Genomic DNA, 72,089 nt, shown 5'->3' with positions numbered 1-72,089 from the left:
GAAATAAATACACTTAAATTTAATTAAAAATCAAGAACCACACAAGCTCTAAGCTTACAAAGTTCTCTTCCCTTGTAGACTGGTTCTCTATTAGAACAAGTGTCCTATTGCCATTTTTTAAAACCCTGAGACACATATCTGGTGCCTTAGCATCCTCTGCAAAGCTGCCTTCACCTCCTGGTTCTTAAAGCTGTAAATGAGGGGGTTTATCAAGGATGTGATCACACCATACTGTATAGAGACAACTTGCTCCAGGATTGATCCTGAAGAGGGGCTGATGTACCTGAATAGAGCCGTCCCATAGAATAAGAGCACCACGGTGAGGTGGGAGGAGCAAGTGGAGAAGGCTTTGACTCAGCCTTTAGAGGAGGAGATACTTAGAATGGCAAGAATAATTTTAGAGTAAGAGAAGAGGATCAGGAGAAGTGTCACAAGTCCTAGAAATGCAGCAGATCCAGTCAGCAGGATGGTGTTAGGTGTGGTATCACTGCAGGAGAGAGGGAAGAGTGAAGGCAGTTCACAGCTGAAGTGGGAGATGATATTGGGACCACAGAACTGTAAGTTCTGGGCACAAAGATTATTCACTAGTGAGTTCAGAAACCCCATCAGCCATGCTGCACTCACCATTGCAGTGCACAGAGGTCCATTCATGATCACAGTGTAGAGCAGAGGGTGACAGATGGCAGCATAGCAGTCATAGGCCATAGCAGAGAGCAGGCAGCTCTCAGTGCCTCCAGAGAAAATGAAAAAGAAACTCTGGGTAATGCATCCCCACACTGAAATGGTTTTCCTCTGAGACAGGAAATTCTGCAGCATCTTGGGCACAGTGACTGAAGAGTAGCATATGTCTAGGAAAGACAAATGACCAAGGAAGAAGTACATGGGCGTGTGCAGGTGAGGATCAGCCCTGATCACCAGGATCATCATCAGGTTCCCCATCAGGGTCAGAAGGTAAATTCCCAAGAAAACAAAGAGCATGGTCTGGATATCCTGGTCAGTAGACAACCCCAGCAGCACAAATTCATCAATAATGCTAAGATTTTTCATGGTTTCTTGTATGTCATATCCCTGTGAGAAACAAATATGTATTCATTTAGTGGCACCATGATATGAGTCACAATCAGTGAATAGGACTTTTTAGTCTATAAAATATCCACTTTTGGGGGCTTCCCAGGTGGCACTAGTGGTAGAGAACCCACCTACCAGTACAGGAAACATAAGAGACGCAGGTTTGCTCCCTGGGTCTGGAAGATCCCCTGGAGGAGGGCAAGGCAACCCACTCCAGTATTCTGTTCTTGTCTGGAGAATCCCATGGACAGAGGACCCTGGTGGGCTATGTTCCATAGTGTCACAAAGAGTCAGACACGACTGAAGTGATTTAGCACACACTTGTGCATCCACTTTTGGAAGTCAGAAATTGAATCCAAGGTTAAAGAATAATCTGTCAATTCTAGTACCCTATTAAATACTACAACTTTTCTTCTCCTGCTTAAGTACTCTTTATCAAATTCAGATTTCCCTCCCATGACATGTAACACTTCCCTAACATATTGGATAGTAGATTTATTCAGCACATTAAAAATTATATCTCTCTGATAGAATTTTATGTTATACACAGGCAAGGATCTTTGTTTTTTCCCCCATGGATGAATTGGTAAGTACCAATAATAGTTACTGACTCCATAATTTTTGAGTAAGAGAAGAGGATCAGGAAATTGTCCTAGTCATAGAAATTTAGTAGACCCAGATATAGGGCTCTAAGTAAACATTTATGGAGTGAAAGAATGAATGCTTCCTCGCAATCTCTTGTCTTAATCTTCATTGGTACCATCCTCTGAATTCTTAGATAATAGACCTTTACAATCTCTAACTTCTCACTCTTTCCCCCAGCCTTTCTTCAACACTTCATATCATCCAACACCTGGTGAACCCTTTTTTCAAAAGCAGAAAGACCCCCATTGGTGAAGCAAATGACATCCTTTTCTGGGTGACCACTTTTCAGAACTTCAATTCAAAAGCTGAAATTCCTGGCACATCTCATCTGACATGTTAACCGAGACCTGTTATCTGATGTCATTATTTTTAAATGAGAATGTGGGACAGAGAGGTGACATGACTTCTACCGTAACTAGATATCTCAGAGCCAGGACTAGGCCAGGGTTTCTGATTTTACAACCAATTCTCCTTCTAGTGTTTCACACACAGACAACAAATGTTTGTGTATTTAAAGGGTTTGTGGTTGAGACTGGTGTGGTTTGGGAGATAAGGAGTGACCCCCACTTTCCTTTGTCCTGTACATTTGCAGTATGCTGTAGGTTATACAGCAGCTTCTGTAATGTAAAATGAACACTAGACTCAAGAGTCAGATTGTCCTTGCTAATTACTGGCTATGAAATCTATTCAAGACATAACCTACTCAAATGAAAATTGGGGAAAAAATGAGGCCAAATGTGGTAAAATCTTTATAGTCTATAAAATAGACTCATTGCTATTTAATTTATAAAAATTAAAAAACTTCCATATATGTACAAGAGTGAAACCATTTATTGTAAATGAAAATTTGTGATCTATTGAGTATTTAGTTTATATATATGTTTTCCTAATTATTTCACCAATGTTGCAAAATTGTTTTCACTAAATACATTTTTTTTAAAGTAAGAAACATGCTTTCTGGTTCCCAATTCATCCCAGCCTGATTGCCAAGACTTTATTTTTTCTTTCCTGACATTCTCTCTCTCTTGCTGGGGTACACTGACTTACCCTGTGCATTTAAATATTGAAATCCATCAGCAAAAGTCTGACTTCCCTTCCTTCTTTCCCTCTCTCCCCAAACCTCATTTCACACATCTTCCTTCCCATTTCCATCTACTTACATCATAAGAGAATAACTGTTGTTTATTTAAAGCATACTTTATGCCAATTACTATAACAAGATCTTGATCTCACTTATTCCTTACACAACCTTGTACCATCGGGAATATTGACCTCATTTCTGTGGGTTGGAAAGATTAAGTGACATACATGGTGATTGAGTTTAAAAGTCGCGAGATTGGGACTTATCCAAGGTCTCTGATTCCGAATCGCATGTTTTTCCTACTTCCCAACACTGCAAACGTTTGCTTCTGAGAAAATCTTCCCTGATTTGGAGATTTTGCTTTCTCTAGAGGGAACTTGGGAGCCCAGGCAGGAATGTGAGGTGGCCTTGGGAGTTTGGCCCAACGACCATGTCTACAACTTCTCTTTACCCAGGGTGTCCCCCTGCTCCTTACCCAGAATGTCTTGACCTCTTGGACCAGAGATGGGGACTTCTGGGCCATGGAAAATTCCAGGAAGAGAAATCTAAGGAAAAGTCAGATTGAGAGCTAAGATCAAATCAGGCTGAAAGGGCAGCACTCTACAGAGGTGGGGGAGTGGGGTAGTAGAGATGGCCCTTCTGGTTTTCCTTCCCCCATTTCTCTGCCTGAAGCCTCTGGAGAAGTCCTGGCACTGATGCATCAAGTAAGTGATGGTAGGCATGAACGTTTAGGATTTATTCTTGCAAAGAACTATTCTCTTCTTGTCCTGTTTCCTAAAAATAGCAGCAAATTTAACTTAAAAAATACCTTTCACATCCATTACACTCATCCAACATCTACTGGTCTTACATTTAGATCCCACCTGGAGGCAGAACACTGGTCAATGAACTTAGGGATCCCCAGGATACCAAACTCCAGTGAAGTTTTCAAGAGCCTTTTTTGGGATCCTTGGAGCTCAAATGTGCTGCCCTAGTAATTCATGGATCATTACATGATCCATGTAATGGATCTAGCCTACTGAGAGGCTAGTAGATGTGGGTCTCTTCGTACTCCACCCCAAGTACTATGATCATCATAGTTTTTCACTATCTAGTCAATACATATGTAGCTTTTTAGTGGATTTTTTAAAAAGTGAGCATAATATTTAACTAATAAAATAATTTTGAAAACAGATGACATGGGGAAATTTGAACAGAGGTGGGGAGAAAGTGTCTCTTTGGTTTCCATATTCACTTCACTCCACCCATCCTCCTTCTTAAAAAGCAACTATTTAAGAAAAAAAGAACAGAAAAATCTCAATTTCGCAAATGGGTAGAGAGTTCAAATTGGTAGGAAAGTTCAGTTCAATTCAGTTCAGTCGCTCGGTTGTGTCCAACTCTTTGTGACCCCATGGACTGTAGCATGCCAGGCTTCCCTGTCCATTACCAACTCTTGGAGCCTACTCAAACTCATGTCCATTGAGTTGGTGATGCCATCCAACCATCTCATTCTTTGTTGCCCCTTCTCCTCCTGCCTTCAATCTTTCCCAGCATCAGGGTCTTTTCAAATGAGACAGTTCTTTGCATCACGTGGCCAAAGTATTGGAGTTTCAGCTTCAACATCAGTCCTTCCAATGAATACTCAGGATTGATCTCCTTTATGATGGACTGGTTGGATCTCCTTGCTGTTACTACTAAATTTTCTGACATTGAGTAGTAATCTTTCCTGTGCTGGATTCATTCGTCAGTTATAATAAGAAATTTAGAGCTGGTGCCCATTAATCCTTCCATTTAGTTGTATCTCTAACTCACTTATTTCCTCATTGAGCAAGCCTCTTCTGGGACTCCGAACTTTTGGGTTAGGCTGTCAACTGCCTCCAAAATAGGGCGCTTGCGCGCGCTCTCTCTCTCTCTCTCTCTTTGAAAGTGTTAATCACTCAGTTGTTCCGACTCTTTGCAGCCCCATGGCCTGTAGCCCGCCAGTCACCTCTGTCCATGGTATTCTCCAGATAGGAATGCTGGAGTGGGTTACCATTTCCTTCTCCAGGGAATCTTCCCAACCCAGGGATCAAGGGATCGAACCTGGGTCTCCTGCATTTCTGGCAGATTCTTTACCATCTGAGGCAACCAGGGAAGCCATATATGTATAGGTGGCGCTGTGCAGAGGGCTCCAAAGACGGCTTAATTCCCAATCAATTCTAGGCCTGGAGTAATGTTCAGACTCAAAGCAGCTCACCTCAAGGTCATTTCTGGTCTGGGCAAAGGCTGAAGTGTCCCAGCACCCAGTTGATTCTTTTTTTAGTCTTTTAGTCTCTGCTAAGAGAATATGACACTCTTCCTTATCATTCTACTCTTCATTTGTCTCCTCAGTCCCGAGGAAAGCTCCTGACCAGTCTGTGTGACTTATATATCTTTCTTCATCAGCACATTGGTGATCTTGTGCCAGCTGAGCCTTGGAGAGGAATGTCAAGTAAGAACCCTCAGGAGCCAAGATCAGTTCACTGCCCTTGGGAGCAGCAGCAGTAGCCAGAGCCAAAGAGGTTCTCAGCCCAGAGATGGGCAAGCTACTAATCCTGCCATGTCCAGAGAAGGACACAGGACTGAAGAATGCTCCTAGCTATAACTTGCTTTGCTATAGGGAAATAAGGAATCAGATGAACTCCAGTGTGTGAGGCTCTGCTTGGAGTCTTCATTCCCTGACAGTCTTGGCATTCTGAAAATAGATACAAACACACACACTCTCTCTCTCTATTCACCCAAGTATGCACATTGTATTTTCCCACTATGACAAGTTCATTCTTACTCATCTGAAGCTACCTGCTCCCTTAATCTCATACTCCTAACTCTCAGCTGATGATCAACAGAGGATATGTTCCTGTTCCTGCTGTGGGCGATCTCTAACTCCTTAACCCCCACACATGGAATTATTCTTCTCTTGTCCCCTACAGCTTGGGAAGGCCCTTTCCTTCATCCCTGGCCATTGCCTCTCTCTGCTCTGGATCCCACCATAACCCTTCCCTTTGGGCATCTCTCTGAATCAATCATGCCTTTTCTCTTCCCTTGTCTCCCCCTTTCCATCAACCCTATCCACTCAGTTTATACATAGAAGCTACTTGTGTTTATCCACTTAAAATAGAGCAGCAACAATGAATAACCTCCTTTCTTCCATAAGAAGCCTTAAAAATGTGATACTATTTGGAGCTGTTTGTGTAATAACATAAATTGCCCTTAAAGGTTTCTATGTGTAAAAATACTAAGAGTTAGGTAACTTTTTGTTTGAGACTTCAAAGAAAGTTCAAGTTGGTATCCATTTTACTCTCATCCATCTAGATTTTACTCCCCGATGTCCCAACCTTTGAAAAATGTATATGAAATATACTACATAGTATGTAATACCTCTGCTGCACTCTGTAGTCAGCCACATGACTGTTTCTACAATGAAACTTCTGAGTACCCCTTCTGCATGGGACTTTCATTGTAGCTGTTTAATTGCTAAGTTGTGTCCAACTCTTTTGTGACCCCATAGACTGTAGTACGTGGGATTTCCCCAGCAAGAATACTGGAGTCTGTTGCCATTTCCTTCTCTAGGGGATTTTTCTGACGCAGGGATCAAGCCTGCATCTCCTGCATTGGCAGGTGGATTCTTTACTGCTGAGCCACCAGGGAAGTCCCCATGGGACTTTAAAAGGCTAAAATAGCCTCATGTCAGTTAATTTCCAGATTTGCCTCCAAATTAGCTTTGGGACAAAATTATTTGTTTTTCAAAGATTTTTTGGAGATTCTAGAACTGAAGATTATGGCTTATAAACCTATTTTAAATTTCTGTATTTAATGGCTTTAATTCTAGTTTCCTATACTATTCCTTGATCTGTCTGCTTTTTCCAATAGCACTACACTGTCTTAATGATTGTAGATATCTTTATCTACATCTCTCTCTCTCTCTCTCTCTCTATATATATATATATATATATATATATATATATATGTTTATGCCTGGTAGTGCTAGTCCTTTATTTTTGTAGTTTTTATTTTGTTATTGTTTGTTTAGTTTTATCATTTCACTTCAGAATCCAATTTTTAATTTGAAAAATTCCCTTGAGAGTTCAACTGGAGTTATTTTTTTCACCAATATATTCGTCAGTAAGCTTTACAATTTGTTCTGTCTTTCATTATTTGAGTCTCTTTGCTTACAATATAGTTTTTTATTTTCTTCACATAGGCCCTAGGCATTTTTGTTCATGTATGATATATACATTTTGGGGGTTATTTTAATTATCATCTTTGCTTTTGAAGCACCCAACTAAATATTCATGCAGCTTGAGCAACTCACCTATGGGTAGAATTAGAAGCAGCTTCCAGGGCTTGTGCTCCATGTTCTTATGAGAGAAATTGGATTGAAGTGGGCTTTGTACTGCTGGGTATTGGGGTGGGAGGCTTCCCTGGTGGCTCAGATGGTGAAGAATCCACCTGCAGTGCAGGAGACCTGGGTTCGATCCCTTGGTCGGGAAGATCTCCTAGATAAGGGAATGGCAATCCACTCCAGTATTCTTGCCTGGAGAATTCCATGGACAGAGGAGCCTGGGGGCCTACAGTCCATGGGGTCACAAAGAGTCAGACATGACTGGACTACTACTGCTACGACTACTGTACTGCTGGATAGGGTGCATTAGCAGCTATTCTTCTGGCCTCTGGTACTTCCAGTTCTTCCCTGACATCATCAGCAACAGGAAGACACTGAGCTCTGTCTTCATCCTAAGCTCGGTTCCTACAGGGAAACATGTCACCCTGTTGCAGCTGCCTATCCAATGCTGTATGTATCTATTTAGGTGTGACCTCACCCAGAGCCCCTGTTGGTGACCTGTGACTTTCTCCCTGCTCCTGGCTTCTACTCTTCCACTCAGGAAACTTCCTGGTTGTCCCTCCTACCTTTTGTGTTAATACTTTCCTTCTGACCCCTACGTATTTTCTAGTTACCATTTCCCTGTTTTATATCATCAGATCTATGTTAAGTTTCTCAGTAACTAAACATAGTTTCTGTGGTCCTCTAAGAAATCACCCTTTTGATTTGACAAATAGAAGAATTTAATTCCTCTTTTGTATTTTTTCTAGGGTTTGGTTCTTAAAGGAAGAAAGGCTCCATTGTGTGCTCAGAATACCATTTTATAATCAGAAAAATCAAAATATATATATTTTGCTTTTCACTGCAGATGATAGGACAAACAAGGAGATGGGGGAAGAGAGAGAGACATACAATGGTCACACATGTGAATTTTGTAGTGCTGAATTTCTGGATGTCAATCCCGACTTCATCATTCACTGGCTAAGTGACCTTAGGCAGGTTAGTGGGCTCAGCAAGCCTCAGTTTCTTCATTTGTAAAAAGGAACTTCTATCTTACAATGTTGTTGTAATGAATAAATAAGATTTTTTATAATATACATAACACTGATAGCTTGATAAATTGTAGCTCTTTTGTCTATTTTTATGGCAAAAATGAAAGTAGATAAAGGAAACTTACAAATTATCAAATGCTACATTATGAAGAAAATAAACCCATAATTTATGACAGTGAATGTAAAAATCACAGTGGTATTAAATACAAATTTTAAGTATCCTTATTAAAAGGCACAGATTTAAGAAACAAAAATCTAATGATATGGTGCTTAAAGGTAATCCAAATACAACAAAATAATATAGAAACCTTAAAACTATAATGATAGACAAAGACATATATGGAGAAAGTACCTGAAAAAAAAAGTGGAAATATTAACATCACAGAAAGTGAAATCAAAGAAAAAACACTAAACTATATACTAAGCACTAAACATTTTATAATATTTATAGTAAACACTAAACCTTTTATAATGATGAGGTATAAGCTACCATGAAGACAAAGCTATTATGATCTTTTAAGACTACAAAGTTCAGTTTCAAAATGAATGAAGCAAAAACATGGTAATAGCATGATTTATGACCAAAGACACATGATGGTGGCACACTTATATACATATTTTTTAAAGTCTTGGGCAAATGAAATGAAGTGAAAGTCAACAACATTACAAAAGATTTCAGCATACAGTGATTAGGATAACGTAATGCTGCTGCTGCTGCTGCTGCTAAATTGCTTCGGTTGTGTTCGACTCTGTGCGACCCCATGGACAGCAGCCCACCAGGCTCCTCCGTCCAGGGGATTCTCCAGGCAAGAATACTGGAGTAGGTTGCCACTTCCTTCTCCCAGATAACACAATATTAACACCTAAATAACAGTCACTTTTAATAATAAATATGCACATGAACACTTCTTCAATAAAAATAATTCAGTAGTATATGAAAAGATATATCCGTGCATGGATTTTCTCATGAATGTAAGAGTCATTTAATGTTAGGAAATTTTGCAATACATCCAATAAGAAGACATGATAATCTCAATAAGAGGTGAAAATCTACTTTACAATATTCAAATCTATTTTGATAGTATATCTTTTTTTTTCCTGGAATATTTTCTTTTTTTTTCTTTTTTTTTTTACCTTCTTAAAATTCAACTTTTTTTAATGTTTTTTTCCATTTATTTTTATTAGTTGGAGGCTAATTATCAAGGGTGAAACAGATCACCATCCCAGGTTGGATGCATGAGACAAGTGCTCGGGGCTGGTGTACTGGGAAGACCCAGAGGGATCGGGTGGAGAGGGAGGTGGGAGGGGGTTTGGGATGGGGAATACATGTAACTCCATGGCTGATTCATGTCTATGTATGATAGTATATCTTTATAAGTAAAAATGGATAACTATAACTAGATAAAATATGGGCTATATGCTGATATCTAACATTATACTAGCAATGAATTGTCAAAACAATTTTTCCTTTTTTGAATTTTAATCTTAATAAACATTTTATTGAAATACACTTGAACAGTATAATATATAAATTACAGGTATATAATAATAGTAATTCACATTTTTAAAGGTTTATGCTCCATTTATACTTATAAAATGTTTTCTATACTCCCTGTGTTATACAGTATATCCTTGTGGCTTACTGCTTACCTAATAGTGTGTATCTCTCTCTCTTTTTTTTTTTTCATTTATTTTTATTAGTTGGAGGCTAATTACTTTACAATATTGTGGTTTTTGCCATACATTGACATGAATCAGCCATGGAGTTACATGTATTCCCCATCCTGATCCCCCTCCCACCTCCCTCTCTACCCGACCCCTCTGGGTCTTCCCAGTGCACCAGGCCCGAGCACTTGTCTCATGCATCCAACCTGGGCTGGTGATCTGTTTCACCCTAGATAATATACATGTTTCGATGCTGTTCTCTCGAAACATCCCACCCTTGCCTTCTCCCACAGAGTCCAAAAGTCTGTTCTGTACATCTGTGTCTCTTTTTCTGTTTTGCATATAGGGTTATCATTACCATCTTTCTAAATTCCATATATATGCGTTAGTATACTGTATTGGTCTTTATCTTTCTGGCTTACTTCACTCTGTATAATGGGCTCCAGTTTCATCCATTTCATTAGAACTGATTCAAATGAATTCTTTTTAATGGCTGAGTAATATTCCATGGTATATATGTACCACAGCTTCCTTATCCATTCGTCTGCTGATAGACATCTAGGGTTTCTTCCATGTCCTGGCTATTATAAACAGTGCTGCGATGAACATTGGGGTGCACGTGTCTCTTTCAGATCTGGAAATATACCGTGTTCATGGATTGGAAGAATCAATATTGTCAAAATGACTATACTACCCAAAGCAATCTGTAGATTCAATGCAATCCCTATCAAGCTACCAACGGTATTTTTCACAGAACTAAACAAATAATTTCACAATTTGTATGGAAATACAAAAAACCTTGAATAGCCAAAGCAATCTTGAGAAAGAAGAATGGAACTGGAGGAATCAACCTGCCTGACTTCAGACTCTACTACAAAGCCACAGTCATCAAGACAGTATGGTACTGGCACAAAGACAGAAATATAGATCAATGGAACAGAATAGAAAGCCCAGAGATAAATCCACGAACCTATGGACACCTTATCTTCGACAAAGGAGGCAAGAATATACAATGGAAAAAAGACAACCTCTTTAACAAGTGGTGCTGGGAAAACTGGTCAACCACTTGTAAAAGAATGAAACTAGAACACTTTCTAACACCATACACAAAAATAAACTCAAAATGGATTAAAGATCTAAGTGTGTATCTCTTAATCCCCTACTTGTATATTGCCCTCTCCCTTTTCTCTCTCCACTGCTAACCACCATCTTGTTCTCTATAAATCTGATTGTTTTTATTATATTTTCTAGTCATATTTTTTACTTTTCACATACAGTGATACCATATAGTATTTGTCTTTCTCAGTCTGATTTATTTCACATAGCAGAATGCCCTCCAAGTCCATTCACATTTCTGCAAATGGCATTATATCATTCTTTTTTATGGCTGAATCATAATCCATTGTTTATATATATTGCATCTTCTTTATACATTCATCTGTTGATGGATATGTAGGTTCCTTCCATGTCTTGGCTATTATAAATAGTGCTGCTATGAACATTGGGATGCATATATCTTTTTGAATTAGCATTTTCATCTTTTTCAGATATATGCCCAAGAGTGGGATTGCTGGATCATATGGTAACTTTATTTTTAGTTTTATAAGGAATGTCTATACTGTTATCCTTAGTGGCCATACCAGTTTACATTGCTATCCACACTGCAGGAAGATTCCCTTTTTTCAACACCCTCTCCAGAACTTATTTGATGATGACAGTTTGGACTAGTGTGAGTTGATACTCAGTGTAGTTTTTATTTGTGTTTCTCTAATAATTATTAGTGTTGAGCATCCTTTCATGTACCTCTTGGCTATCTGTATGTCTTCTTTGGAGAAATGTCTTTTTAGGGGTTCTTCCCATCTTTTAATTGGGTTGTTTTTTTTAATATTAAGCTGTATGAGCTCTTTGTATGAGCTCAGGGTTTAGGAAGCTAAACCCTTGCTGGTTGATTATTTGTAAATATTTTCTCATCCTCCATAGGTTGTGTGTTTGTTTTGTTCATGGTTTCCTTTGCTGTGCAAAAGCTTGTACGTTTGATTACGTCACGATTATCTATTTTTACTTATTTATTTTGCCTTGGGAGACTGACCTAATGAAACATGGTATGATTTATGTCAGAGAATGTTTTGCCTAAGTTCTCATTTGGGAGTTTTATGGTGTCATAACTTGTACTTAAGTCTTTAAGCCATTTTGAGTAAATTTTTGTATATGGAGTGTGGGAGTGTTCTAATTTCACTGATTTATATTCAATAAAAATAATGTCTCTTGATGTTTTAATTTACATTATACTACTTCTAATGACTTTTGTCTGGCTTCCATATATATATATATCATTATATATATATATATTACATATATATATATATATATATATAAAATGATGTATGTATTCGGGCAAGAAGTTGCAAAATTCAATACCCATATTTAGTGTAATAATATATTCATTCTTATTTATTTTTTATTGTGGTAAAAAACACACAACATCAATTTTACCCTCTTAAATTTTTAGATGTATGGTACTGTTAACTATATGCACACTGCAGTACAACAGATCTCTTTTTTATCTTGCATGACTGATACTCTATGCCCATTGGACAGCATTTTCCCAGTTCCCCTTCCCCCAGGCCCTGGAAACCACCATTCTGATTTCTGCTTCTATGAGTTTGAACTCTTTAGATACCACATATAAGTAGAATCAAGCAGTTTTTCTATTCTGTGACTGGCTTTTCTCACTTAACACAATATCCTCAAGGTTAATCTGCATTGTCACATGTTGCAGGCTTTCTTTCCTTTTTAAACTGAGTAATCCACCATTGTATGCATGAACCACATTTTCTTTATCCATTCATCTGCTCATAGACATTTAATATGTTCATTCTTTGCTTTCACTTTTCTGTGACTATTTGCAGGTACATATGCCATTTAATGTCTATGGTACCACCAGGTCAGATGAACAAAAGGTAATAAACTGTCTCATTCTGGAACATTAAATGTGTCTAGATGATTTGTTCTTTGTCCTGCTACTAATGGGCTCCTTTGTGTAACTCCACAGGTCAAGTTCAGGGCTCAGAGAACTTTGTTCTTTCCAAGGTCTTTGTTCTTGTTCTGCCTCTTCAACTGTAGTGAAGTCACTCCTTCTGGACTAGTTTCCAAGGCTGTGATAGGAGCTGATGTCTCTGAACCTTTCCCCTCAGACCCATGATGGGTCAAATACTTCTCTGAGTATATTTCTTTCAGCTTTTGGAAGGCATTTCACTTTGAGTAAGAAACAAATACAGTTAATTATATTAAAATTCAAGTTCCATAGAAGCTCTAAGTTTGCAAAGTTCTCTTTCCTTGTAGATTGGTTTTCATGTAGAAGAAAAGTCCTATTGTAATTTCTTAACCTTAGACACATATTTGCTGCTTTAGTATCCTCTGCAGAGCTGCCTTCACCTCCTGGTTCTTAAAGCTGTAAATGAGGGGGTTTACCAAGGATGTGATCACACCGTACTGTACAGAGACAACTCGCTCCAGGACTGATCCTGAAGAGGGGCTGATGTACCTGAATAGAGCCGTCCCATAGAATAAGAGCACCACGGTGAGGTGGGAGGAGCAAGTGGAGAAGGCTTTGACTCGGCCTTTAGAGGAGATACTTAGAATGGCAAGAATAATTTTAGAGTAAGAGAAGAGGATCAGGAGAAGTGTCACAAGTCCTAGAAATGCAGCAGATCCAGTCAGCAGGATGGTGTTAGGTGTGGTATCACTGCAGGAGAGAGGGAAGAGTGAAGGCAGTTCACAACTGAAGTGGGAGATGATATTGGGACCACAGAACTGTAAGCTCTGGGCACAAAGATTATTCACTAGTGAGTTCAGAAACCCCATCAGCCATGCTGCACTCACCATTGCAGTGCACAGAGGTCCATTCATGATCACAGTGTAGAGCAGAGGGTGACAGATGGCAGCATAGCGGTCATAGGCCATAGCAGAGAGCAGGCAGCCCTCAGTGCCTCCAGAAAATATGAAAAAGAAACTCTGGGTGATGCATCCCCACACTGAAATGGTTTTCCTCTGAGACAGGAAATTCTGCAGCATCTTGGGCACAGTGACTGAAGAGTAGCATATGTCTAGGAAAGACAAATGACCAAGGAAGAAGTACATGGGCGTGTGCAGGTGAGGATCAGCCCTGATCACCAGGATCATCATCAGGTTCCCCATCAGGGTCAGGAGGTAAATCCCCAAGAAGAGAACAAAGAGCATGGTCTGGATATCTGGGTCAGTAGACAACCCCAGCAGCACAAATTCATCAATAAAGCTGAGATTTTTCATGGTTTCTTAGATAGTCCATCCCTAAAGAGAAAGAAAGTTTACTCATTTGGTGGGATAATAATCTGAGTCATTCACCGGGTATAGAATTTTTTAACCTATAAAAGATCCACTTTTTAGCTTAAGTCAGAAAGTGAAGCTGAGAGTAAATAAGTATCTGACTATCCTATTACCCTATTAAATACTGCAACTTTTCTTCTGCTGCCTCTAAGTACTCCCTAGTAAGCTGAACATCACTCCCCTATTATACTTAATGCTTTTTAACACATGGATAATGGATTTAGTTCATTAAAGATTATCTTTTTGGGTTAGAATTTATATTATACACCAGCAAGGATGTTTTTCTGTTCCCCACAACCACCATGGATGCATTCCTAAGTGCCATTACTAGTCACTAGTTCCATAACTTTTGAGTAAGAGAAGAGGATCAAGAAAGTGTCACAGTCCTAGAAATGCAATAGACTCAGCTAGAGGGCTCTAAACAAACACTTGTTGAATAAAAGAATGAGTGCTTCCTCAGTACAATCTCTGAACTCTCATTCTACCATCTCTATGGCTTCTTAGATCATGTGTGTGTTAGTTGTGTCCAGCTCTTTGTGACTTGTGGACTGTAGCACCCCAGTCTCCTTTGTCCATGAAATTCTCCAGTCAAGAATACTGGAGTGGGTTGCCATGCCCCTCTCCAGGGGATCTTCCTGACCCAAGGTTGGAAACCTGGGTCTCCTGCATCACAGGCAGATTCTCTACCATCTGAGTCACTAAGGAAGCCCCTCTTAGATCATAGACCCTCACGATGTCTATCCTCTCATGCTTTTCCCCAGCTTTTCAGCACCTGGTATCAACCAAGACTCTATGAACTCTAGATGTTGCAGCAAGTAGAAAGACACTAAGAGGCAAAGCAAGAAACATCCTTTTCTGTGTTGCTGCTTTTGAGAACAATTAGAGTTTGAATTCCTAGTACATCTCATCTGACATGTCAACCAAGACCTGTTATCCAACATCATATTTTCAGATTGAGGAAAATATGTGATACAAAGGTGACCTTCCTTGTACCGTAACTAAATGTCTGAGAGCCAGAACTAGCCCAAGGTTTTTGATTTTACAGCCAGTTCTCTTTCCAGTGCTTCACACGGAGACAATAAATATTTGTGGATTTAAGGAGTTTGGGGTTTAGAGCAGTATGGTTTTTGGGGGACAGGAGTGACCACCACTTTCTTGGTCCTATGAATTTGCAATATGTCCTAAGATTTTATAGCAGCTGCTGTGGTAATAAAATGAGTAGTGGACTCATAAAGAGATTGTCCTTGCTGATTAGTGGCTGTGAAAGCTATTTAAGACATAATCTTTTCAAATGCAAAATGGTATCCCTCATCCAATGAGGTCAAAAGTGGTAAAAATAATCCATTAAGTTCTTTATAAAAGTTTAAAAATCCTTCCATATATGCTTAAGGATCAAATGGTTTATGGTAAATGAATATTTGTGCTCTGTTGAGTGTCAACAGTTTATGCACATTTTCCTTAATTATTTTACCATTGTTGTAAAATCTGTTTTCATTAAATTTTTTTGTTGTTTTTTAGTCACTAAGTTGTGCCCAACTCTGTGATTTCAACTAAATGTATTTAAAAAAAAATAGGAAACATACTTCTGTCTCACATTTCCTCCCAGCCTTAATTCCAAGGCTTCATTTATTCTTCCAGAAATTCTCTCTCTCCTTTTGACCTCCACTGATTGATCTCTTGCATTTTAGTATTGAAACTCACCAGCAAAAATTATTCTTCATTCCTTATTTTCCCACTCTTCCCAAACCTCATTTCAAACATCTTCCTTCCCACCCTCACTTTTTTACATCTTTACTCATATGACAATAACTATTATTTACTTAATGCATAATTTATGCCAAGGACTGTAGCAAAATTAATTTCATTTAATTCTACACAACCTTGTAACTTAGGTAATGTGAAAGTGAAGTTGCTCAGTCATGTCCGACTCTTTGCAACCCCATGGACTGTAGCCTACCAAGCTTCTCTGTCCATGGGATTTTCCAGGCAAGAGTACTGAGTGGGTTGCCATTTCCTTCTCCCGGGGATCTTTCTGACCCAGGGATCGAATCCAGGTCTCCCTCATTGTAGGTAATACTGACCTCATTTCTGAAGGTCACAAAGGTTGTGACATATGTTGACATAGACTTTACAGTCATCATGGGAGTTTGGCCCATTGACCATATCTGAAACTTCTGCTTACCCAGGATGACCCACTGCTCCCAGACATATGCTATCAGGGCTTTGACCTCTTGGGACAAAGATGGGGGCTTCTAGGCCAGGGAACATGCCTGGAAAAGAAGACTAAAGAGAAGCCAGATTGAAGACTAAGAACAATTCAGGCTGAAAGAAGAGAAGTTGACAGAGGTGGGGGGTTCAGGGTAGCAGAGATGGCCATTCTAGTTTTCCCTCCTGTTTCCCTATCTGAAGCATCTGAAGAAGCCCTGGCACTGATGCATCAAATAAGTAATTGTAGACATGAAGGGTTAAGATTTATTCATGTAAAGTATGATTTCTTGTTTTCCTTTTTCCTAAAAATAGCAGAAAATTTAACTTAAAAAAATCTTCCCACTCTTAGTACACTTCTCCAACAGCTACTATGCTTACATTCTGATTCCATCTGGAGGCCACAGTGAAACTTTAGGAATCTAAAGTTTCCTGCAGAAACCTAAAGCCTAGTGAAATTTTCACAGAGTTTTTTGGGGCTCCTTGGAGCCCAAACATGCTGCCCCAGTCTTCAGCACCACCACAGTTGAGTTTGTGTGTCTCCCGCCTCCCCACCCCAACCACCAGCATCACCATGGCATTTCATTTGTCTGTTTCATACATATGTAGCGTTTTCAGTGGGCTTTTTGTTCCATGCACAAAATATTAGCTAATGAAGTGACTTTTAAAACATGTGACATAGGCTCTCTGTAAAGAAGTAGGGAGAAATAGTTCCTTCTTTGGTTTCCTAATAAACTTTACTCCATCCATCCTCCATCTCAGAAAATGTTTCCGTCTGTGGTTCAGACCCCTGGTACAAAAAGAAACAGTAGAGGAAAATCCCCAAAGGGCAAGTGAGTAGAGAGTTCAAACTTGTACTATTTAGTTTTGCAACTTTGAGCAATAATCTTCCCCATCCTGTGTTCAGTTGCCAGTTTTAATTAGAAATTTACAACTTGTGCCAGTAAGATCCTTCTATTTAGGTGTTTCTCTGGCTCACTTACCTCCTCACTGAGCAGGGCTATACTGGGTCCAAAACGTACTCTGCAATTTGAGCCAGGCTGTCAACTACCTGAAAAGCAAGAGGGCATATGTTAAAAAAAAAATATTCCAGCAGTGGGAGTGTTCTGCAGAGGACTCTAACTGGATCTGCACATAGCAGGCTCATTTCACAGACAATGCTAGGTCTGCAGGCATGTTCAGACTGAAAGCTCCTCACCTCAAGGTCACTTCTGGGCAAAGACTAAAGTATCCTTGTGTCCAGCTGATTCCGTTTTGAGTCTTTTGGTCTCAGCTAAGAGAATCTGCCAGTCTTTCTTATCATTTAGTCTTCTTTTATCTTTCTTAGTCTAGAGAAAATTGCCTGCCCAATTTGTATAACTTACATCTCTTTCTCAATAAACTTGTTCTTATATCTATTTCTTCATCAACTTGTTAATCTTATGCCAGCTGAACCCTGGAGAGGGATGTCAAGTACAAACTCTCTGGAGCCAGAATCAGTTCTAAGCTCATGGGAGAGGCAGCAGTGGTCAGAGCCAAAGTGGATCTTGGTCCAGAGATGGGCAAGCTACTAGTCCTGCCATGGCCAGTGGAAGACACAGGACTGCAGAATGCTTATAGCTGTAAATGGCTTTGTTAATAGGAGACTAGGGACCAAGTGAACTCCAATTTGTAAGACTCTCTTAGGGCTTTTGTTATTCCCTTATAGTCCTGGGATTTAAATACACCTCCTGCTTTCCCTCCATTCCTGTACACACTATCCATCTCACCATGACAAATTCAATCATTTCATTGCTCTCCTGAATTTACCCATGCACACTCCCAAGCCTTAGCTGATAATGGGCAGCTGAGATGTTCCTGTTCCTGTTGTAGGTGAACTCTAACTCCCTAATCTCCACACATGGGTTATTCTTTTCTTCCCTCCCTCTTGGGGAGGAGGCCCTTCTTCACATCTGGTCAGTCCCTCTCTGGTCTTAACGCTTCTCTTTGAACGTCTCTCTGAAACAACCCTGCTCTTTTTCTTCCTTGTCTCTCCCTTTCCATCAGGCCTACCCACTCATTTTATATGTAGAAACTACCTATATTTATCCATTTAAAATAGACCAGTAACCATTAGTAAACTTCTTTCTTCCATAATAAGCCTTAAGAATATAATGGAGTTTGGAACCTTTCCTGAATTATAAAGTCAGTTGTCTTTAAAGGATTTTATACATAGAGACTTTACTTTTTGGGGCTCCAAAATCACTGCAGATGGTGACTGCAGCCATGAAATTAAAAGACACTTGCTACTTGGAAGAAAAGCTATGACCAATCTGGACAGCATATTAAAAAGCAGAGACATTACTTTGCCAATAAAGGTCTGTCTAGTCAAAGCTATGGTTCTTCCAGTAATCATGCATGGATGTGAGAGTTGGACTATAAAGAAAGCTGAGCACCGAAGAACTGATGCTTTTGAACTGTGGTGTTGGAGAAGACTCTTGAGAGTCCCTTGGACTGCAAGAAGATCAAACCAGTCAATCCTAAAGAAAATCAGTCCTGAATATTAATTGAAGAACTGATGCTGAAGCTGAAACTCCAATACTTTGGCCACCTGATGAAAAGAACTGACTCATTTGAAAAGACCCTGATGCTGGGAAAGATTGAAGGCAGGAGGAGAAGGGGGCAACAAAGAATGAGATGGTTGGGTGGCATCACCGACTCAATGGACATGAGTTTGAGTAGGCTCCAGGAGTTGGTGATAGACAGGGAAGTCTGGCTTGCTGCAGTCCATGGGGTTGCAAAGAGTTGGACACATCTGAGTGACTGAACTGAACTGATACATAGAAACATTCAAACTTAAAATCTTCCTGTATGAGACAGAAATAGGACAAGTTAGTGAAAATTTTACTTTCACTCATCTAGATTTTCATTCTGACATGGTCTCAACCTTTCAGAAAAGATACATATGGAATATACTGCATATTATGTAACACCTCTGCTGCACCCCTAGTCAAACACATTGCTATTTCTATAATGCAACTTCTGAGTACCCCTTCTAAGTGGGATTATAAAAGTCTACAAATAGCTTCATGTCCTGTACCTGCCAGTTTTAACTCCAAATTAGTTTCGGGGGAAAAAAAATGTTTGGTTTACTGATATTTTTGGAAATTTTGGAATTGCAGGTGAAGGCTTAAAAACCTGTGTTTAATTTCTGTATTTACTGACTTTTTTTTAACAGGTTTCCTCTTCTCTTCCTTGATCTGTTTTTACAGCAGTACTATACTGTCTTAATGATTGTATACAGATATAATATATGTTTTAATACCTGGTAGTGACAGTCCTTTATTTTTATAGATTCCATTTTATATATTGTTTGCTCAGTTTATCATTTCACTTCAGAATCAGTTTGTTAGTTTGAAAAATTCCCTTGATATTTCAACTGGCGGTTTTCTTTTTTCTTTCTCTATCTTTTCCTTTAATTTAAAAAATGTATTAATTTGGAAGTTAGCTTTACAATTTGTCTATTTCTTTGAATAAATAAGAGAAAAGCTTTTGGCTTACAGTTTAATTTTTTATTTTCTTCACATAGGCATTTTTGTCACTATATATATACATACATTATATATATATATATATATATATATATTTTTTTTTTTTTACTATTTTAATCATAAACTTTGCAGCTGAGGTTTCCAGTTACATGGTCCTGACCTCTGCTTGGGAAACTCAGTTTTCAAGACAATTATTATAGAAGCAGATTCCACAGCCTGTAAGATTGGACTTACAAGGGCGTATTCTGCCTTACAGGGTGCATTAGCAACTCTTCTGGGTTCTGCTATTTCCTGTTCTTTCCTGACATCATCAGCCATAGGGAGTCAGTGAGCTTTCTCTTTATTTCAATCTTTGTTCCTACAAGGAAACACATCACACTGTTGTAGTTATCTGTTCAATGCCACCTATGTTTGCTCACGCATTACTCCAACCAAAGTTCCTGTTGGTGCCCTTTGACGTTCCCTTACCCGTGGCTTCTACTTTTCCACTCAGGAGCTTCCTGGTTGTCCCTCCTACATTTTTGTTTTGGTTCATTCCTGATAGACCCTGAATAGTTTCTAGTTACTGTTTCCACCTTAATATCATCAAATTGGCTTTCTGTTTCTCAGTAACTTCTTAATCTGCCCCCGAATTTGTCATGCTTTTGGTTTGACAATAGGTGCCGCCGCTGCTGCTGCTAAGTCGCTTCAGTCATGTCTGACTCTGTGTGACCCCACAGACAGCAGCCCACCAGGCTCCTCTGTCCCTGGGATTCTCCAGGCAAGAACATTGGAGTGGGTGACAATAGGTGAATTCGCTTAAAAATTCCTCTTTGATATTTTTCCAGTCTTTGGTTCTTGAAAGAAAGATTGCATCATATGCTCAGGAGACCACTTTATAATCAGAAGCTCACCATCTATATTTTTCAATTCACTGCAAACGATAAAATGTCGAAGGGGAGAAAGAGAGAGCGAGAGAAAGAGAGAGAAAAACACAATGGCCATGAATTTGTATTTTTTAGTGTGGACATTCTGGATTTCGGTCTTGACTTTTATCACTCACTGGCTAAGTGACCTAGGGAAGTTAATGTCCTAAGTAACCCTCAGTTTTTCATTTATGAAAAGAACATCTACCTTTAAGTTTGCCTTATAAATTTTTTTATAGTAAACAGAACAGTGCTGCCTGATAACTTGGTAAACAGTGGCTTTTATGCCTATTTTTATGGCAAAAAATGAAAGTAGAGAAAGGAAGCTTACTTCCTAAATTAAACAAATAAAACATCAGAAATAAGTAAACCCATAAATTATGACAATGAATGTAAAAATCACAGTGATAACAAATACAATATTTTAAATATCCTAGTTAACAGGTACAGAATTAAGAAACAAAAACCTAATGATATGTGGTTTAAAGATAATCTACATATAACCAAATAATATAGAAACAATAAAACTACAATGATAGACAAAGATATATGTGGTGAAGTGATCTGAAAATAAAGAAAAAGTGTAAATTATCTTTAAATTTAATTTAATTAAAATTTTTATTTTATCCTGGAGTATGATTATTTTACATTGTTATATAGTTTCAGGTGTACAGTGAAGTGGTTCAGTTATCCAAGTACAGATATCTATTCTTCATCAGGTTTTTCCTACATAGATTATTACTGACTATGGAGTTGAGTTCCCTGTGCTATACAGTAGGTCTTTGTTAATTATTTTACATATAGGAGTGTGTATATGTTACCCCAACCTCTTAATTTATGCGTCCCTCCCACCTTTTCCCTTTGGTAATCATGTTTGTGTTCTAAGTCAGTGACTCTGTTTCTCTTTTGTAAATAACTCCACTTGTATCATCATTTTAGATTCCCCATACAAGTCATATCACATGATATTTGTCATTCTCTGTCCAACTTACCTCACTTAATATGATAATATCTTGGTTCATCCATGTTGCTTCAAATGGCATTATTTCATTCTTTTTATGGCTGAATAACATTCCATTGTGTATATATCTCACATCTTCTTTAGCCATTCATCTACCAATGGGTATTTACGTTGCTTCCATATCTTGACTATTTTAAATAGTCCTGTAGTGAACACTGGAATGCATATATATTTTTGAATTATGGTTTTCTCCAGATATGTGTCCAGGATTGGGATCACTGGATCATATGGTAGTTCTGTTTTTAGTTTGTTAAGAAACTTCCATACTGTTCTCCATAGTAGTTATACCAATTTATATTCCTGCCAACAGTGTAGGAGGGTTCCCTTTCCTCCACACTCTCCAACATTGTAGCCTATTTGATGAAGGCCATTCTGACACATGTGAGGTGATATCTTATGGTAGTTTTGATTTACATTTTTCTAACAATTATCAGTGTAGAGCATCTTTTCATGGGCTTTTTGGCCATCTGTTTGTCCTCTTTGGAAAAATGTCTATTTATACCTTCTCCTCATTTTTTGATTGGGTTGTTTATTTTTTATTTTTTTATATTGTGCTGCATGAGCTGTTTGTTTGTATTAGAGATTAATCCCTTGTTGGTTGCTTCATTTGCAAATATTTTCTCCCATTCTGTGGTCCATCTTTTAATTTTATTTGTGGTTTCTTTTGCTGTACAAAAGCTTTAAGTTTAATTCTATCCCATTTATTTATTTTTGTTTTTCTTTTCATTTCTCTAGGAGGTGGATCCAAAAATATTGCTGCAATATATGTCAAAGTGTATTCTACCTATGTTTTCTTTTAAGTGTTTAATGCATGCTGTCTTACATTAGGTCTTTAATCAATTTTGAGTTTATGTTTGTATATGGTCAAAGAGATTGTTCTAATTTCATTCTTTTACATGTAGTTGTTCAGTTTTACCAGCACTACTTATTAAAGAGACTGTGTCCATTGTATAGTTTTTCCTTCTTTGTCATAGATCAATTGACCCCAAGTGACTGGGTTTATTTCTGGGCCATCTATCTATTAATCTATGTGTTCCATTAATCTATGTGTCTATTTGTGCCAGGATCATACTACTTCGATTACTGTAGCTTTGTGGCATAGTCTGAAATCAGGGAGCCTGATTCTTCCAGCTCCATTTATCTTTCTCAAGATTGCTTTGGCTATTTTAGGGACTTTAGTGTTTCCATGCAAATTTTAAGTATTTGGTTCTAGATCTGCAAAAAATGTCATTGGCAATTGGATGGGGGTTGGATTGAATCTAGCAGATTGCCTTGGGTAGTATAGTCATTTTAACGACATTGATTCTTCCAAACCATGAACATGGTATATCTTTCCATCTATTTGTGTCATCTTCAGTTTCTTTTATCATTGTCTTATAGTTTTCAGAGTACAGGTGTTTTGCCTTCTTAGGTAAGTTTATCCCTGGATCCTTTATTCTTTTTGATGTGATGTTAAATCGGATTGTTTCCTTAAATTCACTTTCTGATATTTTATTGTTAGTGTATGGACATGCAACAGATTTCATGTATTAATTATGAATCCTGCAATATTTACCAGATTCACTGATGAGCTGTAGTAGTTTCCTGGTAGCAACTTTAGGATTTTCTCTTTATAGTATGAGACTATCTGCAAACAGTGACAGTTACTTCTTTTCCAGTTGAGATTTCTTTTCTTTATTTTTCTTCTCTGATTGCCAAGGCTAAGACTTTCTAAACTATGTTGAATAAAAGTATTTAGAATGGACATCCTTTTCTTGTTCCTGATCTTAGAGGCAATTTCAGCTTTTCACTACTGAGTATGATGTTAGTTGTAGGTTTGTCACATATGGCCTTTATTATACTGAGGGAGGGTTCCTCTGTGCCCACTTTCTGGAGAGTTTTTTAAAAATCATAAATCAGTGTTGAATTTTGTCAAATGCTTTTTCTGCATCTACTGAGATGATCAGAGAATATGGTTTTTATTCTTCAGTTTGTTAATGTGTGTATCACACTGTTTGATATGTAATATTAAAGAGTTCTTGCATTCCTCAGGTAAAGTTGATTTGATCATGGTGTATAGTCCTTTTAATGTATTGTTAGATTTGGTTTGCTAGTATTTTGTTGAAGATTTGTGCATCTATGTTCATCTGAGATATTGGTTTATAATTTTCTTTTTTTGTGGTTTTAGTATCAGGATGATTGTGGCCACATAGAATGATCTTGGAAGTGTTCCTTCCTCTCTAATTTTTTGGATGAGTTTCAAAAGGATAGGTTAACTCTTTTCTAAATGTTTGCTAGAATTCACCTGTGAAGGCATATTGTCCTGCATGCTTGTTTGTTGGGAGTTTTTAAGTCACAGTTTCAATTACAATACTTGTGAGTGGTCTGTTGATACTTTCTATTTTCTGCTGGTTCAGTGATGGGAGATTGTATCTTTCTAAGAATTTGTCCATTTCTTCTTAAAGATGATGAATTCGTCCATTTCTTTCTTCATTTCCATTTTATTGGCATATAGTTGCTGTAGTAGTCTCTTATATCATTTGTATTTCTGTGGTGTTAGTTGTAAGTTCTTTTTCATTTCTAATTTTATTGATTTGGACCCTCTCCTAAAGGTTTATCAATTTTTTTCATCTTTTTAAAGAACCATGTTTTAGTGTCATTGATATTTTTTAAAGTCTCTATACCACTTATCTCTGCTCTGATCTTTATGATTTCTTTCCTTCTACTAACTTTGAAATTATTTATCCTTCTTCCCCTAGTTGCTTTAGGTGTAAGGTTAGGTTGCTTACTTGAGATTTTTCTTGTTTCTTGAGGTAAGCTTGTACTGTTGTAAACTTCCCTTTTATGTCCATGGACATGGAAGCAACCTAGATGCCCATCAGCAGACGAATGGATAAGGAAGCTGTGGAACATATATACCATGGAATATTACTCAGCTGTTAAAAAGAATTCATTTGAATCAGTACTAATGAGATGGATGAAACTGGAGCCCATTATACAGAGTGAAGTAAGCCAGAAAGATAAAGACCGTTACAGTATACTAACACATATATATGGAATTTAGAAAGATGGTAATGATAACCCTATATGCAAAACAGAAAAAGAGACACAGATGTACAGAACAGACTTTTGGACTCTGTGGGAGAAGGCGAGGGTGGAATCGAGAGAACAGCATGTATATTATCTATAGTGAAACAGATCACCAGCCCAGGTGGGATGCATGAGACAAGTGCTCGGGCCTGGTGCACTGTGAAGTCCCAGAGGAATCGGGTGGAGAGGGAGGTGGGAGAGGGGATCGGGATGGGGAATACATGTAACTCCATGGCTGATTCATGTCAATGTATGACAAAACCCACTGCAATGTTGTGAAGTAATTAGCCTCCAACTAATAAAAATAAATGGAAAAAAAAAAAAACAACTTCCCTTTTAGTACTGCTTTTGGTGCATCCCATAGGTTTTCATAGGATCATCATGATTTTGTTGTCATTCATCTCTAGTATTTTTTTATTTCCTCAATGATTTTTTGTTGTTGTTTAGTAACATATCATTTAGCCTCCACATGTTTGTGTTTCTTTACAGTTTTTTTTCCTTTTATGTTATTTCTAATTTCATAGCATTGTGGTCAGAAAAGATGCTTAAAAAGATTTCAGTTTTCTTAATTTTACCAAGGCTTGCTTTGTGTCTCAGTATGTGATTTATCCTGAAGAATGCCTTCTGTGCACTTGAGAAGAATGTATTCTGCTACCTTCAGATGGACTGCTCTATAAATATCAATTAAGTCCAAGTAGTCTAATGTGTCATTTAACAACTTATTAACCTGAGACGCATTAATACATGTTTTGTTACCTGAATGTTATTCAGCAAAGATATATCAACATTCACTTACATTTTAAATTGCTGACCACAGGCATCAGCTTCTGCAAAAATCCCCTGGTCAATAATGTGGTAAGGATTGGGTTTCCTTAATGATTTTTTGTCTAGATCATATGTCCATTGATATAGGTGTGGGGTTAAGTGTCTCCCATTATTATTGTATTATTGTAGATTTCTCCTTTTATGGCTTTAGTGTTTGTGTTATATATTGATGTGGTCCTGTGTTGAGTGTATTGATATTTGTAATTGTTATATCATCTTGGACTGGTCCCTTGATCATTATGTAGCATCTTTCTTTGCCTCTTTTAGCAGTCTTTATTTGAAGTTTTTTCCCTAGTATGAGTATTTCCACTCTAGCTTTTTCCCCTCTTTCCATTTGCATGGAATACCTTTATCCATCCCCCCAAGTTCAGTCTGTTTGTGTCCCTAGATCTGAACTGCATCTTTTGTAGAAAACAAAATATGTGGATCTTGTTTTTGCATCCATTCAGCCAGCCCATGTCTTTTGGTTGGAACATTTAATTGATTTACATTTAAAGTAAATGCAAATATGCATGTTATTATTGGCATCTTGTTAATTATTTTGTATTTTTTTAGGTGGTTTTTTTTTTTTTTCCCATTCTCTTCTGGTTTGATGACTATCTTTAGTGTTGCGCTTTGATTACCTTTTTTGGTGTGTGTATGTGTCTTTTTTATCTATTGTAGGTAACCCTTCTGGTTTAGGGTTACCATTGTTTTGACCTACCAGTCCACATATATATACAAGATTGTTTTAAGTTGCTCATCTCTTAATTTCAAATGCATTTTCAATATCCTGCATTTGTACTCTCCTCTTCTTGTGGTTGCTGATTTTGGTGCATATTTGTGTTTAGATGATTTCCTATCTTTACTGTATGTTTACTTTTATAGGTAAACTTTGCTATTTGTGATTTTCTGCTTTTTAATTGTGGCCTTTTCTGCCTAGAGAAGTTCTTTTGGCATTTGTGGTAAAGCTGGTTGGTACTGCTAAATTCTGCAAGTTTTTCTTTGTCTATAAATCTTTTAATTTCTCCATCATGTCTAAAGGAGAGTCTTGCTGGGTAAAGTATTCTTGGTTTTATGTTTTTCTCTTTTATCACTTTAAATATATTCTGCCACTGTGTTTTGGCCTGAAGAGTTTAACCTTATGGAGATTCCCTTGTATGTCATTTGTTGCTTTTCTCTTGTTGTTTTTAATATTTTCTCTTTCTTTTATTTTTGTCAATTTGACAAAAATTACTGTTGTCAGTAACAACAATTACTGTTGATATTGGTGTGTTTCTTCTTTGGTTTATCCTGTGTGGAGCCCTGTGCTTCCTAGACTTTGTTGACTGTTTCCTTTCCCATGTTATGGAAGTTTTCAGCTATTATCTCTTCAAATATTTTCTCAGGCTCTTTTTCTTTCTCTTCTTTTACTGGGACCCCTATAATGGAAATGTTGAAGCATTTAATGTTGTTTCAAAGTTCTCTCAAACTGTCCTCATTTCTTTCATTCTTTTTTCTTTATTTGTAGCAGTGATATTCACCAATCTATCTTTCAGCCCATTTATCCATTTTTTTGTCACTTTACTCTGCTAATGATTCCTTCTAGTGTATTTTTCACTTCAGTTATTTTTCAACTCTGTTTGTTCTTCTTATCTTTTAACTCTTTTTAAAATATTTCCTCTATCTTTTGGTTTGTGCCTCTATTCTTTTCCCAAAATTTTGGATCATCTTTTCTATCATTAGTCTGAATTCTTTCTCAAGTAGATTGTCTATCTCCAACCCACTTAGTTGTTCTTCTGGGGTTTTATATTGTACCTTCATCTGTCATGTATTCTTCTGCTATCTTAGTTTTTCTGACTTTCTGTGACTGTAGTCTCCAACCCACAGGCTAGAGGATTGTGGTTTCTCTTGTTTCCTATGTCCGCCCCAGTATGTGAGACTTGTCTAAGAGACTTATGAAGGGCTCTTGGTAGGAGAGATTGGTGTCTGCCCACTGGTGGGTGAATCTGAGTCTTGTCACTCTGGTGGGCTTGTCTGTGTCAAGGAGTATGTGTAAAAATGGCTATAGGTTCCAAAATAGTTTACGTAACCTATCTGCTCATGGGTGGTGCAGTGTTCCTGCCTTGTTGGTTGTTTGGCCTGAGGTGTCCCAGCTGTGTAACTTTCAGGCTGTTGGGTGGGGCAAAGTCTTGATGGCAAAATGGCAGCCTCCAGGAGAGCTAACACCAGTGAGTACTCATTAGTACCTTCATCTCCAATGTCCTGTCCATAGTGAACCACAGTCAACCTCCCACATCCCCAGGAGGCTCTCCAAGACCCTCAGGTGCATCTGACCCAGGCTCCTATGGCATCTTATATTCACTGCTTTTTCCCTGGGTCCTGGTGCACATGAGAGTTTGTGTGTACCCTCTAAGAGTGGAGTTTCTATTTTCCTCAGTCCCATGGAGTTCCTGCAGTCATTCCCTGCTGGCCTTCAAAGCCACTGTTCTTGGGGTCCCTCCTCCCAATGCCAGACTCTAAGGCTGAGGCACCTGTTTTGGGGCTCAGAATTCTCACTCCTTTGGGAGAGTTCTGTGATGTAATTATTTTCCAGTTTGTTGGCTGGTATGGATTTGGTTGTATTGTGAATGCACTCCTCCTACTGTCTCATGGCTTCTTTTTTGAAATATAATTACATTTTGTTTTTATTTATTTATTATGGATTATTATTTTGGCCTTACCACATAGCATCTGGGATGGAGGATCTTAGTTCCCCAACCAGGTATCAAACTCACTCCCCACCCCCCCAGTGGAAGCATGGAGTTTTATGCACTGGACTGCCAGGGAAGTCCCTCATGGCTCCTGTATTGTCGTTGGATGTAGACTATTTTTTTTGGTAGGTTCCAGTCTTTTCTGTTGATGGTTGTTACCCAGATAGTTTTGAATTTGGTGTTTTGGGGAGAAGAGGGGAACATATGTCCTTCTACTCTGCCATCTTGTCTCCAGCTCCTTACTCTATCATTTTAGAAATAATAGGCTTCTTGTGAGCAAGTGGACAAAAGTACCAGCTAAGGCATAATGGCAGAGGACACCCACCTCTACCCAGTGTTGACAGGTAGGTAGAGCTTTGTGGCCAACTGGAAGAGGTTTATGGTAAAAGATGCTTTGGCAAGGCTATGGGAAGTGGTATGAACTTCCTTGCTGTCTCTGAGTTGCTGTGTACCTACCAACCTGGAAACTCCAAATAAGCATGTATATTAACATCACAGAAAGTGGAATTCAAAGTAAAATATTAAAGGGAAAAAAGCTACACTTTTAATGACAAGAGGTATAACCCAGAATGAAGAGAAGGCCATTATGATCTTTAAGGGTACAAAATCCAGTTTGAAAGTGAAGGCAGCAAAAACATGGAAATAGCATGAAATACAGACAAAGGCACAATGATGATGGCAAACTTACACGTGTTTTTAAAAGTCCTGGGCAAAAGAAATGAAAGTCAACATTTTAGAAGATTTCAGCATACAGTGATTAGGATAACACAATCTTCATATTAACACCTAAATAGCAATCACCTTATTAAAATATGCATGTGAACTCTTACCCAATACAGATAATTCAATGGAACATGAAAAGATATATCCATGAATGTGTTTTCTTATGAATGTAACAATCATTTAATGTTAGGAAATTTACAGTTCATCCAATAAGACATACATTATCTCAATAAGTGGTGAAAATCAACTTTACAATATTCAATATCTATTTTGATAGTATACTTTTATAACTAAAAATGGATACCTATAACTAGATAAGATAGAGGCTCTATGCTGATGTCTAACATTATATTAATAATGAATTGTCAAAGCAGTTTTTCTTTTTTGAATTTTAATTTTATTCTTTATTAAATGTTTTTACTGAAATATAAAGTATAATATATAAATTACAGGCATATAATATAGTGATTCACATTTGTTAAAGAGTATACTCCATTTATAGTTATAAAATATTTGCTATATTCCCTGTGTTATACAGTATATCTTTGTAGCTTACTGTTTATCTAATAGTGTGTACCTCTTGATCCCCTTGGAGAAGGAATGGCTATCCACACCAGTATTCTTGCCTGAAGAACCCCATGGACAGAGGAGCCTGGTGGGTTACTGTCCAAGGGTCACAAAGAGCCGGACACAACTGAGCAACTAACATTTCACTTCACTTTACTTAATCCCTTACATCTGGGTTGGCCCTCTCCCTTTTCTCTCCTCACTGGTAAAAACTATTATGTTCTCTATATCTGTGAGTCTGCTTTTTTGTTATATTCCCTAGTCATAGTTTTTACATTTCACAGAGATAACCATATAGTATTTGTCTTTCTCAGTCTGACTTATTTCATGTAGCGTAATGCTCTCCAAGTTTACCCACATTTCTGCAAATGGCACTATGTCATTCTTTTTTTTTATGTCTGAATCATATTCCATCGTTTATGTATAATACATCTTCTTTATCCGTTCATCTGTTGATGGCCACTTAGGTTGCGTCTATGTCTTGGATGTTGTAAATAGTGCTGCTATGAACATTGGGGTGCATGTATCTTTTTAAATTAGCCTTTTCATCTTTTCCAGAGATATGCCCAGGAGTGGGATTGCTGGATCATATGGTAACTTCAGTTTTATAAGGAACGTTTATAATGTTCTCCTTAATGACCATACCAGTTTATATTCCTATTCAGAGTGTAGGAGCATTCTCTTTTTCCTACATCCTCTCCAGAACTTATTTGATGATGGCCATTTTGACTGGTATGAGGTGATACTCAGTGTAGTTTATATTTGCATCTCTAATTAGCAGTGTTGAGCATCTTTGCATGTGCCTGTTTGCCATCTGATGTCTTCTTTGGAGAAATGTCTATATAGGGTTCTTCCAATTCTTTAATTGGATTTTTTTATATTAACTTGTATGAGCCTTGTGTATATGTGGAAGTTAAACCCTTGCTGTCAATCACTGGCATGTATTTTTTCATACTCCATAGATTGTGTTTTTGTTTTGTTCATGACCTCCTTTGCTGTGCAAAAGCTTATAAGTTTAACTAGGTCCCATTTGTATATTTTTGCTTTTATTTATTTTTCCTTGAAAGACTGACCTAAGAAATTATGGTATAATTTATGTAAAAGACTATTTTGCCTAATTGTCATTTGTGAGTTTTATGGTGCCCCAGGGGGCTCAGATGGTAAAAATCTTCCTGCAGAGAGACCTGGGTTTGATCCCTGGGTTGGGAGGATCCCTGGAAAAAGGAATGGCTACCCACTTCAGTGTTCTTGCCTGGATAATTCCACAGAAAAGGAGCCTGGGAGGCTATAGTCCATTGGGTCACAAAGAATCGGACACGACTGAGCAGCTAACATTCACACACGATATCATAATTTGTATGTAAGTTTTTAAGCCACTTTGAATTTATATTTATGTATGGTGTGAGGGAGTGTTCTAACTTCATTGATTTACATCCACTAAAAACAATGCTCTCTTGCTGTTTTAATTTACATTATGCTACTTCTAATGACTTCTCTCTGGCTTCCATATGTATATACATCAAATATGATGATACATTTTAAAATGATGTGTGTTTCAGGCAAGAGGTTTCAAAATGCAATAACCATATTTAGTGTAATGATATGCTCATTCTTATTTGATTTTTATTGCGGTAAAAAACACACCACATAGATTTAACGCTCTTAAGTTTTTACATGTACAGTACTGTAAAGTATATGCAATGGCACTGTAACAAATGTCTTTTTTATATTGTGTGACTGACACTATATGCCCTTTGGTTAGCAGTTTCCCAATCCTGTTCCCCCAGACCCTGGAAACCACCATTCTACTTTCTGCTTCTATGAGGTGGACCTTTTAGATACCTCATATAAGTAGAATCAAACAGTTTTTCCTCCTCTGTGACTGGGTTTTCTCACAATATCTTCAAGTTTCAATTATGTTGTCACACATTGCAGACTTTCCTTCTTTATCAAACTGAATTATACTCCATTGTATGACTGTACCACATTTTTTTAATCCATTCATTTGCTCATAGACATTTAAAATGTTCATTCTTTGCTTATTCTTTGACTATTTGCAGGTACATGCCATTTAATGCCTATGGTACCGCCAGGTCAGGTAATTAGCTGTCTCATTCTGGAACACTAAATGTGTCCAGGTGACTTGTTCTTTGCCTTTCTACTAATGGGCTTCTTTGTGTAACTCTGCATGTCAAGTAATGGGCTCAGGGAGCTTTGTTCATGTCAAGGTCTTTGTTCTTGTTCTGCCTCCTCAACTGTAGTGAAATTACTCCTTCTGGATTAGATTCCAAGGCTGCAGTAGGAGCTGATGTCTCTGAGCCTTTCCCCTCAGATCTATGATTGGCCAAATACTTCTCTGAGTATATTTTTTTCAGCTTTTGGAAGTCATTTCACTTCGAGTAAGAAACAAATATAATTAACTTAAAAGTCGAATTACATAGGAGCTCTGTTTACAAAGTTCTCTCTACTTGTAGATTGCTTCTCTTGTAGAAGAAAGGTCCCTTTGCCATTTCTTACCCTGAGACACACATTTGCTGCCTCAGTATCCTCTGCAGAGCTGCCTTCACCTCCTGGTTCTTGAAGCTGTAAATGAGGGGGTTTACCAAGGATGTGATCACACCATACTGTATGGAGACAACTCGCTCCAGGACTGATCCTGAAGAGGGGCTGATGTACCTGAATAGAGCCGTCCCGTAGAACAAGAGCACCACGGTGAGGTGGGAGGAGCAGGTGGAGAAGGCTTTGCCTCGGCCTTTAGAGCAGGAGATACTTAAAATGGCAAGAATGATTTTTGAGTAAGAGAAGAGGATTGGGGGAAGTGTCACAAGTCCTAGAAATGCAGTGGACCCAGCTAGCAGGATGGTGTTAGGCATGGTATCACTGCAGGAGAGAGGGAAGAGTGAAGGCAGTTCACAGCTGAAGTGGGAGATGATATTGGGACCACAGAACTGTAAGCTCTGGGCACAAAGATTATTCACTAGTGAGCTCAGAAACCCCATCAGCCATGCTGCACTCACCATTGCAGTGCACAGAGGTCCGTTCATGATCACAATGTACAGCAGAGGGTGACAGATGGCAGCATAGCGGTCATAGGCCATAGCAGAGAGCAGGCAGCCCTCAGTGCCTCCAGAAAATATGAAAAAGAAACTCCGGGTAATGCATCCCCACACTGAAATGGTTTTCTTCTGAGACAGGAAATTCTGCAGCATCTTGGGCACAGTGACAAGAGTAGCATATGTCTAGGAAAGACAAATGACCAAGGAAGAAGTACATGGGCGTGTGCAGGTGAGGATCAGTCCTGATTACCAGGATCATCATCAGGTTCCCCATCAGGGTCAGGAGGTAAATCCCCAAGAAGAGAACAAAGAGCATGGTCTGGATATCCCGGTCAGTAGAAAACCCTAGCATTACAAATTCATCAATAATGCGAAGGTTTTTCATGGTTTCTTAGATATTCCATCCCTAAAGGGAAAGAAATATTTACTCATTTGGTGGGATAATGATCTGAGTCATTCTCTGCGAATAGGATTTTTTAATCTAAAAGATCTGCTTTTTAACTTTCAGCCAGAAAGTGAATCTGAGTATAAATACCTGACAATCCTATTACCCAATTAAATACTGCAACTTTCCTTCTCCTGCCTCTAAATACTCCCTATTAAGCTGAACATAGCTCCCCCATAATACTTAACACTTTCTAACATATGGATAATGGATCTAGTACATTAAAGATTATTTTTCCCTGTTATAACTTATATTACACACAAGCAAGGATGTTTTTCTGTTCATCACTACCCACCCTGCCCATGAAAGCAATCAAACTTGCCAATAAAAGCGAATCATTCCATAAGTTTTGAGTAGAGAAGAGGATCACAAAAGTGTCACAATGCAGTCGACTCAACTAGATGGCTCTAAAAAACATTTGTTGAATAAAACAATGGTGCCTCCTAGTACAATCCCTTAACTGTCATTGCTGCCATCCCCTGACCTGTTAGATCAGGGGATGTTAGTGTGTTAGTGGCTCAGTTATGTCCAATCTTTGTGACCCATGGACTGTAGCCCACCAGGCCCCTCTGTCCATGGAATTCTACAGTCAAGAATACTGGCGTGGATTGCCATTCCCATCTCCAGGGGATCTTCCCAAACCAGGGATTGAACCTGGGTCTCCTGCATGCAGGCAGATTCTTTACCACCTGAGCTACTAGGAAAGCCTCACAAATCTATCCTATCATGTTTTCCCCCAGACTTTCCTCAGTATCTGATATCATTCAGGACTCTATGAACTCTCGAAGTTGCAACAAGTAGAACGGCACCCAGAAGCAAAGCAAGAAACTTCCTTTTTTGTGTTGCTGCTTCTGAGCAATTAAGAGTTTAAATTCCTAGTATATCTCATCTGACATGTAAATGAAATCTGGTATCTGACTTCATATTTTCAGACTGAGGACAATATGTGATAGAAAGGTGACCTTACTAGTACCATAACTAGATGTCTCAGAGCCAGAACTAGCCCAGGGTTTCTGATTTCACAGCCCATTCTCTTTCCAGTACCTCACACAGAGACAGTAAGTATTTTTGGATGTAAGGAGTTTGGGGTTTAGAGCAGTGTGGTTTTTAGGGTACAGGAGTGATCACCAGTTTCCTTGATCCTATGTATTTGCATTATAGGGGAGTGGAATGCAATAGTAGGAAGTCAAGAGATACCTGAAGTAACAGGCAAGTTTGGCCTTGGAGTACAAAATGAAGCAGAGCAAGCGCTAACAGAATTTTGCCAAGACAATATACTGGTCATAGCAAACACCCTCTTCCAAGAACACAAGAGACATCTCTACACATGGGCATCACAGGATGGTCAATATCAAAATCAGATTGATTATATTCTTTGCAGCTGGAGATGGAGAAGCTCTATACAGTCAGCAAAAACAGGACTGGGAGCAGACTGACTCAGATCATGAGCTCCTTATTGCCAAATTCAGGCTCAAATTGAAGAAAGTAGGGAAAACCACTAGGCCATTCAGGTATGGCCTAAATTGAATCCCTTACGATTATACAGTGAAAGTGACAAATAGATTCAAGGAATTAGATCTGATAGTACGTGAAAAACTATGAACAGATGTTTGCAACACTGTACAGGAGGCGGTGATCAAAACCATCCCCAAGAAAAAGAAGTGCAAAAAGGCAAAATGGTTGTCTGAGGTGGCCTTACAAATAGCTGAGAAAGAGGAGAAGTGAAAGACAAAGGAGAAAAGGAAAGATATACCCATTTGAATGCAGAGTTCCAAAGAATAGCAGAGAGAGATAAGAAAGCGCCCTTAAGTGAACAATGCAAAGAAATTGAGAACAATAGAATGGGAAAGACTAGAGATCTCTTCAAGAAAATTAGAGATACCAAGGAAATATATCATGCAAAATGGGTACAATAAAGAACAGAAACGATATGGGCCTAACAAGCAGAAGATAATAAGAGGTGGCAAGAATACACAGAAGAACTATACAAAAAAGATCTTAATAACCCAGATCACCATGATAGTATGATCTCTCACCTAGAGCCAGACATCTTGGAGTGTGAAGTCAAGTGGGCCTTTGGAAGCATCACTATGAATAAAGCTAGTGGAGGTGATGGAATTCCAGCTAAGCTATTTCATATTCTAAAAGATGATGCTGTTAAAGTGCTGGAGTCAACATGCCAGCAAATTTGGAAAACTCAGCAGTGGTCATAGGAGTGGAAAGACCAGTTTTCATTTCAATCCCAAAGAAGGGTAGTGTCAAAGAATGTTCAAATTACCACATGATTACACTCATTCCACATGCTAGCAAAGTAATGCTGAAAATTCTCCAAGCTAGGCTTCAGCTGTATGTGAACCGAGAACTCCCAGTTCGAGCTGGACTTAGAAAAGGCAGAGGAACCAGAGATGAAATTTCCAACATCCATTGGGTCATAGAAAAAGCAAGAGAGTTCCAGAAAAACATCTACTTCTGCTTCATTGACTACACTAAAGCCTTTGACTGTGTGGATCACAACAAATTGTGGAAAATTCTTAAAGAGATGGGAATACCAGATCACCTTACCTGACTCCTGTGAAACCTGTATGCAGGTCAAGAAGCAACAGTTAGAACTGGACATGAAACAAAAGACTGCTTCCAAATTGGGAAAGGAGTACATCAAGGCTGTATATTGTCTCCCTGCTTATTTAACTTAAATGCAGAGTACATCATGCGAAATGCTGGGCTGGAGGAAGCTCAAGCTGGAATCAAGATTGCTGGGAGAAATATAAATAACCTCAGATATGCAGATGTTTACTTTTTGTCCTTATGGCAGAAAGTAAAGAGGAACTAAAGAGCCTCTTGATGGAAGGTGAAAGAGGAGAGTGAAAAAGCTGGCTTAAAACTCAACATTCAAAAAACGAAGATTATGACATCCGGTCCCAAAACTTCATGGCAAATAGATGGGGAAAAAATGGAAACAGTGACAGATTTTATATTCTTGGGTTCCATAATCACTGCAGATGGTGACTGTAGCTATGAAATTAAAAGATGCTTGCTCCTTGGAAGAAAAACTAAGACAAACCTAGACAGTGTATTAAAAAGCAGAGACATCACTTTGCCAACAAAGGTCCATATAGTCCAACGTATGGTTTTTCCAGTAGTATGGATGTGAGAGTTGGGCCATAAAGAAGGCTGAGTGCTGAAGAATTGATGCTTTTGAACTGTGGTGTTGGAAAAGACTCTTGAGAGTCCTTTGGACCGCAAGGAGATCAAACCAGTCAATCCTAAAGGAAATTAACCCTGAATTTTCAATGGAAGGACTGATGCTGAAGCTCCAATACTTTGGCCACCTGATGCAAGGAGCTGACTCATTAGAAAAGACCCTGATGCTGGGAAAGCTTGAAGGCAGGAGAAGGGGACAACAAAGGATGAGATGATTTGATGGCATCACCAACTCAATGGACATGAGTTTGAGCAAGCTCTAGGAGATGATGAAGGACAGGAGAGCCTGATGTGCTAAAGTCCATGGGGTCACAAAGAGATGGACACTACTGAGTAACTGAATAACAACAAAAATGAATTTGCAGTATGTCCTAAGATTTTACAGCAGGTTCTGTGATAGTAAAATGAGTAGTGGACTCATAGTGAGATTGTCCTTGCTGATTACTGGATGTGAAATCTATTCAAGACATAACTTTTCTCACATGCAAAATGGGGTAAAAATGAGGTCAAATGTAGTTAAATATAATCCAGTAAGTACTTTATGAAAGCTAAATATCCCTCTATATATGCGTAAGAATCAAATTTATGGTAAATGAATATTTGTGATCTCTTGAGTGTCAGCAGTTTTGTACATTTTTCCTAATTATTTTACCATTGCTCTAAAATCTGTTTTCACTAAATTTCATCATTTTTGTTGTTTATTCTCTAAGTTGTATCTGACTGTTTGCAAATTCAACTAAATGCACTTTTTATCAAATAGGGTACATACTTTCTGGTTCACATTTCCTCCCAGCCTTAATTCCAAGGCTTCTTTTTTTCTTCCAGACATTCTCTCTCTCCTGCTGGGGTATATTAACTGACCACTTGCATTTTAATATTGAAACTCATTGGGAAAAAGCTTCACTCCCTTCTCTCCCTATCTTCCCCGACCTCATTTCACACTTCTTCCTTCCCACTCACACTTACATCTTTACTCATATGATAATAACTATGATTTATTTAATGCATAATTTATGTCAAGGACTGTAACAAAGTCTTGATTTCATTTAATTCTACCCAAATTTGTAACATAGGTGATACCTCATTTCTGAAGGTCAGAAAGGTTGTGACATATACTGACATAGACTTTACAGTCTATGGATACTTTGCTTTCTCCTGAGGGAACTTGGGAGCCCAGGCAGGAATGTGAGGTGACCTTGGGAGTTTGGCCCATTGACCATGTCTGAAGCTTCTCCTTTCCCAGGATGACCTGCTACTCCTGGACATATGGTATGAGAGATTTAACCTCTTGGAACAAAGATGGGTGCTTCTAGGCCAGGGAAAATGCCAGGAAGAGAAGACCAAGGAAAAGCCAGATTGAGAACTAAGAGCAATCCAGGCTGAAAGATGAGAAGTTGACAGAGGTAGGGAATCATGGTAGCAGCAATGGCCCTTCTAGTTTTCCCTCTCATTTCCCTATCTGAAGCATCTGCAGAAGCCCTGGAACTGATGCATCAAGGATTAAGATTTACTCATGCAAAGTACAATTTATTCTTTTCCTTTTTCAGAACAGCAGCAAATTTAACTTAAAGAAAAATCTTCCCACCCTTATTGCACTTTTCCAAAAGCTACTATGCTTACACTTTGATTCCACCTGGAGGCCTCAATGAACTTTAGGAACCCACAGTATCCTGAACTCTAGTGAAATTTTTCCAGAGTCTTTTTTGGGGTAATTGGAGCCCAAACATGCTGTTCCAGTGCTTCAGGCACCAACAGAATTGAGTTTGTGTGTCTCCCCACCCCACCCCAAACTACCATCCTCACCAGAGCATTCCATTTATCTGCTTTATACATATGTAATTTCTTTGGTGGGCTTTTTGTTCCATGGACAAAATATATAGCCAATGAAATCACTTTCAAAACATATGACATAGGGAATCTGCAAAGAGGTAGGAAGAAAGAGTTCCCTCTTTGGTCTCCTAATAAACTTCACTCCATCCATCCTCCATCTCAGAAAATGTTTCTGGTTATGGTTCAGACCCCTGGTACAAAAAAACAAACAAACAAAAAAAAAACAAAACAACAAAACAAACAGTAGAGGAAAATCCCAAATGGGCAAGTGAGTGAGAGTTCAAACTTGTAAGACAGTTACTACTTGTAGGACAGTTTTGCAACTTTGAGCAATAATCTTCCCCATCCTGGGTTCAGTTGCCAATTTTAATAAGAAATTTACAACTTGTGCCAGTAAGATCCTTCTATTTAGGTGTTTCTCTGGCTCACTTACCTCCTCATTGAGCAGGACTGTACTAGGTCCAAAATGTACTCTGCAATTTGAGCCAGGCTGTCAACTACCTGAAAAACAAGGGTGTATATGTTAAAAAAATATTCCAGCAGTGGGGGTGTTCTGCAGAGGACTCTTAACTGGATCTGCACACAGCAGGCTTTTTTTCAGTCAATGCAAGGTCTGAAGTCATGTTCAGACTCAAAGCAGCTCACCTCAAGGTCACTTCTGGGTAAAGGCTAAAAAGTATCCTTGCATCCAGTTGATGCTGTTTTGAGTCTTTTGGTCATCTTAGAGTATTTGCCACTCTTCCTTATAATTTTACTCTCATTTTTCACTTTTAATCATGAGAAAAGTGCCTGTCCAGTTTGTATGACTAATGTCTCCCTCTTCATCAACTTGTTGGCAATCTTATGCCACCTTAGCCCTGGAAAAGGGTATCAAGTAAGAACTCTTGGGAACCCAGATCAGTTCATTGCCCATGAGAGAGGCAGCAGTGGTCACAGCCAAAGTGATTCTCTGTCTAGAGATGGGCAAGCTACTAGTCCTGCCATGGCCAGTGGAAGACACAGTACTGAGGATGCTCCTAGCTATAAATGGCTTTGCTAATAGGGGACCAGGGGACCAGGTGAATTCCAGTGTGTGAGACTCTCTTAGGGCTATTTTATTCCCTTATAGTCCTGGGATACTAAATATACATCCTCTTCTCTCTCCATATATACTCTTTCCATTCCCACCATGACAAGTTCAGTCACTTCATTACTTTCCTGAATTTACCTACTCCTAACTCTCAGCTGATAAAGGGCAGAAGAAATGTGCCTGTTCCTGCTGTGGGTGACCTCTGATTCCCTAACCCCACACATGGAGTTATTCGTTTCTTCCCTCCAGCTTGGGAAGGGAGCTTCCTAGGTAGCACTAATGGTAAAGAACCTGCCTGCCAATGCAAGAGACATAAGAGATGCAGGTTCTGTCCTTGGGTTGGGAATATCCCCTGGAGGGGAGGGCATGGCACCTCAGTTTAGTTTTCATGCCTGGAGAATCCCGTGCACACCGGAGCCTGGTGGGCTACATTCCATGGGTCACCAAGAGTCAGACACGACTGAAGGACTAAGCATGCGTGCAGCTTGGGAAGGAGACCCTTCTCCATCTCTGGCCAGTGCCTTTGTGCTCTGGATCCCATCTTAACCCTTCTTTTTGAGCATCTCTCTGAATCAACCATATTCTTTCTCTTCCCTTGTCTCTTCCTTTCCATCAGGCTTATGCATTCTGTTTATATGTAGAAATTACGGATGTTTATCCATTTAAAATAGACCAGAAACCATTAGTAGCCTTCTTTCTTCCATAAGAAGCCTACTACTACAATATTGTATAGTAATTAGCCTCCAGTTAAAATAAATAAATTAATTTAAAAAATATGGTAGAGTTTGGAGCCCTTCATTGAGTAATAAAGTCAGTTGCCATTAAAGGATTTTATACATAGAAAAACTCAAAGGTTGTGAGCCTTTATGAGACAGAACAAATTAGTGAAAATTTTATTCTCACTTATCAAGATTTTAATTTCTGATATGATCTCAACCTTTCAGAAAAGATACATATGGAATATACTGCATATTATATAACATCTCTGCTGCACCCTTAGTCAAACACATTACTATTTCTATAATGAAACTTTTAAGTACCCCTTCTACATGGGGTTATAAAAGGCTACAAATAGCCTTGTGTCCGTTAACTTCCAATTTTACCTCCAAATTAGTTTTGGGGAAAAATGTTCAATTTTCAGAGACTTTTAGAGATTTTGGAATTGGAGACAAGGGCTCATAAACTTGTTTTAAATTTCTCTATTTATTATTTTGAGGTTTCCTCTTCTATACCTTCATCTGTTTTTAACAGCAGGGCTATACTGTTTTAATGAATGTATACAAATGTCGTATATGCTTTAATACCTGGTAGTGACAGACTGTTACTTTTATACTTTCTAGTTTATGTTTTGTTTTCATTCTTATAATTTTACTTCATAATCAGATTCATAGTTTGAAAATTTCCCTTGAGATTTCAACCGGTGTTTTTCTTTCTTTTTTTTTTTTAAATAAATATATTAATTTGGGAGTTAGCTTTACAATTTGTTCTATTTCTTTGAATTTTCTCTTTTGGCTTGCAGTTTTTTTTTTTTTTTTTTATTTTCACATAAGCTCCAGGGATTTTGTCATTATGTTATGTACACATTATTTTTTTTTTTCTATTTTAATTTATAAACTTTGCAATTGAGGTTCCCAACTACATAGTCATGCACCTCTGCTTGGGAAACCCTGTTTTCAGGACAACTATTGTAGAAGTAGCTTCTGCAGCCTGTGCTCCATACTCTTATGAAAGAGATTTGATTTATGTGGGTGTGTGCTGCCAGATAGGATGCATTAGCAATTCTTCTTCTGGCCTCCACTATTACCTATTCTTCCCTAACATCGTCTGCCACAGGGAGGCAATGAGCTTTCTCTTCATTTCAAGCTCTGCTCCTATAAGGAAACATGTCACCCTGTTGCCACTTTCTGTCTAATGCCACATGTGTTTGCTCACACATTACTCCAATCAAAGTTCCTCTTGGTGCCCTTTGATTTTCCCCTGCGCATGACTTCTACTCATACACTTGGGAAACTTCCTAGTTGTCCCTCCTAACCTTTTTGTTTTGGTTCATTCCTGCTGGACCCTGAATATTTTCTAGTTACTCTTTCCACCTTAATATAATCAAATCGGCTTCCTGTTTCTCAATAACTTCTTAATCTGCCCCTCTAAGTTATCATGCTTTTGGTTTGACAATAGATGAATTCACTTAAAAATTCCTCTTTGATATTTTCCAACATTTGGTTCATGAAAGAAAGACTGTATCATATTCTCAGTAGACCATTTTATAATGAGAAGCTCACGATCTATATTTTTTAATTCACTGCAGATGATAAAACATTAAATGGGAGAGAGACAGAGAGAAACACATTGGCCATGAATTTGTATTTTGTAGTATAGACATTCTAGTTTTCAGTCCTGGCTCTTTATCATTCACTGGCTAAGTGACCTAGGGGAAGTTAATGTTCTCAGTAACCCTCAGTTTTTTCATTTATGAAAAGAATGTCTACCTTCAGGTTTGCCTAATAATGTTTTTTATAATATACAGAAAAGTGCTGCCTAATAACCCAATAAACAGTGGTTTTTATGCCTATTTTCATGGCAAAAATAAGAGTAGAGAAAGGAAGTTTACAACAAAACTATCAATTAAGACATCAGAAATAAGTAAACCCATTAATTTATGACTATAAAATAATGAATGTAAAAATAAAAGTGGTAGTAAATACAATATTTTAAATATCCTAATTAAAATGTACAGAATTAAGAAACAAAAATCTAATGATGTTGCTTAATCTACATATAACAAAATAATACAGAAACATTAACACTACAGTGATAGATAGACAAAGATATATATGGTGAAATTATCTGAAAATAAAGAACTAGTGAAAATGTTCTTATAATTTAATTAAAATTTAATTTAATTGGAGTATGATTGATTTACAATGTTATGTAGTTTGAGGTGTATAGCAAAGTGATTCAGTTATACACATACATATATCTATTCTTTATTAGATTCTTGTCTCATACAGGTTATTACTGACTATTGAGTAGAGTTCCCTGTGCTATACAGGAGGTCTTTGTTGATTATTTTATATATAGGATTGTATATATGTTACCCAAATCTTAATTTATGTGTCCCTCCCACCTTTCCTCTTTGGTAACCATAAGTTTGTTTTCTAAGTCTGTGAGTCTGTTTCTGTTTTCTAAATAACTTCATTGTATCATCTTTTTAGATTCCACAAGTAAGTCATATCACATAATATTTGTCATTCTCTGTCCGATTTACCTCACTTAATATGATAATCTCTAGGTCCATCCAAGTTGCTACAAATGGCATCATTTCATTCATTTTTTTTTAATTTATTTTTATTCGTTAGAGGCTAATTACTTTACATTATTGTAGTGATTTTTGCCATACATTGACATGAATCAGCCATGGATTCACATGTGTTCCCCATCCTGATCCCCCCTCCCGCCTCCCTCTCCATCCCATCCCTCTGGGTCTTCCCAGTGCACCAGCCCTGAGCACCCGTCTCACGTTTCATTCATTTTTATGGCTGAATAATATTCCATTGTATATATGTATCACATCTTCGTTTTTTTTTCATTTATTTTTATTAGTTGGAGGCTAATTACTTTACAATATTGTGGGTTTTGCCATACATTGATGTGAATCAGCCATGGATTTACATGTGTTCCCCATCCTGAACCCCCCTCCCACCTCCCTCCCCATTCCATCCCTCTGGGTCATCCCAGTGTACCAGCCCTGAGCACTTGTCTCATGCATCCAACCTGGACTGGCGATCTGTTTCACACTCAATAATATATATGTTTCAATGCTATTCTCTCAGATCATCCCACCCTCGCCTTCTCCCATAGAGTCCAAAAGTCTGTTCTATACATCTGTGTCTCTTTTTCTGTCTAGCATATAGGGTTATCGTTACCATCTTTCTAAATTCCATATATATGCATTAGTAAACTGTATTGGTGTTTATCTTTCTGTCTTACTTCACTCTGTATAATGGGCTCCAGTTTCATCCATCTCATTAGAACTGATTCAAATGTATTATTTTTAATGGCTGAGTAATATTCCATGGTGTATATGTACCACAGCTTTCTTATCCATTCATCTGCTGATGGGCATCTAGGTTGCTTCCATGTTCTGAAAGCAGTGCTGCGATGAACATTGGGGTACACGTGTCTGTATCACATCTTCTTTAGCCATTTGTTTACCAGTGGGCATTTAAGTTGCTTCCACATCTTGGCTATTGTAAATAGCACTGCAGTGAACATTGGAATGCATGTATCTTTTTGAATTATGGTTTTCTCTAGATATATGTCCAGGATCGGGATTGCTGGATCATATGTTAATTCTATTTTTAGTTTGTTAAGGAACTTCCATACTATTCTCCATTGTGGTTATACCAATTTACATTCCTGCCAACACTGTAGGAGGGTTCCTTTTCCTCCCCACTCTTCAACATTGTAGTCTATTTGATGAAGGCCATTTTGACGGGTGTGAGGTGATACCTTATGGTAGTTTTGATTTACATTTTTTCTAATTGATGCTTTTGAACTGTGGTGTTGGAGAAGACTCTTGAGAGTCCCTTGGACTGCAAGGAGATCCAACCAGTCCATCATAAAGGAGATAAGTCCTGGGTGTTCATTGGAAGGACTGATGCTGAAGCTGAAACTCCAATACTTTGGCCACCTCATGCGAAGAATTGACTCATTGGAAAAGACCCTGATGCTGGGAGGGATTGGGGGCAGGAGGAGAAGGGGATGACAGAGGATGAGATGGCTGGATGGCATCACCAACTTGATAGACATGAGTCTGAGTAAACTCCGGGAGTTGGTGATGGACAGGGAGCCCTGGGGTGCTGCGATTCATGGGGTCACAAAGAGTCAGACACGACTGAGCGACTGAACTGAACTGAACTGAATAATTATTACTGCTGAGCATCTTTTCATGTGTTTTTTTGCCCATCTGTTTGTCTTTTTAGGAGAAATGTCTATTTATATCTCCTTCCCATTTTTTGATTGGGATGTTTATTTTTTTGATATTGTGCTGCATGAGCTGTTTGTGTATGTTACAGATTAATCCCTTGTTGGTTGCTTCATTTACAAATATTTTCTCCCATCTGTGGGTTATCTTTTTGTTTTATTTGTGGCTTCCTTTGCTATGCAAAAGCTTTTAAGTTCAGTTCAATCCCATTTGTTTATTTTCATTAGGGGGTGGATCCAAAAATATTGCTGCAATGTATGTCAAAGGGTATTCTGCCTATGTTTTCCTTTAAGTGTTTTATGTATGTGGTCTTACATGTAGGTATATATGTGTCTCTACATCTGAACTGGTCTTTTGTAGAAAACAAAATATATGGATCTTGTTTTTGTATCAATTCATCCAACTGATTTCTTTTGGTAGGAGCAATTATTCCATTTACTTTTAAAATAATTACAAATATGCATGTTCTTATTGCCATCTTGTAATTGTTTTTTTTTTTCAGGTCTTTTTTCTTACCTTCTTTTTTTGTTCTCTTCTCATGTGATTTGATAACTATCTATAGTGTTGTGTTTAAATCCCCCCCCCCCTTTTTTTGGTGTGTATGTGTATCTATTATGATTTTTTGTTTGTGGTTTCCATTGTTTTGATATACCAGACTATATATATACAAGATTGTTTTAAGTTGCTGGTCTCTTAATTTAAAATACATTTTCAATATCCTGCATTTGTACTGTCTTCTCATGGTTCCTGACTTTGGTACATATTTGTGTGTAGATGATTTCCTATCTTTACTGTATGGTTACCTTGACAGGTGAACTTTCCTATTTGTGATTTTTTTATTTCTAGTAGTGCCCTTTCCTTTTTGGCCTAGAGTAGTTCTTTTGGCATTTGGGGTAAAGTTGGTTTAGTGCTGCTAAATTTGATAAGCTTTTCCTTGTATGTAAATCTGTTAATTTCTCCATCATATCTGAATAAGAGCCTTGGTGGGTGGAGTTTTCATGGTTTTAGGTTTTTCTCTTTTATTACCTTAAATATATTCTACCACTCTCTGCTGGCCTGAAGAGTTTAACCTTATGGGGATTTCCTTGATGTTATTTGTTGCTTTTCTCTTGTTGCTTTTAATATTTTCTTTCTTATATTTTTATCAATTTGACTAATATTTGTATTCATTTTTGGGTTTATCCTGATTGGGACTCTGTGCTTCCTGGACTTTGGTGACCTTTTCCTGTCCCATGTTATGGAATTTTTCAGCTATTATCTTCAAATATTTTCAGGCCCTTTTTCTTTCTCTTCTCCTACTGGGACCCCTATAATGTTGATGTGTTTAATGTTCTAGAGGTGTCTCAAACTATCGTCATTTCTTTTCATTCTTTTTTCTTTAATCTGTTTGTGGCAGTTATTTTCACCAATATATCTTCCAGCTCACTTATCCATTTTCCTGTCCCTTTATTCTGCTAATGATTCCATCTAGTGTATTTTTTATTTCAGTTATTTTATTGTTCAACTCTGTTTGTTCTTTATATATTTTAGCTCTTTGTTAAATATTTCTTCTATCTTTTGGTCTGTGCCTCTATTCTTTTTCTGAGATTTTGGATCAATTTTACCACCATTAGTCTGAATTACTTTTCAAGCCTTAAGCACTGGATCGCCAGGGAAGTCCCCCATGCCGTCTTCATTGTCTTTGGATGTAAAATATTGCTTTTGGTAGGTTCCAGTCTTTTTTATTGATGTTTTTGCCCAGGTAGTTTTGATTTTGGTGTTTTGGGAAGAAGAGGTGAGCTCGAGTCCTTTTACTCTGCCATCTTGTCTCCAACTCCTCACTCTATCACTGTAGAAATAAGGACTGGCTTCTTGGGAGCAAGTGGCCCAAGGTCCCAGCTGATGCCTAATGGGAGATGACACCCACCTCCACCCAGTGTTGACAGATAGATGGAATTTTGTGGCCAGTGGAAAGAGGTTTATGGTAAAAGATGCTTTGGTATGCTATGGGAAGTAGTTCCTTGCCCTCTCTGAATTGCCATATATTAACCAACCTGGAAGTTGGTTTTATAAGCAACCTCCAAATAATTATATATATTAACATTATAGAATATGGAATTCTAAAGAAAAATTAAAGTAAAAAAAGCTACACTTTATAATGATAAGAGGTATAACCCAGAATGAAGACAAAGCCATCATGATCTTATAAGGCTACAAAGTTAAGTTTCAAAATTAAGGCAGCAAAAACATGGAAACAGCATGAAATATGGCCAAAGGCACAATGATGGTGGCAAACGTATACATATTTTTAAAAGTCTTGGTCAAAGGAAATAAGTGAAAGTCAATATTACAAAAGATTTCATCATACAATGAGTAGAATAACAATATCTTCATACTAACATCTAAATAAGAGTTATTTTTTAATAATAAGTACGCATGTGAACACTTCCCCAATACAAATAATTTAATGGAATATGAAAAGAATATTCCTGAATGTGTTTTCCCATTAATGTAATAATTGTTTAGTATTAAAAATTTTTATAAATCATCCAATAAGAACATATATGTTAACATGAATAAATGGTGAAAATCTACTTTATGATATTCAATATCTATTTTGATAGTATACCTTTACAACTAAAATGGATAGCTATAACTTGATAAAATATAGGCGATATGCTGATATCTAACATACTAACAATGGATTGTCAGTAGTTTTTTAAGTTTTATTTTAATGAATGTTTTTATTGAAATATAAAGTATAAATTACAGGTGTATAATATAGTGACTCACATTCATTAAAGGTTATACCCCATTTGTAGTTATAAAATATTTGTGATATTCCCTTTGTTGTACAGTGTATCCTTGTAGCTTATTATTTACCGAATAGTGTCTACTGCCTAATCCCCTACTTCTATATTGCCCCTCTCCCTTTTCTTTCCCCATTGGAAACCACTGTTTTGTTTTCTATATTTGTGAGGCTGCTTCTTTGTTTATTCACTAGTCATGTTTTTTACATTTCACATACAATGGTACCATATAGTATTTGTCTTTCTCAGTCTGATTTATTTCACATAGCATATGCCCTCCAAGTCCATCCACATTTCTGCAAATGGCATTATGTCATTCTTCTTCTATGGCTGAATCATATTCCATTGTTTATATATACTACATCTTTAATCATTCACCTGTTGATGGACACTTACGTTGCTTCCATGTCTTGTCTATTGTAAATAGTGCTGCTATGAACACTGGGGTGTGCGTAATTTTTTGAACTAGCATTTTCAGCTTTTCCAGATATATGCCCAAGATTGGGATAACTGGATCATATGGTAACTTTATTTTCAGTTTTATAAGCAACTTCCATACTGTTTTCCTTAGCATCGTACCAGTTTACATTCCTATCCACAGTATAGGAAGGTTCCTTTTGTTCACACCTCCAGAACTGATTTAATGATGATCATTCTGGCTGGTGTGAGGTGATACTTGGTGAAGTTTTTATTTGTGTTTCTCTTCTAATTAGCAAAATTGAGCATCTTTTCATGTCCTGTTGGACATCTGTATGTCTTCTTTGGAAAAACGTCTATTTAGGGCTTCTTCCCATTTTTTAATTGGGTTTTTTTTTATATTAAGTTTTATGAGATGTTTGTATGTTTCGGAAGTTGAGCACTTGCTAGTCGATCATTTGCAAATAATTTCTCATACTCCACAGGTTGTCTTTTTGTTTTGTTTATGATTTCCTGGGCTGTGCAAAAGCTTATAAGTTTGATTAGGTCCCATTTGTATATTTTTGCTTTTATTTCTTTTGCCTGAAGAGATTAACCTAAGAAAATATGGTATCATTTATGTCAGAGAATTTTTTGCCTAAGTTCTCATATGAAGTTTTATGGTGTCATAGCTTGTATTTGAGTCTTTAAGCCATTTTGAGTTTATTTATGTGTGTGGTATAAAGAAGTGTTCTAACCTAATTGATTTATATTCAATAATATAATGCTCTCAACATTTTAATTTACATTATGCTACTTCTAATGATTTTTTTATCTGACTTACATATGTATATATATCAAGTATGATAGTGTTAGAATGATGTATGTCTTCAGGCAAGAGGTTGCCTGTATTTAGTATAATAATATGTTCATTCTTACTTATTTATTGTATATTTTACTTTCTTAATTTTTTAGATGTATAGTACTGTTAACTATATGCACATTGCAGTGCAACAGATCTGCTTTTTATCTTGCATGACTGGTAGTTTATGCTCATTGGACAGTAATTTCCCAGTTCCCCTTCCCCCAGGCCCTGGAAACCACCATCCTATTTTCTGCTTCTATGAGTTTGACCTCCTAAGATACCTCATATAAAGAGAATTAAGCAGTTTTTCTCCTCTGTGACTGCCTCTTTTCACTTAATAAAATGTCTTCAAGGTTCATGTATGTTGTCACACATTGCAGACGTTCCTTCTTTTTTAAACTAAATAGTACTCCATTGTATGCATGTACCGTGTTTTCTTTATCCATTCATCTGCTATTCATCTGCATAGATATTTAATATGTTTAATCTTTGCTTTCACTGTTCTTTGACTATTTGCAGGCACACATGCCTTTTAATGCCAGTGGTGCCACCAGGTCAGGTGAATGAAATGTAATGAACTATTTCTTTCTGAAACATTAAATGTGTCTAGGTTACTTCTTATTTGCCCTTCTACTAATGGGTTCCCTTGTGTAGCTCCACAGCTAAAGTCCCGGGCTCAGGGACCTCTGTTCTTGCCAAGGTCATTGTTCTTGTTCTACCTGCTCAACTGTAGTGAAGTCACTCCTTCTGATTAGTTTCCAAGGCTGTGGTAGGAGCTGATGTCTCTGAACCTTTACGCTTAGACCCAGAATGTGTCATTCATTTTTCTGACTATTTGGAAGTCATTTCACTTTGAATAAGAAATAAGTATAGTAAATTAAATTAAAATTCAAGTTCTATAGGAGCTCTATTTATATATTTATCTTCCCTTGTAGATTGCTTCTCTTCTAGAAGAAAGGACCTATTATCATTTCTTACCTGAGACACATATTTGCTGCCTCAGTATCCTCTGCAGAGCTGCCTTCACCTCCTGGTTCTTGAAGCTGTAAATGAGGGGGTTTACCAAGGATGTGATCACACCATACTGTATGGAGACAACTCGCTCCAGGACTGATCCTGAAGAGGGGCTGATGTACCTGAATAGAGCCGTCCCGTAGAACAAGAGCACCACGGTGAGGTGGGAGGAGCAGGTGGAGAAGGCTTTGCCTTGGCCTTTAGAAGAGGAGATACTCAGAACAGCAAGAATGATTTTTGAGTAAGAGAAGAGGATTGGGGGAAGTGTCACAAGTCCTAGAAATGCAGTGGACCCAGCTAGCAGGATGGTGTTAGGCATGGTATCACTGCAGGAGAGAGGGAAGAGTGAAGGCAGTTCACAACTGAAGTGGGAGATGATATTGGGACCACAGAACTGTAAGTTCTGGGTACAAAGGTTATTCACTAGTGAGCTCAGAAACCCCATCAGCCATGCTGCACTGGCCATTGCGGTGCACAGAGGTCCATTCATGATCACAGTGTAGAGCAGAGGGTGACAGATGGCAGCATAGCGGTCATAGGCCATAGCAGAGAGCAGGCAGCTCTCAGTGCCTCCAGAAAATATGAAAAAGAAACTCTGGGTGATGCATCCCCACACTGAAATGGTTTTCCTCTGAGACAGGAAATTCTGCAGCATCTTGGGCACAGTGACTGAAGAGTAGCACATGTCTAGGAAAGACAAATGACCAAGGAAGAAGTACATGGGCGTGTGCAGGTGAGGATCAGCCCTGATCACCAGGATCATCATCAGGTTCCCCATCAGGGTCAGGAGGTAAATCCCCAAGAAGAGAACAAAGAGCATGGTCTGGATATCTGGGTCAGTAGACAACCCTAGCATTACAAATTCATCAATAATGCTAAGGTTTTTCATGGTTTCTTAGATAGTCCATCCCTAAAGAGAAAGAAAGTTTACTCATTTGGTGGGATAATGATCTGAGTAATTCTCTGGGAATAGAATTTTTTAACCTATAAAAGATCCACTTTTTAGCTTAAAGCCTGAAAGTGCATCTGGGGGTAAATCAGCATCTGACTATCCTATCACCCTATTAAATAATGCAACTTTCCTTCTCCTGCCTATAAGTGCTCCCTATCAAGCTGAAATTTGCTCCCCTATAATACTTTACACTTTCTAATATATAGATATGGATGTAGTACATTAAAAATTATCTTTTCCTGTTAGATTTTATATTATGCACAGGCAGGGATGTTTGTCTATTTTTCTCCCATGATGCATTCCTAAGTACCAAAATAGTCACTAGTTCCATAATTTGTGAAAGAGAAGAGGATCAGGAATTGTCAGAGTCCTAGATATGCAGTAGATTCAGTTAGTCTGCTCTAAATAAACATTTGTTGAATAAAATAATGAGTGATTTCAACTAAATTCATTTAAAAAGATAAGAAATGGATTTCAGGTTCCATTTTTTCCTGGCCTTAATTCCAAGGCTTCATTTATTCTTCCAGACATTCTCCCTCTCCTGCTGGGGCACAGTGACTGACCTCTTGCATTTCATAATTGAAACTCATCAGCAAAAATCTTTCTTCACTCCCTTCTTTTCTTCTCTTCCTAAACCTCATTTCACACATCTTCCTTCCCACCCCAACCTGCTTACATCTTTACTCATATGATAATAACTGTTATTTATTTAATGCATAATTTATGCCAAGGACTATAACAAAGTCTTGATTTCATTTAATCCTACCAAACCTTGCAACATAGGAAGTACTGACCTATTTCTGAGGGTCAGAAAGGGTGTGACACATACAGACACAGAATTTACAGTCTATGGACACTTTACTTTCTTTGGAGGGATCTTGAGAACCCAGGCAGGAATGTGAGATGGCCTTGAGAGTTTGGTCCATTGACCATGTCTGAAACTTCTTACCCAGGATGACTCACAGCTCCCAAACATATGGTATCAGGGATTTGACCTCTTGGAACAAATAATGGGGTTTTAGGCCAGGGAAAATGCCAGGAGAAGACTAAGGAAAAGCCATATTGAGGACTGAGAGCAATTCAGACTGAAAGAAGAGAAGTCTACAAAAGTGGGGAGATCAGGGTAGCAGAGATGGCCCTTCTAGTTTTCCCTCCCTAAAGCATCTGAAGAAGTCCTGGCACTGATGCATCAAATAAGTGATGGTATACATAAAGGGTTAAGATTTATTTGTGAAATGTACAATTTATTCTTCTCCTTTTCCCTAAAAAACAAACAAACAAACAAACAAACAAAAAAACACCACACACAAAAAACAGCAAATTTAACTTAAAGAAAAATCTTCCCACCCTTATTACACTTTTCTAAAAGCTACTATGCTTACATTCTGATTCCATCTGGAGGCCTCGATGGACTTTAGCAATCCACAGGGTACTAAACTCTAATGAAATCTTTCCAGTCTTTTGTGGGCTCCTTTGAGCCCAAACATGCTGCCCCCATCTTCAGGCACCATCACAGTTGAGTTTGTGTATCTTTCTTCACCCCACCCCCAACTACCATCATCACCATAGCATTTCATTTATCTGTTTTATACATATGTAGTTTTTTCAGTGAACTTTTTGTTCCATGCACAAAGTATTTAGCTAATGAAATAACTTTCAAAACATGTGACGTAGGGAATCTGTAAAGGCATAGGGAAAAAGAGTTCCCTCTTTGGACTCCTAATAAACTTTACTCCATCCATCCTCCATCTCAGAAAATGTTTGTATGTGTGGTTCAGACCCCTGGTACAAAAATAAACAGTAGAGGAAAATCCCAAATGGGCAAGTGGGTAGAGAGTTCAAACTTGTAGGGCAGTTACTACTTAGTTTTGCAACTTTGAGCAATAATCTTCCCCATCCTGAGTTCAGTTGCCAGTTCTAATGAGAAACTTACAACTTGCACCAGTAAGATCCTTCTATCTAGGTGTTTCTCTGGCTCACCTGAGCTACCAGGGAAGCTGGCTTACTTACCTCCTTATTGAGTAGTGTTTTCCTGGGTGCAAACTGTACTCTGCAATTTGAGCCAGGCTGTCAGCTACCTGAAAAACAAGGCTGCAATATGTTAGAAAATATTACAGCAGTGGGGGTGTTCTTCAGAGGGCTCCAACTGGATCTTCACAAAGCAGGCTTATTTCACAATTAATGCTAGGTCTGGAGTCATGTTCAATCTGAAAGCTGCTCACCTCAAGGTTACTTCTGGGTAAAGGCTAAAGTATCCTTGCATCCAGCTGATTTTTTTTTTTTTTTTGAGTCAGCTAAGAGAATCTGCCACTCTTCATTATAATTTTACTCTCCTTTTTTCTCTTTCAGTCCTGAGAAAACTGCCTGTTCAGTCTGTGTGACATAATCCCTTTTTTCATCAGCTTGTTCTTACATATATCTGCTTCTTTATCAACTTGTTGACACTCTTGTGCCAGCTGAGTCCCGGAGAGGGATGAGGGGTGTTGAGTATGAAATCTCCGGAGTCAGGATCAGTTCATTGCCCATGGGAGAGGCAGCAGTGGTCAGAGCCAAACTGGATCCCCGTCCAGGGATGAACAAACTACTAGTCCTGCCATGGCCTGTGGAGGACACAGGACTGCAGAAAGCTTGTAGCTATAAATGGCTTTGTTAATAGGGGACTAGGGGACCAGGCAATGGCACCCCACTCCAGTACTCTTGCCTGGAAAATCCCATGGACGGAGGAGCCTGGTAGGCTGCAGTCCATGGGGTCGCTAAGAGTCGGACACGACTAAGCGACTTCACTTTCACTTTTCACTTTCATGCATTGGAGAAGGAAATGGCAACCCACTCCAGTGCTCTTGCCTGGAGAATCCCAGGGACAGAGGAGCCTGGTGGGCTGCCTTCTATGGGGTCGCACAGAGTCGGACATGACTGACGTGACTTACAGCAGCAGCAGGGGACCAGGTGAACTCCAATCTGTGAATATCTCTTAGGGCTTTTTTATTCCCTGATATTCCTGGGATTCTAAATACACACAGGCTTCTCTCTCCACTCTATATACACTCTCCATTCCCACCATGACAAGTTGTCATTTCATTACTTTCCTGAACTTACCTACACACACTCCTAATTTTCAGTCAATATTGGGCAGAGGAGATGTGCCTGTTGCTGCTGTGGGCGATCTTTAACTCCCTAATCCCCACACATGGAGTTGTTCTTTTCTTCCCTCCAGTTTGGGGAGGAGGCCCTTCTCCTTCATCTCTGGACAGTGCCTCTCTGCTCTTTTCCCTTCTCTTTGAGCATCTCTCTGATGCTTTTTCTCTTTTTCTTCCCTTGTCTCTCACTTTCCATCAGGCCCATCCACTCAGTATATATGTAGAAACTACTTATGCTTATCTACTTAAAATAGACCAGAAACCATTAGTAACATTCTTTCATAAGAAGCCTTAAAAATACGATGGAGTTTAGAGCCCTTCCTTGAGTAATATAAGCTCAGTTGCCTTTAAAACATTTTATACATAGAAACACTCAAACTTAAGAGCCTTTCTGTATGAGACAGAAACAGGACAAGTTAGTGAAAATTTTACTCTCACTCATCTAGATTTTAATTTCTGACATGGTCTCAACCTTTCAGAAAAGATACATATGGAATGTACTGCATATTATGTAACCCCTATGCTGCACCCTTTTAGTCAAACACATTACTATTTCTATAATGAAACTTCTAAGTACACCTTCTACATAGGATTAATAGCCCCATGTCTGTTAACTTCCAATTTTACCTCCAAATTAGTTTTGGGGAAAAATATTTGATTGTCAGAGATTTTTGGAATTGGAGATATGAGCTTAAACCTTGTTTTAAATTTCTGTATTTACTGACTTTTGTTTCTAAATTTCCTCTTTTATGCCTTGATCTGTTTTTACTTCAGTGCTATACTGTCTTAATGATTGTATGCAGATATAATATATGCTTTAATACCTGGTAGTGACAGTCCTTTATTTTTATACTTTCTATTTTATGTATTGTTTGCTCATTCTTATAATTTCACTTCAGAATCAGATTTGTAGTTTGAAAAATTGCCTTGAGATTTTAACTGGTGTTTTTATTTTTCTTCTAATTTAAAAAAAAATAAATGTATTAATTTGGAAGTTAGCGTTATAATCTTTTCTTTTGGCTTACAGTTTAGTTTTTTATTTTCTTCACATAGACTCCAGGCATTTTGTCTATTTTTTTTCTTTTTTATTATTTTAATTATAAACTTTGCGGCTGAGGTTCCCAGTTATATAGTCATGCACTTCTCCTTGGGAAATTCCATTTTCAGGATAACTATTGTAGAAGTAGCTTCCACAGCCTGTGCTCCATACTCTTATGAAAGAGATTGGATTTCTGTGGGTGTACGCTGCCAGATATGGTGCATTAGCAACTCTTCTTCTGGCCTCCACTATTTCCTATTCTTTCCTGACATCATCAGCCACAGGGAGGCAATGAGCTTTCTCTTCATTTCAAGTTCTGCTCCTACAAGGAAACACGCCCTGCTGTGGTTGTCTGCTCAGTGCCATATGTCTTTGTTCACACATTACTCCAACCAAGTTCTTCTTGGTGCCCTTTGACTCCCTTGCCCATGACTTCTACTCATCCACTTGCGAAACTTCCTAGTTGTCCCTCCTACCTTTTTGTTTTGGTTTGTTCCTGCTGTACCCTGAATATTTTCTAGTTACTGTTTCCACCTTAATATCATCAAATCGGCTTTCTGTTTCTCAGTAACTTCTTAATCTGCCCCCTAAGTTATCACGCTTTTGGTATGACAATAGGTGAATTCACTTAAAAATTCCTCTCTGATATTTTTCTAGGGTTTGGTTCTTGAAAGACTGCATCATATACTCAGTAGACCACTTTATAATCAGAAGCTCACTGTCTATACTTTTCAATTCACTGAAGATGATAAAACATTGAAGCGGGGGGGGGGGGGGGTGGGGAGAGAGAGAGAGAGAGAGAAACACAATGGCCATGAATTTGTATTTTGTAGTGTGGATGTTCTGGATTGCAGTCCTGACTCATCACTCACTGGCTAAGTGGCCTAGGGAACTTAATGTCCTCAGCAACGCTCAATCTTTTCATTTATAAAAAGAGAATGTCTACCTTCAAGATTGCCTTATAAATTTTTTTATAGTATACAGAACAGTGCTGCCTGATAACTTGATTAATCGTGGCTTTTATGCCTATTTTTATAGCAAAAATAAAAACAGGAGACTTAAACAAAAATTATCAATTAAGACATCAGAAGTAAGTAAACCCATACTTTATGACAATGAATGTAAAAGTCACCATGGTAATAAAAAGAATATTTTAAATATCCTTCTTAAAAGGCACAGAATCAAGAAACAAAAATGTAATGATGTTTCTTAAAGATAATCTACAAAATAATACAGAAACATTAAAACTACAATGATAGACAAAGACACATAAGGTGAAATTATCTGGAAATAAAGAGCAAGTGTAAATTTTCTTTAATATAAAAATGTTATTTTATACTGGAGTATTTTGATTTATAATGTTATGTATTTTCAGGTGTACAGCATTGTGATTCAGTTACACATGTACATGTATCCTTTATCAGATTCTTTTCCCATATAGGTTAACCAACTATTGAATCAAGTTCCTTATGCTATGCAGTAGGTCTTTGTTGGTTATTTTATATATAGGACTCTGTATATGTTACCCCAACCTCTTAATATATGCTTCTTTTCCATTTTTCCCCTTTGGTAACCATAAGTTTGTTTTCTAAATCTGTGAGTCTGTTTCTGTTTTCTAAATAACTTCACTTGTACCATCTTTTTAGAGTCCGCATATAAGTCATATCACATGATATTTGTCATTCTCTGTTTGACTTATCTCACTTAATGATAATCTCTAGGTCCATCCATGTTTTGGCAAATGGCATTATCTCATTCCTTTTTATGGCTGAGTAATATTCCATTGTATATATGTATGACATCTTTTTTTAGCCATTCATCTACCAATGGACATTTAAGTTGCTTCCACATCTTGGCTACTGTAAATAGCACTACAGTGGACATTGGAATGCATATATCTTTTTGAATTATGATTTTCTCCAGATATATGTTCAGGATTGGGATTGCTGGATCATATAGTAGTTCTATTTTTAGTTTGTTAAGGAAATCCCATGCTATTCTCCGTAGTGGTTATATCAATTCACATTCCTGCCAATGGTGTAGGAAGGTTCCCTTTCCTCAACACTCTTCAACATTGTTTATAGCCTATTAGATGAAGACAATTCTGAGAAATGTGAGGTGATCCATTATGGTAGTTTTGATTTACATTTTTCTAATAATTATCAGTGTAGAACATCTTTTCATGGGCATTTTGGCCATCTATTTGTCCTCTTTGGAGAAATGTCTGTATCTTCTCATTTTTTGATTGGGTTGTTTATTTTTTTGATATTGTGTTGCATGAGCTTTGTAAATATTAACACATGTAACAACACATGTAAAAACTCATGTGTTGCATGAGTTTGTAAATATTAAAGATTAATCCCTTGTTGGTTGCTTCATTTGAAAATTTTTTTCTCCCATCTTCTTATTTTATTTGTGGTTTCCTTTGCTATGCAAAAGCTTTTAAGTTTAATTCAATCCCATTTCTTTATTTTTGTTTTTATTTTCATTACACTAGGAGGTGGACCCAGAAAGATTGCTGCAATGTATGTCATAGAGTATTCTGCCTATGTTTTCCTTTAAGTGTTTTATGTATGTGGTCTTACATTTAGGTCTTTAATCAATTTTAAGTTTATGCTTGTATATGCTGTTAGAGCTTGTTCTAATTTCATTTTTTTTACATGTAGCTATTCAGTTTTCACAACACCACTTATTAAAGAGACTTTCTCTATTGTATATTTTTTCCTTCTTTGTCATAGATTAATTGACCACAAGTGGCTGGGCTTATTTCTGGGGCATCTAACCTGTTCCACTAATCTATGTGTCTGTTTTTGTGCCAGTACCATATTATTTTGATTATTATAGCTTTGCAGCATAATCTGAAATCAGGGAGCCTGATTCCTCCAGCTCCATTTATCTTTTTCAAAATTGCTTTGCTATTTAGGGACTTTGTGTTTCCATGCAAATTTTAAGCTTTTTTTGTTGTTGTTGTTGTTCTAGATCTACAAACAACCTCATTGGCCATTTGATGGGAATTGGATTAAATCTGTAGATTGCCTTGGGTAGTATAGTCATTTTGATGATATTGATTCTTCTAACCATGAACATGGTATATCTTTCCATCTGTCATCTTCAGTTTCTTTTATCAATGTCTTGTCGTTTTTCAGAGAACAGGTCTTTTGCTTCCTTAGGTAGGTTTATTCCTTGGTTTTTTATTCTTTTTTGATGTGATGTCAAATGGATTTGCTTCCTTAAATTCACTTTCTGATATTTTATTGTTATATATGCAAGATTTCTATGTATTAATTTTGTATCCTGCAATATTTACCAAATTCATTGATGAGCTCTAGTAATTTTCTGGTAGCATCTTAAGGATTTTCTATGTATAGTATCACATCATCTGAAAACAGTGACAGTTTTGCTTGTTTTCCAATTGAAATTTCTGTTCTTCTCTGATTGCCAAAGCTAGGACTTCCAAAACTATGTTAAATAAATGTAGTGAGAGTTGACATCCGTGTCTTGTTCCTGATCTTAGAGGAAATGTTTTTAGCTTTTCACCACTGAATATGATGTTAGTTTAAAGATTGTCACATATGGCCTTTATTATACTGAGGTAGAGTCTCTCTCTGCCCACGTTCTGGAGTATTTTTTTTTTTTATCATAAATCAGTGTTGAATTTAATCGTAATTTTTTTCTGCATCTAGTGAGATCATCATATGCTTTGTTAATGTGGTGTATCATACTGATTGATTTGTGGCTACTGAAAAATTCATGCATCCCTCAGGTAAATCCCATTTGATTATGGTGTATAATCCTTTAATGTATTGTTAGATATGGTTTGCTAGTATTTTGCTGAAGACTTGTGCATCTATGTTCATCAGCAGTATTGGTCTATATTTTTATTTTTGTGGTATCCTGTCTGTTTTTGGTATCAGGGTGACCACATAGAATGATCTTGGAAGCGTTCCTTCTTCTCTAATTTTTGGAAGAGTTTCAAAAGGATATGGAGAAGGAAATGGAAACCCACTCCAGTGTTCTTGTCTGGAGAATCCCATGGATGGGGGAGCCTGGTGGGCTGCCGTCTATGGGGTCGCATAGAGTTGAACACGACAGAAGCGACTTAGCAGCAGCAGCAAAAGGATAGGTTTAACTCTTTTCTAAATGTTTGATAGAATTCAGCTGTGAAGCCATATTGTCCTGCATGTTTTTTGGTTGTGAATTTTTAAGTCACAGTTTCAATTACAGTACTTGTGAGTGGTCTGTTCCTGTTTTCTATTTTCTCCTAGTTCAGTCTTGGGAGATTGTATTTTTTAAAGAATTGATCCATTTCTTCTTGGTTGTCCATTTTATTGGCATATAGGTGCTTGTAGTAGTTTCTTATGATCATTTGTATTTGTATGGTGTTAGTTTTAAGTTCTTTTTCATTTCTAATTTTATTCATTTTAACCCTCTCCCTTTTTTCCCTGATGAATCTACCTGAAGTTTTATCAATTTTGTTTATCTTTTCAAAGAACCAGGTTTCAGATTTATTGATACTTTCTAATTTTTAAAGTATCTATTTCACTTACCTGCTCTAGTCATTATGTTTTCTTTCCTTCTACTAACTTTGAGGGTTTTTCTCTCTAGGATCCTCATGTTTGTGTTTTTTAGTTTTCTTTCATGATACGTGATTTCTACTCTCAGAGTGTTGTGGTCTCAAAAGGTACTTAATATGATTTCAGTTTTCTTTTTTTAAAAAATTAATATATTTAAATTGGAGGATAATTGCTTTATGTATTGTGATGTTTTTTGTCATACATCGACATGAATCAGCCATGGGTGCATGTGTCCCTCCATCCTGACCTGCCCTCCCAGCTCCCTCTGCACCCCATCTGTCTGTGTTGTCCCAGAGCGCTGGCTTTGAGTGTCCTGCTTCATGAACTGAACTTGCACTCGTCAACTATTTTCCATATGGTAATATACATGTTTCAATGCTAATCTCTCAAATCATCTCACCCTTGCCATCTCCCACAGAGTCCAAAAGTCAGTTGTTTACATCTGTGTCTCTTTTATTGCCTTGCATATAGGATCATCACTACCGTCTTTCTAAATTCCACATATGTGCATTAATATACAGTATTTGTGTTTCACTTTCTGACTTACTTCACTCTGTATAATAGGCTCCAGTTTCATCCACCTCATTAGAACTGACTCACATGCGTTCCTTTTTATACCTGAGTAATATTCCATTGTGTATATGTACCACAACTTCCTTAACTATTCATCTGTCAGTGGACATCTAGGTTGCTTCCATGTCCTAGCTATTGTAAAAGTGCTGCAATGAGCATTAGGGTACATGTATCTTTCAGTTCTGGTATCCTCAGTGTGTATGCCCAGTAATGAGATTGCTGGCAGTTCTATTCCCAGTTTTTTAAGGAATCTCCACACTGTTCTCCATAGTGGCTGTACCAGTTTGCATTTCCACCAACAGTGTAGAAGGGTTCCCTTTTCTCCACACCCTCCCCAGCATTTATTGTTTGGAGACATTTTGATGGCAGTCATTTTGACTGGCATGAGATGGTACCTCATTGTGGTTTTGATTTGCATTTCTCTGATAATGAGTGAAGTTGAGCATCTTTTCATGTGTTTGTTAGTCATCTGTATGTCTTCTTTGGAGGAATGTCTGTTTAGTTCTTTGGCCCACTCTTTGATTGGGTCTTTTATTTTTCTGGCATTGAGCTGCATGAACTGCTTGTATATTTTGGAGTTTAATTCTTTGTCAGTTGTTTTGTTTGCTATTATTTTCTCCCCTTCTGAAGGCTTCCTTTTCACCTTGCTTATAGTTTCCTTCGTTGAGCAAAAGCTTTTAAATTTAACTAGGTCCCATTTGTTTATTTTTGTTTTTATTTCCATTATTCTGAAAGTTGGGTCATAGAGGATCTTGCTGTGATTTATGTCAGAGAGTGTTCTGCCTATGTTTTCCTTTAAGAGTTTTATAGTTTCTGGTCTTACATTTAGATCTTTAATCCATTTTGAGTTCATTTTTGTGTATGGTGTTAGAAAGTTATCTAGTTCCATCCTTTTACCTGTTGACCACTTTTCCCAGGAGCACTTTTTAACAAGACTGTCTTTTATCCATTGTATATTTTTGCCTCCTTTGTCAAAGATAAGGTGTCCATAGGTGCATGGATTTATCTCTGGGCTTTCTATTTTGTTCCATTGATCTATATTTCTGTCTTTGTGCCAGTATCATACTGTCTTGATAACTGTAGCTTTGTAGTATACCCTTAAGTCAGGAAGGTTGACTCCTCCAGTTCCATTCTTCTTTCTCAAGATTGCTTTGGCTATTTGAGGTTTTTTGTATTTCCTTACAAATTGTGAAACTATTTGTTCTAGTTCTGTGAAGAATACCATTAGCAGCTTGATCAGGATTGTGTTGAATCTATAGATTGCTTGGGGTAGTATATTCATTTTCACTATACTGATTCTTCCAATTCATGAACATGGTATATTTATCCACCTATTTGTGTCATCTTTGATTTCTTTCATCAGTGTTTTATAGTAGTCTATATATATGCCTTTTGTTTCTTTAGGTAAATTTATTCCTAACTATTATTTTTGTTGCAATGGTGAATGAGATTGTTTCCTTAATTTCTCTTTCTGTTTTTTCACTGTTAGTGTATAGGAATGCAAGAGATTTCTCTGTATTAATTTTATATCCTGCAACTTTACTATATTCATTGATTAGCTCTAGGAATTTTCTGGTGGTATCTTTTGAGTTTTCTGTGTAGAGGATCATGTCATCTGCAAACAGTAAGAGTTTTACTTCAGGATTCCTTTTATTTTTCTTCTCTGATTGCTGTGGCTAGGACTTCCAAAACTATGTTGAATAGTAGTGGTGAGAGTGGGCACCCTTGTCTTGTTTCTGATTTTAGAGGAAATGCTTTTTCGCCATTGAGGATAATGTTTGCTGTGGGTTTGTCATATATGGATTTTATGATGTTGAGGTATGTTCCTCCTGTGCCTGCTTTCTGGAGTGCTTTTATCATAAATGAGTGTTGAATTTTGTCAAAGGCTTTCTCTGCATCTATTGAGATAATCATATGGATTTTATTTTTCAATTTGTTAATATGGTTTATCCCATTGATTGATTTGCAAATATTGAAGAATCCTTGCATCCCTGGAATGAAGCCTGCTTGGTCATGGTGTATGATCTTTTTAATATGTTGTCGGATTCTGTTTGCTAGAATTTTGTTGAGGATTTTTGCATCTATGTTCATCAGTGATATTTGCCTGTAGTGTTCTTTTTTGTGGCATCTTTGTCTGGTTTTTATATCAGGGTGATGGTGGCCTGATAGAATGAGTTTGGGAGTTTGCCTTCCTCTGCAATTTTCTGGAAGAGTTTGAGTAGGATAGGTGTTAGCTCTTTTCTAAATTTTTGGTAGAATTCACCCACGAAGCCATCTGGTCCTGGGGTTTTGTTTGTTGGGAAGATTTTTTATTACAATTTTGATTTCCTTGCTTGTGATGGGTCTGTTAAGATCTTCTATTTCTTCCTGGTTCAGTTTTGGAAGGTTATACTTTTCTAAGAATTTGTCCATTTCATCCAAGTTGTCCATTTTATTGGCTTATGGTTGCCATTGTGATCTCTTATGATCTTTTGTATTTCTGTGTTGTCTGTTGTGATTTCTCCATTTTCATTTCTAATTCTTTGATTTGACTCTTCTCTCTTTTTTTCTTGATGAATCTGGCTAACGATTTGTCTATTTTATGTATCTTCTCAAAGAATCAGCTTTTAGTTTTTTTGATCTTTTCTATAGTCTCCTTCATTTCTTTTTCATTTATTTCTGCTCTGATTTTTATGATTTCTTTCCTTCTACTAACTTCGGGCTTTTTTGTTCTTCTTTTTCTAGTTGTCTTAGGTGTTAAGTTAGGTTATTTGATGTTTCTCTTGTTTCTTGAGGTAGGCTTGTATTGTTATAAACATTCCTCTTAGCACTGCATTTACTGAATCCCATAGGTTTGGATTGTAGCATTTTCATTATCATTTGTTTCTATGCATATTTTAATTTCCTGTTTGATTTCTTCCATGATCTGTTCGTTATTCAGAAGCATGTTGTTTAACCTCCATATATTTGTGTTTTTTATAGTTTTTTCCCTGTAGTTAATATCTAATCCATATTTTGATCAGATGCTTGAAATGATTTCAGTTTTTTAAAATTTACTGAGGCAAGATTTGTGGCCCAGGATGTGATCTATTCTGGAGAATGTTCCATGTGCACTTGAGAAAAAGGTGAAATCCATTTTGGATGAAATGCCATGTAAATATCAATTAGATCTAACTGGTCCATTGTATCATTTAAAACTTGTGTTTCCTTGTTAATTTTCTGTTTGGTTGATTTATCCATAGGTGTGAGTGGGGTATTAAAGTCCCCCACTATTATTGTGTTACTGTTAATTTCCCCTTTAATACTTGTTAGCATTTGTCTTATGTATTGAGGTGCTCCTATGTTGGGTGCATATATATTTATAGCTATTTGTTGCTTTTCCCTTGCTGCTTTTAATATTTGCTCTTTGTGTTTAATTTTTGTTAGTTTGATTAATATGTGTCTTGGGATGTTTTGCCTTGGGCTTATCCTGTTTGGGACTCTCTGGGTTTCCTGGACTTGGGTGGCTATTTCCTTCCCCATTTTAGGGAAGTTTTTGACTATTATCTCCTCAAGTATTTTCTCATGCCCTTTCTTTTTGTGTTCTTCTTCTGAGACACCTATGATTCAAATACTGGGGCATTTAACATTGTCCCAGAGGTCTCTGAGGCTATCCTCATTTGTTTTTATTCTTTTTTTCTGCTCTGCTTCATTTATTCCACCATTCTATCTTCCACCTCACTTATCGCTTCTGCCTTAGTTATTTTACTGTTGGTTCCCTCCAGAGTGTTTTTAATCTCAATTATTGCATTGTTCATTATTGGTTGACTCTTCTTAGTTTTCTAGGTGCTTGTTAAACATTTATTGCATCTTCTCAATCCGTGTCTCTAGGCTATTTATCTGTAACTCCATTTTGTTTTCAAGATTTTGGATCATCTTTACTATCATTATTCTGTATTCTTTTTCAGGTAGACTGCCTATCTCTTACTCTTTTGTTTGGTCTTGTCGGTTTTTATCATGTTCCTTCACCTGTTGGATATTTCTCTGCCTTTTCATTTGGTTTAGGTTGCTGTGTTTGGGGTGCCCTTTCTGCAGGCTAGAAGGTCATGGTTCCTCCTAATTGTGAAGTTCGTTCCATGAGGGTGGTGTTGGGCCAGTGGCTTGTCAAGGTTTCCTGGTTGTGGGAACTTGTGTCTGTGTTCTGGTGGGTGTAGCTAGATCTCTTCTCTCTGGAGTGCAATGAAGTGTCCAGTAGTGAGTTCTGGGGTGTTTATGGGTTTGGGCAGCCTGTCTTTTAATGTTCAGGGTTGTATCCCTATTTTGCTGGAGAATTAGTGTGGTGTGTCTTACACTGGAACTTGCTGGCTCTTGGGTGGAGCTTGGTTTCAGTGTAGATATGGAGATTTTTGGGTGGGCTCTTGTCTATTAATGTTTCCTGGGGTCAGGAGTTCTCTGATATTCTCAAGTTCTGGAGTTGAGCCTCCTGCCTCTGGGTTTTGGTCCTCCTATTACAGTAGCCTCAAGACTTCCTCACTCATATAGCATAGAAGATAAAACCTCTAAGTTAATGATGTACCCAGAGAGATTCACAGAGCTATATAGAGAAGTGCAGAGGAAGCAGGGAGATAGAGGTGACCAGGAGGAGAAAAGAGAGAATCAAAAGGGGAGAGAGCAATCAAGCCAGTAATCAAATCCCTAAGTGAAAATGGATACTGAAGATTAGATTCTTAAAGGTACAAAATTGATAACAAATATCAAAAAGCAAAGATTAAAAACCTAGAATAGAGGTTATATTCTCAAAAATGCAATATAAAAAATATAAAACCAAATAATTCACAAAAATTTAAAAAATATATATGAAATTTGTTTTTTAAACATGGGGTATTTTTTTTTTTTAAGGAAAGGTAATAGGCTATAAAAATGAAAGTTAAGGGAGTAGTAAAGAACTAAAGTTTTAAAAAATTAAAAAGTGATAATAGTAAAAATATATCTAGGAATTTGTCTGGAGCTGTTGTGGGCAGTGTGGGGTAAGTTCAGTATCAGACAGTCCATTGTTCCTGATTGTAGTTGTTCTCAAAGTCTATAGTTGCCCCTCAAATGCACAGTCTCAGCATTAACTCCAGGGTTTCAATCTGTTGCACCTGTCACTTCCAGGGTGGTTCCTCCTTCATTGCTTATTTTGGCTTCCTCTGTTTGCAAGTCTCTTCAATGTCTAATTTCTGCCCTGACTTGAGGGGGTGAAGGTGAGCACTTATTCAGGCTCACTTGTTCAGTTGTGCTGTGGAGAGGGAGAGACACTGCAAACAAATACCACTGGCATGTGTGGGGACTGTCGCAGTGTATGGACAACACTGGTTTGGCCAAAGCCCAAGGCAATGTGTACTTCTCAGGTCCACACTGCTCAGGGGCCAGGGTGCTCTACAAGGGCACTGTGCCAAGTGGGCCCTGCATTTCATGCACTTCCCAGGTCTAAGCTTCTCAGGCTCTTGGGTGCTCTGCAAGGGCGCAGGCCCAGATGGGCTGTGCGATTTGTGCCTTTCCCAGGTCCAAGCCGCTCATATGGCTGGGTGCATGGCGAGCACACCGTCCCAGGTGGGCCGTGCATCTTATGCACCTCCCTGGCCACTCTGTTTTCTGGGTGCACCATGAGGGCACAGTCTCAGGTGTGCCATTGTCTCCTCTGGGGTGCTCGTCTCTGGCTGTGACACTCCTGGCTGATATGAAGCATCCATGATCCCAGATAGACATGGTGAATAACTGGCAGCCTGCTCAGTTTGGTGGAAGATGCGGTCTCTGGGCTGAGATTGCAGTGGCCCCATGCCTCCTGGCTCTGGTTGTGGCACACCTGCCTCTCTGCTTCTAGGAAGGGAGGGCCATAAACGGCAGCTGAATTTCTCTCCTTTGGTATTCACTAGGGAGCAATCCTTTGTTCTGTGAGTGCACCTGGGTCATTGTGCAGTGTTAGAGCTTTCTCACAGGAAAGGTCCTTTTTTTTTTTTTTTTTGGTCTCTCTAGTGTTCCCACGGTTTGAATGCTATGTCACCTTAGCCCCCTCAGATTGTCCTCAGGGCATTCAAGCCCAGTCTTTACCCAAGGACTGATGATGCAGCCTGAACCTCACTGCCCAGACCCCACTCGCCGCTGGCAGACCTGAGCATCTGAGCCACTTCTCCGCTGAAAGAAGAAATTCCATGCCCTCAATTTCAGTCTGTAATTGCAGTTATGGTTTTTCAAATTTTTCTGTGGTTTTTCAAATTTTTTCCAGTTATGCTGCTCTCTGAGCAACATTCCAAAGCTCCCCACTGACCTGGCTGTGAGAAGGTTTCCTATTCTGTGGAAACTTCTCCTCCTCCACAACTCCCTCCCCAGGATCGGTCTCCATCCATAAATACTTTGTCTCTGTTTGTCTCTCCATCATCCTGGGAGTGCCCTGATTTCAATTTTCTTAAATTTACCAAGGCTTGCTTTTTGTCCCAGCATGTGATCTATCCTGAAGAATGTCCCATGTGCACTTGAGAGAATATGTTCTCCTGCTTTTGAATGGAATGCTCTATAAATATAAATTAAATCCAATAGTCTAATGTATTATTTAACAAATTATTGTCCAGAGACATAATAACATGTGTTTTGTTACCTGAATGTTTTTGGCCAAAGATGTATCAATATTCACTTACATTTCAAATTGCTGGTCACAGGTGCTAGTTTCTGCAAAAATCCCCTATTCAAAAATGGGTTAAGGCCTGGGTTTCCTTACTGATTTTTTGTCTGGATGATATCCTTTGATGTAGATGGGGTGTTAAAGCCCACCATTATTATTGGGTTACTGTAGATTTTTCCTTTCAATGCTTTATCATTTGCCTTATGTATTGAGGTGGTACTGTGTTGAGTGTGTTGATATTTACAATGTTTTAGCTTCTTCTCTGATTGATCCCTTGATCATGATGTATCATCCTTCTTTACCTCTTATAACAGTCTTTATTTTAAATTTGATTTTTTTTTCCTATATGAGTATTGCTACTCTAGTTCTCTGTTCCATTCCATTTGCACAGAATACCTTTTTCCATGCCCTCAATTTCAGTCTGTATGTGTCCCTAGACCTGAACTACGTCTTTTGTAGAAAAGAAAATGCATGGATTTTTTGGGTATCCTTCTTGTTTGATTTTGTATTGATATTGTTTTTGTATCCATTCAGCCAGTGTATGTCTTTTGGTAGGAGCATTTAATACATTTACATTTAAAGTAATTACAAATATGCATGTTCTTATTGCCCTCTTGTTCATTGTTTTGATATTTTTAGATTTTTTTTTTTTTTTTTTTTTGTTCTCTTGTGATTTGGTGTCTGTCTATAATGTTGTGCTTGAACTACCTTTTTTGGTGTTGGTGTGTGTGTGAGAGTGTGTGTGTGTGTGTTTTATCATAGGTTTTTGGTTTGTGGTTACCACTGTTTTGATATACCAGTCTGTCTCTCTGCCTATCTATCTATCTATCTATCTATAATCATTTCAGCTTGCTGATCTCTTAATTTCAAATGCATTTCCACTATCCTGCATTTGTACTCTACTCATGGTTCCTGATTTTGGTACATATTTGTGTGTAGATGATTTCTTATCTTTACTGTATCTTTACTGAAGATATTTACTCTATCTTCATCTTGACAGGTGAACTTTTCTACTTGTGATTTTCTTGTTTCTAGTCGTGGCCTTTTCTTTTAGGCCTAGAGTAGTTCTTTTGGCAATTTTGGTAAAAGATGGTTTGGTGCTGCTAAATTCTACAAGCTTTTACTTGTCTGTAAACCTGTTAATTTCTCCATCATATCTAACCAAGAGCCTTGGTGGGTGGAGTTTTCTTGGTTTTAGGTTTTTCTCTTTTATTACCTTAAATATATTCTACCACTGTCTTCTGGCCTGAAGAGTTTAACCTTGTGGTGATTCCCTTGTATATTATTTGTTGCTTTTCCCTTGTTACTTTTAACATTTTCCCTTCCTTAATTTTTGTCAATTTGATTAATATTTGTATTGGCATGTTCCTTCTTGTGTTTATCTTGTATGGGACTCTGCTTTCTGGACTTTGGTGACTGTTTCCTTTCCCATGTTATAGAAGTTTTCAGCTATTATCTCTTCAAATATTTTCTCAGGCCTTTTTTCATTCTCTTCTACTGGGACCCCTAAAAGGAAATGTTGATGTGTTAATGTTGTTTCAGAGGTTTCTCAAACTGTCTCATTTCCTTCATTCTTTTTTCTTTATTCTGTTCATGGAAGTTATTTTCACCAATCTACCTCCCAGCTCACTTATGCCTTTTTCTGCTTCTTTACTCTGCTAATGATTTCTCCTAGTGTATTTTTCATATCGGCTATTTTATTGTTCAACTGTTTGTTCTTCATATCTTTCAGTTCTTTGTTAAATATTTCTTCTATCTTTTGGTCTATGCCTCTATTCTTTTTCTGAGATTTTGTATCATTTTCTCTATCATTAGCTTGAATTCTTTTTCAAGTAGATTGCTTATCTCCACCTCACTTAGTTGTTTTTCTAGGGGGTTATTTTGTTCCTTCATCTGTCATGTATTCCTCTGCTGTCTTATGTTTTCTAATTTCCTGTGATTGCAGTCTCCATTCCACAGGCTGCATGATTGTAGTTCCTCTTGTTCCTTGCTACTGCCCCCTGCTTAGGTGAGGATGGTCTAAGAGGCTTGTGAAGGCTTCCTGATAGGAGAGATTTGTATCTTCCCACTGGTGGGTGGGGCTGAATCTTGTCTCTCTGATGGGCTTGGTATTGTTAAGGGATATGTGTAGAAGTGGCTATAGCTCTAAAAGACTTTAAGCAGTCTGTCTGCTGATGAGTGGTACTGTGCCCTTACCTTGTTGGTTGTTTGGCCTGAGATGTCCCAGCTGTGTAACTTACAGGCTGTTGGATGGGGCCAGGTCTTGGTATCAAAATAGCAGCCTTTAGAAGAGCTCACACCAATGAATACTCACTGGTACCTTCATCTTCAGTGTCCTTGTCCCCATAGTGTGCCACAGCCAACCCCCCACTTCCCTAGGAGGCCCTCCAAGACCTCAGGTAGGTTGTGCCCAGGCTCCTATGAAGGCTAATATTCACTGCCTTTTCCCTGGGTCCTGGTGCACATGAGAGTTTGTGTATACCCTCCAAGAGTGGAGTTTTTATTTCCCCCAGTCCCATGGAGTTCCTGCAATGAAGCCCTGCTGGTCTTCAAAGCTTGCTTTTCTTGGGGTCCTTCCTCCCAGTGCCAGACCCCCAGGCTGAGGACTCAGAACTTACTTCTATGGCAGAACCTCTATGATATAATTATTTTTCAGTTTGTGGACTGGTATGGGATTTGATTGTATCATGACTGCACCCCTCCTACTATCTCATGGTTTCTTTTCTTAAAAATAAAGCAACACTTTGTTGTTATTTATTTACCATTATTTTTTAGCCACATCACATGGAATGTGGGATGTGAGATCTTAGTTCTCCGACCAGGAATCAAACTCACATCCCTCTAGTGGAAGTGTGGGGTCTTAACCACTGGACCACCAGGGAAGTCCCATGTGCCTTTTCCATTGTCTTTTGATGTAGCATATCTCCTTTGGTAGGTTCCAGTCTTTTCTGTTGATGATTGTTGCTCAATTAGTTTTGATTTTGGTGTCTTGGGGAGAAGAGGTGAGCTCAAGTCCTTCCACTCTACCATTTTGCCTCCAACTCTTCACTCCATCATTTTAGAAATAAAGATAGGCTTCTTGTGAGCAAGTGGCCAAAAGTGCCAGCTGAGGCATAATGGGAGAGGACACCCACCTCCACCCAGTGTTGACAGGTGGATAGAGCTTTGTGGCTTGTGGGAAGAAGTTTATGGTAAAATATGCTTTGGCAAGGCTATGGGTACTGATGTAAGCTTCCTTGCCCTCTCAGAGATGCCATGATTCACTAACCTGGAAGCTCCAAACAAGTGTGTATATTAACATCACAAAAAGTAGAAATTAAAGAAAAAAATATTAAAGTTAAAAAAAGCTACACTTTATAAAGATAAGAGGTATAACCCAGAATGAAGACAAAGCTATCACGACCTTTAAGGGTACAAAACCCAGTTTCAAAATGAAGGCAGCAAAAACATGGAAACAGCATGAAATATAGCCAAAGGCAAAATGATGGTGGGAAACTTACACTTATTTTTTTAAATCTTGGGCAAGTGATATGAAGTGAAAGTCAACAAAATTACAAAAGATTTCAGCATACAATGATTGGGATAACACAGTCTTCATATTAACACCTAAATAACAATCACCTTTAATTATACGTATGTATGTTGAACATTTCCCCAATACAAATAATTTAATGGAATATGAAAAGATATATCCATAATGTGTTTTCTCATGAATGTAACAATCATTTAATGTTCGGAAAATTTCCAGTTCATCCAATAAGAAGACATATAATAATCTCAACAAGTGATGAAAATCTACTTTGCAATATTCACATTAGTTTGATAGTATACCTTTATAAATAGGGCTTCCCTGGTGGCTCAGCAGTAAAGAATCTGCCTGCAATATTGGAGACCTGGGTTCAATCCCTGGGTTGGGAAAATCCCCAGGAGAAGGGAATAGCCACCCACTCCAGTATTCTGGCCTACAGAATTCGATGAACTGTGTAGTCCATTGGGTCACAAAGAGTCGGACACAACTGAGTGACTTCCACTTCACTTTCACTTTGTAAGTAAAAATGGATAGGTATAACTTGATAAAATATGGGCTATATGTTGATATCTAGCATACTAACAATGAATTGTCAAAGCATTTTTCCTTTTTTCAATTTTAATTTTATTCTTTTAGTAAATGTTTTACTGAAATGTAAAGTATAATATATAAATTACATGTGTATAATAGTGATTCACATTGATTAAAGGTTATATTCCACTTATAAAATATTTGCCATATTCCCTGTGTTATACATTATATCTTTGTAGCTGACTGTTTACCTAAGAGTGTGTACCTCTTAATCCCCTACTGGTATATTGTCTCTCCCTTTTCTCTCCCCATTGGTAAACACGATTTTGTTCTCTATATCTGTGAGCCTGCTGCTTTTCTGTTATATTCAGAGGTCATATGTTTTACATTTCACATACAGTGATACCATATAGTATTTGTCTTTCTCAGTCTTATGTATTTCACATGTCATGCCCTCCAAGTGCATCCATGTTTCTGCAAATTACCTTATGTCATTCTTCTTTAACAGCTGAATCATATTCCATTGTTTATGTATACTACATCTCCTTTATCTATTCATCTGCTGATGGACCATTAGGTTGCTTCCATGTCTTAGCTATTGTAAATAGTGCTGCTATGAACCCTGAGGTGCATGTATCTTTTTGAATTAGCATTTTCATCTTTTCCAGATAAATATATGTCCAGGAGTGGGACTGCTGGATCATATGTTAACTTTATTTTAGTTTTATAAGGGACTTCCATACTGTTCTCCTTAGTGGCCATACCAGTTTACATTGCTATCCACACTGTAGGAAGATTCCCTTTTTCCACCCTCTCCAGAACTTGCTTGATGAGGGCCATTAACTGGTGTGAGGTGATACTCAGTGAAGTTTATATTTGCATTTCTCTAATCATTAGCAATGTTGAGCATTTTTTTTATGTGCCTGTTGGCCATCTATATGTCTCCTTTGGAGAAATGTCTATTTAGGGCTTCTTTCAACTTTTTAATTGGGTTGGACTTTTATATTAAGTTGTATGAGCTGTTTGTAATATATTTTGGAAGTTAAACTATTACTGGTTGATCGTTAGCAAATATTTTCTCCTACACCATAGGTTGTCTTTTTGTTTGTTCCTGATTTCCTTTGCTATGCAAAAACTTGTAAGTTTAACTAGGTCCCATTTATTTACTTTTGCTTTTAATTCTTTTGTTTTGGGAGACTGACCTAAGAAAATATGGTATGATGTATGTCAGAGAAGGTTTTGCCTAAGATCTCATTTGGAACTTTTATGGTGTCATGTCCCAGGTGGCTCAGATGGTAATTCTGCCTGCAATGCAAGAGACCTGAGTTTGATCCCTGGGTCGGGAAGATCCCTGGAGAAGGTAATGGCTACCCACTTCAGTATTCTTGCCTGGATAATTCCATGGTATAGGAGCCTGGCAGGCTACAGTCTGTGGGGGTCTCAAAAAATTGGACATGACTGATTAGTGAACACACACACATGGTGTCATAACTTAAGTCTTTAAGCCATTTGAATCTATTTTTGTGTGGTGTTAGGCAGTGTTCTAACTTCATTGATTTACATCCAATAAAAATAATGCCCTCTTAATGTTTTAAACTACATTATGCTACTTCTAATGGTTTTGTCTGGCTTCCATATGTGTATGTGTATGTATCCATAGGTATATGTGTGTGTGTGTGTGTGTGTGTGTATGTGTATATATAAAATATGATTTTAAAACATATTTAAAACATATATATATAAAATATGATGATATGTTT

The 72,089-nt window shown here is 37.8% G+C and overlaps 2 protein-coding genes and 2 pseudogenes across 2 annotated transcripts; all 4 read right to left on the bottom strand.

The window, feature by feature from the left end:
* Positions 1–117: 117 nt before the first annotated feature.
* On the bottom strand, positions 118–1,047 carry LOC122678747 (annotated as a pseudogene).
* A 12,169-nt stretch (positions 1,048–13,216) lies between these two features.
* Positions 13,217–14,137, bottom strand: LOC122682685 (olfactory receptor 8S1-like). Its single transcript, XM_043885691.1, has one exon. The coding sequence runs from the start codon at positions 14,135–14,137 to the stop codon at positions 13,217–13,219; it is 921 nt and encodes a 306-aa protein (XP_043741626.1).
* An 18,105-nt stretch (positions 14,138–32,242) lies between these two features.
* On the bottom strand, positions 32,243–33,170 carry LOC122682678 (annotated as a pseudogene).
* Positions 33,171–49,331: 16,161 nt separating this feature from the next.
* On the bottom strand, positions 49,332–50,267 carry LOC122678731 (olfactory receptor 8S1-like). Its single transcript, XM_043879077.1, has one exon. The coding sequence runs from the start codon at positions 50,265–50,267 to the stop codon at positions 49,332–49,334; it is 936 nt and encodes a 311-aa protein (XP_043735012.1).
* Positions 50,268–72,089: the final 21,822 nt, after the last annotated feature.

Source organism: Cervus elaphus, chromosome 3 (assembly GCF_910594005.1).
Source record: "Cervus elaphus chromosome 3, mCerEla1.1, whole genome shotgun sequence".
In the NCBI taxonomy this organism is placed as follows: Eukaryota; Metazoa; Chordata; class Mammalia; order Artiodactyla; family Cervidae; genus Cervus; species Cervus elaphus.
Note: the sequence above shows the minus strand (reverse complement) of the source record. Positions and strands in the feature narration are given on the sequence as shown.

Bases quoted from the DNA above. Each gene is read 5' to 3' on its own strand.
- LOC122678731 (XM_043879077.1), bottom strand. From the start codon at position 50,267: ATGAAAAACCTTAGCATTATTGATGAATTTGTAATGCTAGGGTTGTCT.
- LOC122682685 (XM_043885691.1), bottom strand. From the start codon at position 14,137: ATGAAAAATCTCAGCTTTATTGATGAATTTGTGCTGCTGGGGTTGTCT.